The following is a 72,089-nucleotide window of genomic DNA, read 5'->3' on the forward strand; positions in this document are numbered from 1 at the left end:
CACAATGAACTGCAGAGACCAGAAAACCTCCTGTTCAATTTCCATTCTGTGCTTAGTGAGCTGCTGTCAGCCTAGTCAATAGTATGGTTGTTTGAAATGGTTTCAGTGACCTTGGGTTTAGAATGGATAGAATGGGGTCCCCTCTATCAACATTTTGAGCAAATCTATAAAAGCCTACTTAATGTGAAACACCCTATTATTTGTTAATCTTCTCTGCCTTAGAGAAGAACAATCCCTACACATCCCACAGAAACTCAAGTCCCTGATTCTTGTTTCTGTTCTGATAAATCTGCTCTACATCCTTTCAAAGTCTTAACAACCTTCCCAATGTTTCATGCCCAAAAATGGCCACATTATTCCATCTGATGTCTAACCAGGTTTAGTAGAATGTCTTTGCTTTGGTATATGCTGCTTCTAATCATGCATATTCCTCGATTTACATAAGGTGCTTGAATAGCAGGTATCTTCTGGTAACTTACCACTGGCTGCAAGGAGTATAACAAGGAGCAGATTGTACATCTTCATGATACGTCACTGTGATGCTGAGAGATGCACTGAAGGATTCAGGCTTTTATATACCCTGCCAGTTGCTTTTGGTTTGGATTCTGCAGATATCTTAATAATGTCGCTATCTGTTGGCTTCCAAACTCTAAGTAGGAAAGTCAACAATTTAATATCTTTGTGTCAAGGCTGCCCTATTTCTGTGGTCCAAAAATAAAATTTCCATGTACAGGTCCAACCACCTGCCACAAGAGCATTCTCATGTAAGATTACTTAATGTCAAGTTCATTAACTATCACGGGAAAACAGCTCCCAGTGTTTCTGCTGATGACTTCATTGCTCAGGTTAGGGCCGAAACAAACTGAGCAGAAGGTTCCATGTTCAATTGGTTAAAGTTATAGAGGCATAGAGCACAGAAACAGACCCTTTGGACCAACCAGTCCATGCCAACCATGTTTGAACAGTATCCTTCTAAACATTTCCTATTCATGTACTTACCTAAATGTCTTTCAAACATTGTAACTGTACCCACATCCAGCACTTCCTCTGGAAGTTCATTCCGCATGCAAGCCACTGTCTGTGTAAAAAAATTGCCCCCACGTCTTTTTTAAATCTCTCTCCTATCACCTTAAAAAATGCCTCCCCCAGTCTTGAAATCCCCCACTCTAGGGAAAAGTCACCTGCTATTCTCTTTATCTATACCCCCCCATGATTTTATAAAACTCTATAAGGTCAATCCTCAACCTCCGACGCTCCTGTGGAAAAGGTCCAGCCTATCCAGCATCTCCTGGTAACTCAAACTCCCCCATTACCAGCAACATCCAGGTAAATCTCTTCTGATCCCTCTCTAGTTTAGTAATATCCTTCCTATGACAGGGTGACCAGAAGTGGACACAGTATTCCAGTGTCTCACTTGATGACTGGTCTAAGAGAGATGTAATTTGATGCAATATGGTAGATTTTGACTTTGGAAAATGTTGTAAACTATGTAAATGTGAACTGTTCCATTTTCTATCTCCCTCAAAGTCACCTGAAGCCAATATATTAAAGAAGGTGAAAAATTGGCTGCAGTTTTTGCTCCTGAATTCCTCACCAGTCTCACACGAAACAGGATTACACGGGATGCCTGTGGTGTATTAAAAACTGCATTTCACATTTTGTTCATTTGAAGTTACCAAAAGCACAGGTACCAGCCCAGGAAGTCAGCTAGGGAGGTAATTTAAAGGATCCATGATTAACAGCTTATGTAGTTCTATTTCTGGATGCTCCTGACTGAATATAAAACTGATTTTGTAACAAGACTTTTCTAAAGGCTTTCAAAGCCTTGTTTATAAAAAAAACCTGAGAACACTCCTTGCTTTGACACATGCATGAGGAATTGACCTAGGTATTCAGTGACGAGCAACGGGCATGGTTCACAGATATTTAAGATAGTTTTTCTTACTGTGATCCTCCCATATTGAATCCGGAACTGTCCTTTTCAAGAATCACACTCCCCACGACCGATCCCTAAAGGAAGCAGACAGCAAACTTCACCTAAGTTGGATGTTCAGATAAAAGGTGACAAACCTGAACTGTTTCTGTCTCCAGAACTGCAGGACCTATTGAATATCTTGAGCAATTTCCATATTTCTTTCAGATTTTCACCATCCCATAGTTATTTCGTGATTTTCTAGCCATTGTGGCCATCTTGATATTGCGTTACAAGAGTGAGGCAAGATCTAAAATAGCAGCTGTTCTTCCCCTAATTCATGTCTCCAGTTTTACGTGGGAATGTCTGTTTAACACAAGAGACTCTGCAGATTTGACGAACATCAACTTTTAAGAAGTGTTTTGCTGAAAATATTAAGCTCAAATTATTAAAATGGAATCAATGTTAAGTAACATTCATGCAACACAAATGCCAGGCTATGACCATCTCCAGTAAAAGACAATCTAACCACCACCTCTTAGTATTCAATGGTTTTAGCATTTCTGAATCCCCCACTATCTACATCCAAGGGGGTTATCTATGATTAGAAACTCAACTGGACTTGCCACATAAACACAGTGGCTACAGGCGCAGGTCAGAGGCCAGGATTACTCTAGCAAGTAACTCCCCTCCTGACTCCCCAAAGTCTGTCCACCATCCACAAGGTACAAGTCAGGAGTGTGATGGAATAGTCCCCTCTTGCTTGGATGGGTGCAGCTCCAGCAACACTCAAGGACCAGGTAGGCTGCTTGACTGGCATCACATTAACAAGCATCCGCCCTCTCCACCACCAATTCTCAATATTAGCAGTGTGGACCATCTACAAGATGCACCGCAGAAGTTCATCAAAGTTCCTCAAACAGCACCTTCCAAACCCGCAGCCACTTCCAACAAGAAGGGTATCAGCAGCTGCTGATATATGGGAGCACCACCACCTCCAAGCTACTTAGTATCCTGACTTGTAAATACATCGCTGTTCATTCATAGTTGCTGGGTCAAAATACTGGAATTCTCTCCTTAGCAGCATTGTGGGTCAACCTATAGCACATGGGCTGCAGTGGTTCAAGAAGGTAGCTGTTTGGGGGTGGTGGAGGGAGCAATAAATGCTGGCTAGCCAGTGGCACACATGTCCCACAAATGAATAAAAAAAAATTCAGAAGCAGAGAGTGTACAGGTTGGATTAAATAGAATCATCATGTGTCAGTTGACAGTGAAAAAGACAGCCAGAAAATCATCCCACCTGCTGCACTAAATTCTATGGGGCTTCATTTAACCTACTTTTACAGGGAATCAACATCTTCAGTTTAAACACTGGTTTTGCAAAACAGCAATTTGTTAAAAATAATTTTTCTGAGCAAGACTTCTTTAACTAGTATATAAATTCAGAATCGGTGGCATATCGGACCTCATATAGGACGTGTTTTCCTGGATGGATTCTCACATTCTTATCCTAAACTGACTGTTCCCATGCATGGACAAAGGCTATATTTACCTGGTGACTGTTCTAGTAGAGGTGGAATTAAATGTGATGTGCTGGATTTTGATTTTGGATGGTTTACAATGTTTTAGAGCTGCTTTCATGCAATCTTTACATCTCTATTTTAATCCACCACAAATTAGTTTCTCAATTGCCAATGGTTCAAAAAAGATCTTCTTCAGAATTGAGTTGTCAAATATCTGCATTAAATGATTGTAACCATGCCTTCACGGGCAATCAATGCTTGATAGCTTATGCTTTTAAGAGCTTTGGTACCCAGAGATTGTATTGCCATCTGAACTTCATTATTCTGCTCAGGCAGCTCAGGAGAATGCAATCCATGGAATCATAGAGATGTACAGCACAGAAACAGATCCTTCAATCCAACTTTTCCACGCTGACCAGATATCTTAAATTAATTTAATTTCAATTGCCACCATTTGGCCCATATCCCTCTTAACCCTTTCTCTTCATGCACCCATTCAGATGCCTTTTAAATGTTGTTATTGTACCAGCCTCCACCACTTCCTCTAGGCAGTTCATTTCACACATGCACCACCCTCTGCATGAAAATCTATTCCCTCTAGTTTTGGACTCCTCTGACCTGGGGAAAAGACCTTGGCCATTCACCTTATCCATGCCCCTCATGAATTTATAAATTTCCAAAAGGTCACCACTCAGCCTCGACTCTGCAGGGAAAATAGCCCCAGACTATTCAGCCTCTCCCTTTAGCACAAACAGTCTAATCCTGGCAACATCCTTGTAATTCTTTTCTAAACTCTTTCAAATTTAACAACATCTTTCCTATATCAGGCAGATTAGAATTGAACACAGTATTCCAAAACTGGCCAGCCTCTTAATGTGGTGCAAATATGTTGAGCAAGTCTCAAAAAGCAAGGTCGTCGATACAGCAGTGTAGTACACTTTAAGCTTGGCCCAATATCCTGTGGAATTTGCCAGTAGTCTTTGGTGAACCTGCAGGATATCTCTATCAGGACAAGGTCTTAACTGGGCATTAAGCAAGGATAAACCTTCACATTTTGTCTTTAGCACTTTGTTCTTTTTTGTTCTATTTCTCATGTTGTGCATTAGTATTAAAATGGAAGGCGCACTCAGATTTATGATAAACTCTTCAATCTTAGAAGGCTACAAGTTAAAGCAAAGGTGTTCCTGAATTTACATTTGCCTTACTTTCAGGATGAAATGCAAACAATTGTGAACCAGCTTGCTAAAGAATGTCTACAAAATTTTCTGCCTTAACAGAATCCTCAATGTGTGTTTAAATAGCACAGGCAAACTTTACATTTGCCAATTCACTGTGTTTTTTTAAGGTATCGCATCAGTTAGCTGTTTATGGCCTAGGACGGATTTACCTAACTCAGTTATGCCATGTCCAGATGTTAAATGGCATAACATAGCAATCAAACATCTGGATATAATGTGCAACTAGACAAGTAGTGCCATAAGTGTCTTTGCAATACTTTTTGCAGAACGTGTGCTAAGAAATGCTTTCCAAAAACTGATGTGCAATTTTGTCTCAACATTAAAAATATGATGTGGCATGTTCTTTGGGGAATTGAATTAAGTGAGAGATTGTGAATTATTTATTCATGTTTCACAGCAATGGCCAAATGTTCAGCATTCTGTTTTAGGTTCAATGGTAAATCTCTTGAAGAACTGACACTTGCTATAAAATTTATTCTATTTGGAACAAATATAATTGACTGAACAGTATAGATGATAGATACATAGGATGAAGTGCACATGGGATACAGATGAAGATAATAAGCGCTATAAAATTTATTCTATTTGGAACAAATATAATTGACTGAACAGTATAGATGATAGATACATAGGATGAAGTGCACATGGGATACAGATGAAGATAATAAGCATACACTGGGGAAAATGTTCATTTAGGCTCAAAAACGGAAAGCGGGATACTCAGTGAATGAGCCCCATGCAAAGTAGGCAGACCCGATGTCGGGTATTGTGCCTCAACACCAGCAATCTGCTCAGCACCTTGTGGGGCATCCTTAGCCATTTAACTGAAGAGACTTCAGTGCTGGGAACTTCCGAGAGGCTCCGAAAGCACTAGACTCTACTTGATTGAACAAACGTTCTAAAACTTGGTTAAGGCAGCTGGTAGAAATGCATGATTGTTGTACCAAAACAACATTTGATAAATTAACCTTGCAAACTCGGAACAATTCAGACATGGTAAATCGGTGCAATGAGGCCCAATTTCTCCCTCTCCTTTTTAGGTTCTCTTTGTAAACAATTTTCATTGTCTTTGCCAATCTTATAGTTCCTACTGGGCACTTTCTTTAACAAGATGAAGTAATAGTTAAGGCAGAGAATAAGAGAGGTTATAGAAGTCAATTTTCTAGGTACACCAGGTGTGTCATAACTTGTACAAGCTTTCAAGGGGTAATGTGGATGAGAGTTGTTATCTTGCTCAGGCAGTCACTTGTGGATGGGAATATCCAAGAAAACTCATAGATAGCAAAGACTGCAGATGCTGGAGTCAGAGACAACACAGCATGGAGCTGGGAGAGAGAGGCTCTGAGGTTGGGTAAGGTTGATTGTAGTACCAGAAGATACTGGCACATTGCTGAGAGAGTGTTTTTGAGGATCCGCGAAGAAGACTGTTTTTGAAGGCTCAGGATGGACTGCAGGTAGTGGTTGTCACAGTTTGAGCCAAATTGGGATGGCCTGAATGTTTTTGGAGTCTACTGGGGATGATCCAGCTTGCTTCACACTGTGTTGTCCAAGATCCAAGAGCCTAATGGTGCAGATATAAATATCATTGTCCTAGGAATGACAGGTGTAAGTCACCCTTGTCAATCATTTGAACAAGGATGTATAAACTGTGCCGAGGGAGATATTGTTAACCACCTGCTTGTAGACCCCACTCTGTTCAGTAAGCTGGGTAACCAACTTGTTAGATAATTAAGGAGTTTTCAGAATCATGATCTCAGCTGCCAGTTAATGCTGAATTACAGTTACTCTACTGAGTTGTCTTTCTGGACTCTGTTGCTCAACACTGATAAAAACTTGCATTCACCTTTCGTCTAAAACATGTGCTAAAGTTCATCACAGGATCAGAATCAGGTTTTTAAAAGAGGCATCAAATCAAAGAAGGATTAATTGGGACAGTTATTTAAAATCCGTTCAGAGTTTTAGGAAGGGCTATCAATGGTAACAGGAAGATGGGAATGGACAAGGGGCTGAAGTTATAAGAGCACAGAGTTCTTGAACGTACCTAGGGTTGGAGGAATTTATGGATAGAGAGTGAGAAGGCCAAGAATTTTGGGTGAGGATGGATATTTTAAAATGGAGCATTCAGGGACTGGGAACCAATGGTAAGCCATTGAGCCCATGGTGAACAGGATTTAGGTGCGAATGAAGAGTTTGGAAGCAGAGTTTTGAAAACACGAGGAGAACACAGAAATGGTCAAATCTGAATTTCGGAAAAGGAGTATGCCATTCAACTGATCCAGCCTGCCCTGCCATTCAATATGATCACGGCTAATCCAACACTTCAATGCATTTTAATCAGCCCATTCTCGTAACCCCACACGCCACCGGGAATCAGAAATCTATCAGTACCTTCCATAAACATCGTTGAAGTCTGAGCCTCCACAGCCTTCAGTACTAGAGAATTCCATTGATTCACAATCCGCTGAGTTAAAAGAAATCTCCGCATCTTGGACCTAAGTGATATCAGGCTTATTTTTAAATTGTGCCTGCTGGTTCTAGCTTGCTCAGCCGTATGAAACAGTTTACCCAAAGCTACCCTGCCTCTCCCTTTAAGTATAGTATTTTTTATAAATGAATACAGGAATGGTCAAATTTAAAAGTACCAGAGACATGCACACGGGTTTCAGCCACAGATCGGCTGAGACATGACGAAGCTGGGTGATATCCCAACCATGAAAGCAAGAATTGTGATAATGGAAAGCATTATCGAGTCAGACCCTTGGGTCAATAGTCTGTGGCTGCGAACAGTCTGACACAGATGAGGCAGTTGCCAGATTTGATTGTGAGGGAAGGATTTTGTGGAGATGACAGTGACTTTAATCTGGAGAAAATTTTGACTCACTCAGGTCTGTATATTGAATAAATTGCACAATAGTAGTGGTGATGTAGAACTAGCACACAAGTGAATCGTGATGCATTTGGTAACTGCACGGTCATTATTTGCTAGGTAATCCATTTATCCATGCACCTCTCATTACACTTGTAGTTAATGTTTATGGTTATAAATCTTTGTTCATTAATGACTTGCTGCCTGGCCTCTCTGACTTGTTTTATGATGCTGGCAGGTGTTAATACTGGACATCTTAGGTACCAGGCTGAAATGTGGCTTAATAGGTCATAAGTATTACTTTTGTAATTTGATTACTATGGTGGTCAGTCACTGAGCATATTCACAAAAGGCTGCCAATGTAGATTAGATTTCCTCCAGTGTGGAAACAGGCCTTTTGGCCCAACAAGTCCACACTGCCCCTTGGAGCATCCCACCCAGACCCATTCCCCTATAACCCATGTACCCTTAACACTATGGGCAATTTAGCATGGCTGATCCACCTAGCCTGCACATCTTTGGACTGTGGGAGGAAACTGGAGCACCTGGAGAAACCCACGCAGACACGAGGAGAATGTGCAAACTCCGCACAGACAGATGCCTGAGGCTGGAATTGAACCCGGGTCCCTGGTGCTGTGAGGCTGCAGTGCTAACAACTGAGCCACCATGCTGCCCCTAATTTAAAATTTAAAAAGAACACATCAATGTTTATTACTCACAAAAGGGGGAAAAATCAAAGCTGATATATCAAAGAAATATAAATTCAAGACAATCTGGAAAGAGCTTAGCTGTAGTGATTGAAATTAGGTGGATCTTTTTGAGTATGAGATTCCTGATTGGGATTGTTAATCTGAGCTAATCAGGGAGCCCTGGCTGACAGATATAAAGAAGGGATTCAGAATCTCCTCACCAACTCCCTGCATCCAGCTTACTGTAGAATTGTAAACAAAGGTGCCTTGGTAATGAGATACTGGCCTGTGCAACTATTTCATTGTCATTAACAGCAAGAAGAAAGACTCAAACTCTTTTCCCAGCAGTATCTAGTACAGACACACAACCCCAATGAAGTATCACTCTTATCTTCACTTTTCCATTCTCAGCTGATGAGGTAGTATCCTCTCACGCCACAGCAGTAGTGACCCTAACCCTGGATCAGGAGGCTTGTGTTCAAGTCCTATCTCCTCAAGGTGGGTATAATAACCTCTCTGAACAGGTTAGTTGGAAAGTTGTCGGCTGATGAGATTGTAAAATATTTGCACTCAGTGAATTTTTGCACGTTACAGATATGATTTTCTTCCTTAATGTCAAATTACTCAAACAGAGGCTTACTCAGTGAACTGAAACTGTTTGTCCTCTGACTTTTAGTGGATTGTAAAAGTTCCTTATGTAATGTGATCCTACAGAAAGCAGGCCTGCTGCTTTTGCTGCACATCACAAGTAATTTAATTCTTTCCAATAGACCTTTGTATAACATAATCTTAAAGAAACTGGCCTTCTTACGCTGCAAATTATATGCAACGTAATCGTATGGCCTGAATTAATAGTCGCAATGCTGCATTACGGCTGGAAAACTGGATATTCCGGGGGCGGGGTGGAGAAGAACTTTGAATGCAGAGGGAACTGACCGGTGTTGGAGGACCTGCATTTATGTAGCGCAAAGATGAACAGCCAATGAAATATTTTGCAGCAGGTCATCGCTGGTGCGGAATAGCCGACTGTGAGGACAGATAGCAGCGCAAGAAATGAGTGGTACAAACTGATACTAACACACAGCAGGTAGAAGTTGTAACAAGAAAATTGTTATTTCTTTTTATTGGGAGGGTGTGGGCAGAGGGTGAGCCTGCTCCCTTTCCCAGTAACAGGTGGGATAATAAATAATAATAATAATAAACGGAACATATCTGGGTGAAATGTGTTCTGCAGCATTGAGATGTTTGTTGTTTTGATATTTGCTGTGAGGTTTTAAAAGATGTGACTCTCTCCGCTGGGTTTGTGTGAACTGTTTTTTGCTCACAGTCGGGTTGTTGTTGTATTGTTTATGTGGGGGAGGGGGGTTGGAGGGTGGGAGAGTGACAGGAGCGCACACACACACACCACCCCCCCCCCACACATTCCCACCCCCACCCCCCACACATTCCCACCCCCACCCCCCACACATTCCCACCCCCACCGGGACAGAGACAGAGAACCACCCGCTTCAAGCAGCAACCTCCCGGATCCCGGGGCTCAGCGGCAGCGCGGGGGAGGGGGTAAGGAGCGGGGACAGAGGCCCCACAGGCTCAGGGGGACACGGACAGAGGGGGACACACACCCTCTCCCCACACAACCCCACCACCACCGTCTCTTCCCCCGCCCGGAGCCAGGCCCGGTGCCGTTCCTTCTGTCGGGGCCCAGCGGTCCGGATAGAACCAGGCCCCGGGACACGAAAGGAGCAGCCGACACCGACACAGACAGGACCGGGGGCGGGGGGGGGGGGGGGGGTACAGTGGGGGTGTGGGGAATTGGGTGGGGGGAAGGGAGTGGATTGGGAGGCGGGGATTGGGGAGGGTAAGAACATAGGGAGCTGCGAGAGAGAGACATCACACACTTCCCTCCTCCTGGGAGTGGGATGGAGGGTGTTGGGGGGTAAGGAGTAGGGGTGAGGGGAGAAGGCTGGGGGGAATGGGGTGGGGGGAGAAGGACCGGGGGGGCATAGAATTCTGGGGAGAGGGTTTTGAGGGAGAGGGAGTGGTGGGGAGGGAGTGGGGTGGTAGGAATGAGTGGGGGAGGGGGTGTAGGGAGAGCAGTTCTGGAGAGGGAGTGGGAGAAGGAGCGGGGGTAGGTGGTTGGGAGACAGAGTGGGGGAAGTGGGTGGGAGAGGATGGGGAATGGGTGGAAGGGGGTTTGGGGTGCCGTGGGGGATATGGTGGCAGGAGCAGGTGTGGGGGGGCAGGGAATGAATGTGGAGGGGAGGCTTTTGGAGGAGCAGGTGTGGGTTGTGGGAGCAGGGAAGGAGGGTAAGGGAAGGAGGTTGGAGGTGAGGACAGTGAGATTGGGGGTAGGGGTTTTGGGGTGTGGGAGGTGGGGGGGCTAGGGGGAGTTGGGTGCAGTAGGGGTAGGGGGTGGGGAGAGGGCAGTGGAGGGGAAGGGGGAGCAGAGGGCGGAGGCATGGGAGTTAGAGGAGGGGAACCGTGGGGACAGGGAGGGAAAAGAGATCCAGGGACATGGGTGGAGGGGGTTCTACGTGGAGGAGGGCTAACAGACAAGAAAGGGAGATGAGAGACAGATATTGTGGTGTCGTTTGGGTCGACCCTGCGATGCATGTTTGGCAGAGGAGGACCCTAAGGTAGTTGGGGAGACCATGAGGGAGGGAGGGAGAGAGAGAGAGAGAGAGAGAGACACAATTCTGGGGAGTACAAGGGTGAGGTGTAAGAAGGAGAGAGAAACCTTGGGTGAGGAGGAGTTGGGGACTGTGAGAGATGGTAAACCAGATCCTGGGGTACAGGGAGTTTGCCTGACCATTTGTAGAATATGTATAGGTCCCAAAAGATTTTACAGCCTGCAGTGTTCAGGGGAAATCGCCCAACCTTGGAAATATTTCTAATGTGGAGTTTTGATTCTGTTTTAGATGTAGCTCAATCCAGCAGCCGTCAGGAATTTCCCAAATTTGAGTGGATATGTTTTGATGCCAGTAACTGTGGATAAAGAAGTTTGTCTGATAGTTCAGTGAATAATAGAGCGATGTAGACGGAGGAGATCAGGGCAGTGGTGATGGCATTCCAGTTAGCCTCAGTACTGGGAGATAATGGGAACTGCAGATGCCGGAGAATCCAAGATAACAAAGTGTGGAGCTGGATGAACACAGCAGGACAAGCAGCATCTCAGGAGCACAAAAGCTGACGTTTCGGGCCTAGACCCTTCATCAGAGCTCTCTGATGAAGGGTCTAGGCCCGAAACGTCAGCCTTTTGTGCTCCTGAGATGCTGCTTGGCCTGCTGTGTTCATCCAGCTTCACACTTTGTTATCTTAGCCTCAGTACTGACTCTGTATCCAAGGAATGCTCCAGAGAGGCGGTTCTTTGCTGTTCACCAATCTCTGTTACCTGTGATGGTAGGGATTAGGGTGCATTGAGAAAAGGTATAGCCTTGTCTGATATGCTGGTTATGGTTTCTCAATGGTTAGTCAATAGCTGAGGCTTAAGTATGTCGAACGGGTACAAGATTAAAGCTCTGGCATTATAGTGAAATAGCATTCCTCCAGGATAGGAGAAAGAAAAAAGCAGAAGATCGTCCATTTACCTAATAATCCCTGTCTCCATTCTTAACTGTAGCCAGTGAATCACCTCTCTCTGCTTTGTTGTTATGCTTTCCCATTCCACCTGCCCCTCGTTTCTCATTGACACACCTCACTCCAGTGATATCTAAAAAGATGGCAGCTTCCGCAGGTACCCTGATTATTCCCAGTACCATTTCTCCAGTGCCTGTTTTGATGCCTCCACTGTCTCTTTTCCGTTGCTCTGCCTCAGGCTGAGCAGGAGTTTGCGGCAGCTCAGCGTTGGCAAGACCGAAAGTCCCGGTCTCAGACGCTGCAGTGAACTCCATTCCCTAGCACTCAGCTTCATTCCTGTCGCAGGCACCTGTCTCGGGAGTGAACCAGATTTTTAGCCACCATGTTTCCTGTCTGAACCTGAGATGGGCATTGGGTGACATGTCCCTGCTGTCAGTAGAGCAGCTTATTACCACCTCAGCATGTGCTGTTGAAGCCTGTGCTGGTGCTATCTAGACCATCCCAGAGCTCTACCAGCTGTTCTCTCACCTTCCACCCTGAACAAACTTGAACTCCTTCAAAACTTTGCTGCCTGTATCCTAACTCATATCAGGTCTGGTTCAACGATCAGCCTTGTGTCACCACTGAATGTCTCCTCGTGCGTAAGTTTTAAAATTCTCATCCTTGAGTTTAAAACACCTCCGTGGCCTCACTCCCTCTCCATATCAGTGACCTCCACAGGGCACTGACCCCTCTGAGGTATCTGCTTCTTCCAGTCTGGCCTCTTGCACCTGCCTGGTTTTTATTGCTGTACCTTTCGCACTTTGCCTTCATCTATGTGGGCCGCAGTGGTTCAGGATGGCGGCTTGGTGCCACCTCCTCCATTGGCAACTAAGGATGGGCAATAAGTGCCAGCACAGCGTGTGATATCCACAGCCTGTAAATGTATTATGAAGGAAAAGCTCTGAAATACCCTTCTTTTAAACCTCTCGCGGAATCCCTGCAGTGTGGAGGCTGGCCGTTTGGCCCTATTGGGACCTCACTGATCCTCCAAAGAGCAGCCCACCCAGACACACCCCATATCCCTGTAACCCCACATTTCCCCATGGCGAACCCACCTAGCCTGCACACCCCTAGAGACAATGGGCAATGTAGCATGGCCGATCCACCCTAACCTGTACAGGAGCAAACCTGTGCAGACACGAGGAGAACGCGCAAACTCCACACAGATATTGCCCAAAGCTGGAGTCGAACCTGGATTCCTGGAGCTGTTATGCAGCAGTACTAAGCACTAACCCATTGTGCCTCTTATCTTCCTTTTCCTTTAAGACGACCTTCAGAACTAACCAATTTGACTAAATCGTGAATCATCTGCCCTGAAGTCTCCACATCCGGTAAAGCCCGTTTGGTAATGGGCCTCTGAAGCACCTTCCTACTATATCACAGGTGCTGTATAAAGAAAGTTGTGATATTTAGTAAGCACCTTTTCTGACCTAAACAAAGTCACAATCACCACAGGCCTTCATAGACAGTCAATCTGTTTGAGATTGTAATTACTGTTGTAATGATAAATAATGGCAGCTGATTCTGTCCATGACAACCTCCCAGAATAGCAGTGATGAGCAAATAGTCTATTGTTAGATGTTAGCTCAGAGTTAAATATTGTCCGGGGGTGGGGGGGTGTGTGTGAGAACTTGTGAACGTGCGTCTGCATGTGTGTGTGTGTGTGAGAGAGAGAGAACTTGTGAACGTGTGTGTGCGTGTGTGTGTGTGTGTGTGTGTGTGTGTGTGTGTGAACTTCCTGATCTTTGAAGTAGTGAAACATCATCTTCTGCTTCTACCTGAGAGCGCAGATGAGCTGTTAAGTTTTAAATCTGGAACCGTAGGACTCCTTTGGTGCTGTGTGGAAAAGTTAGCTGGGCTGTGTGGCCAAGGAGAGGCTTGAACCCAGAACTTGCTGCTCAGAGGTAACAGTGGGTGAGAGAAAAGAACAAAAAAAAACCAGGAAGAGAATTTGCCAAGTTTTAAGGTGTAAAGCAGAAGGTTTGGAGGGAAATTGAGGAAAAGGTTTGTTTTTGACACCCAGAGGGTGGTAGGAATCTGTACGAGGAGGGTAGTTGAGTTGGGGAACTCTCATAATCTTTTAAAAAGTACTGGGATGAGCACATGAAATGTCATAACATTCATGGTTATGGGCTAAGAGCTGGAAAGTGGGATTTGTGTAGATAGATCAGCACAAACTTGATGGGCCGAAGGGTCTGTTCTGAGTTCAATGAATGAATCCATTTCTAACCTCTGATGTTTGGTTTACAGCCCAAAAAAGACATTCGATTTTGCAACTCGTGGGGAACTGTCTTTCTTTGAAAGTATGGCCACGATTGGAGACATGCATGAGGACGTCCTGGTGGAGATTCTGTCCTATGTTCCTGCTAGGGAGTTGGTGAGAACGTGCCGAGTGGTCTGCAGGATGTGGAAGGACTTAGTGGACGGAATCCACATATGGAAGGGAAAGTGTATTCGTGAAGGATATTTCAAAAAGAACGGGGACGTCAGTCCAAAGAATTGGAAGGTGTTTTATTTCCTGCAGAGTTTGAAGAAGAACTTGCTTAAAAACCCTTGTGCAGAAGGTAGGTTATAACTTTGTTCTTATTGCTAGTGTTGCTTTCAAGACTGAATTGTTGCTGCATCCGTCTCCATAACATTAACGAAGGGGTCTAGGCCTTTGTTGAATGGGAACAGTTACGAATCCAATACTTGGATTTGTGTCTGTATAGAAGCAAGAAATGAAAAAAAACCCCACAAGTGTGGCTTGAAAAATACAATGGCGCAGTGGGATTTAAGATGACTTGTTCATTAAAGGAAAGCAAATTACTGCAGATGCTTGAAATCAAAAACAAGCACACAAATTCTAGAGAAACTGAGCAGGTCTGGCAGCATCTGTGGAAAGAGAAACCAAATTAAAACTTGGAGTCTGAAGAGACTCATTTTTTTTTCCTTTAAGCTTTATTAGAGTAGGTGGCTTATTTGACCACTGTGGTCATGGTCCCCCTGATCTTCCGTCTCGTGCTGCTGTGTAAATACTGGTGGAAATGACCCTCTGTCTTTGCATTGCTATCACTGGATATATACCAGATGTTTGTGTATATTTTTGAATTTAGAAGCAAGGCAGACATTTGTAATACTTTGTTGTGAATATAATTCAGGTTTGATGCTATTACTTGGATTCTTTTTTTAATTGCTGTGTCTCATAATCTGTTGATTCGTCAGGTCTGGTCTTTTGATTCCTGGTTTACTTCACCTGCAGACACTGTGACTGGACAATGTTAGCAGTGGGCTGGAGCTGTTTGACAGGGAACTGTGTCTGTCTCTTGGTTGACTGCTCACTGTGTGGTAGCAGTGGTGGTTCCAGAAACTGAAACCAAAAAATGAGCCACACGGCTGCACTTATTTTGACTTAACATAAAAAGGTCATTTTCCCCACACACAGACCGATGACTGTCCTCTCTGAGACACAAAATGCAGTATTCTTTTCTTTATTCATTTCGTGGGATGAGGTCTTTACCGGCAATAAACATGGCAAACAGTTTAAGTTCATGGCTTCAGTACCTTTCTTTCACTGGACGATCCACTGTTGCAATGGAATTGATAGATTTCAGGGTTCAAGTCTTGCTGAATGAACAGCAGAGATCCATCAGTGACTCACAAAAAAGTCATTCTTGTAGGTTGCCTTGAATCAGAAGGCCTGTGAACATTCCAGTGAGTCACACAAGACAGGTCCCGCTTGGACGTGACAGTAATTGTCTGCAAGAAATACTTTGATCCAAAGAGAAATTTGATGCCAGAGATATGGTGAACCCATTGAACAATATGTGGTAATATTGCTGGAATAGTCTTCCACTTATAGATTTAGCACACTAACCAAAGAACTAATTCATGACCAATAAATTGAAAACACTCAAATTCCATAAAATAGGAAATACCCACATGTGGAATCAGAGTCACGCAGATTGGAAGCTGACCCTTTGGTCCAACCAGTCCACGTCGAATAGGATCCCAAACTAAATTAGTCTCACCTACCTGCTCCTGGCCCATATCCTTCCGAACCTTTCCTATTTGTGGACTTACCCAAATGTCTTTTAAATATTGTAACTGTACCAACGCCCACCACTTCATCTGGAAATGCATTCTACATGCAAACTATCCTCTGTTAAGACCCCTTAGGTCTCTTTTAAATCAGTCTCCTCTTATGTTAAAAATATGTCCCTAGTCTTGAAATCCTCCATCCTAGGGAAAAGGCAATGACTGTTAATGCTATCTATACCCTCATGATAAGGCTATCTCTCAGCCTCCTATGATCCAGTGGAAAAAGTCCCAGCCTATCCAACCTTTCTTTATAACTCAATCATTCCATGCCCGGAAACATCCTGGTAAATGTCTCCAGCTTGATATCTTTCCTATAATTGGACAACCAGAAGTGGACACACTATTACAGAAGAGGTCTGATCAATGACCTATTTAACATCAACATGATGCCCTAACTCCTAGACTCAAAGGACTGAGCAATGAAGACATTTTTAACCTCCCTGTCTACCTTTGGAAAAAGCCAGACCTTTGAATCAGATCCGCCATGTTAGATTCAAAGATGTTACAGAGAAACACCATCTCCAGGATGTGGACACAGCGTATCCAACCAGCTCATCTACAAAAGGCGATGGGTAAGAAGACTTTAACTATATTGTCAACAATAGCCGAGTCGGAGACACCAACAAAATTTATGCTTCTCGCTGAAATGGACCAAAGTAGCAGATAAATGTATCAGAGATAACGGGAACTGCAGATGCTGGAGAATTCCAAGATAATAAAATGTGAGGCTGGATGAACACAGCAGGCCAAGTAGCATCTCAGGAGCGCAAAAGCTGACGTTTCGGGCCTAGACCCTTCATCAGAGAGGGGGATGGGGAGAGGGAACTGGAATAAATAGGGAGAGAGGGGGAGGCGGACCGAAGATGGAGAGTAAAGAAGATAGGTGGAGAGAGTATAGGTGGGGAGGTAGGGAGGGGATAGGTCAGTCCAGGGAAGACGGACAGGTCAAGGAGGTGGGATGAGGTTAGTAGGTAGCTGGGGGTGCGGCTTGGGGTGGGAGGAAGGGATGGGTGAGAGGAAGAACCGGTTAGGGAGGCAGAGACAGGTTGGACTGGTTTTGGGATGCAGTGGGTGGGGGGGAAGAGCTGGGCTGGTTGTGTGGTGCAGTGGGGGGAGGGGACGAACTGGGCTGGTTTAGGGATGCAGTAGGGGAAGGGGAGATTTTGAAACTGGTGAAGTCCACATTGATACCATATGGCTGCAGGGTTCCCAGGCGGAATATGAGTTGCTGTTCCTGCAACCTTCGGGTGGCATCATTGTGGCAGTGCAGGAGGCCCATGATGGACATGTCATCTAGAGAATGGGAGGGGGAGTGGAAATGGTTTGCGACTGGGAGGTGCAGTTGTTTGTTGCGAACTGAGCGGAGGTGTTCTGCAAAGCGGTCCCCAAGCCTCCGCTTGGTTTCCCCAATGTAGAGGAAGCCGCACCGGGTACAGTGGATGCAGTATACCACATTGGCAGATGTGCAGGTGAACCTCTGCTTAATGTGGAATGTCATCTTGGGGCCTGGGATAGGGGTGAGGGAGGAGGTGTGGGGACAAGTGTAGCATTTCCTGCGGTTGCAGGGGAAGGTGCCGGGTGTGGTGGGGTTGGAGGGCAGTGTGGAGCGAACAAGGGAGTCACGGAGAGAGTGGTCTCCCGGAAAGCAGACAGGGGTGGGGATGGAAAAATGTCTTGGGTGGTGGGGTCGGATTGTAAATGGCGGAAGTGTCGGAGGATGATGCGTTGTATCCGGAGGTTGGTAGGGTGGTGTGTGAGAACGAGGGGGATCCTCTTGGGGCGGTTGTGGCGGGGGCGGGGTGTGAGGGATGTGTTGCGGGAAATACGGGAGACGCGGTCAAGGGCGTTCTCGATGACTGTGGGGTGAAAGTTGCGGTCCTTAAAGAACTTGGACATCTGGGATGTGCGGGAGTGGAATGTCTTATCGTGGGGGCGGAGGCGGAGGAATTGGGAATAGGGGATGGAATTTCTGCAGGAGGGTGGGTGGGAGGAGGTGTATTCTAGGTAGCTGTGCGAGTCGGTGGGCTTGAAATGGACATCAGTTACAAGCTGGTTGCCTGAGATGGAGACTGAGAGGTCGAGGAAGGTGAGGGATCTGCTGGAGATGGCCCAGGTGAACTGAAGGTTGGGGTGGAAGGTGTTGGTGAAGTGGATGAACTGTTCGAGCTCCTCTGGGGAGCAAGAGGTGGCGCCGATACAGTCATCAATGTACCGGAGGAAGAGGTGGGGTTTGGGACCTGTGTAGGTGCGAAAGAGGGACTGTGGAACAAACCTTCAGTTCACCTGGGCCATCTCCAGCAGATCCCTCACCTTCCTCGACCTCTCAGTCTCCATCTCAGGCAACCAGCTTGTAACTGATGTCCATTTCAAGCCCACCGACTCGCACAGCTACCTAGAATACACCTCCTCCCACCCACCCTCCTGCAAAAATTCCATCCCCTATTCCCAATTCCTCCGCCTCCGCCGCATCTGCTCCCACGATAAGACATTCCGCTCCCGCACATCCCAGATGTCCAAGTTCTTTAAGGACCGCAACTTTCCCCCCACATTGATCGAGAACGCCCTTGACCGCGTCTCCCGTATTTGCCGCAACACATCCCTCACACCCCGCCCCCGCCACAACTGCCCTAAGAGGATCCCCCTCGTTCTCACACACCACCCTACCAACCTCCGGATACAACGCATCATCCTCCGACACTTCCGCCATTTACAATCCGACCCCACCACCCAAGACATTTTTCCATCCCCACCCCTGTCTGCTTTCCGGGAGACCACTCTCTCCGTGACTCCCTTGTTCGCTCCACACTGCCCTCCAACCCCACCACACCCGGCACCTTCCCCTGCAACCGCAGGAAATGCTACACTTGTCCCCACACCTCCTCCCTCACCCCTATCCCAGGCCCCAAGATGACATTCCACATTAAGCAGAGGTTCACCTGCACATCTGCCAATGTGGTATACTGCATCCACTGTACCCGGTGCGGCTTCCTCTACATTGGGGAAACCAAGCGGAGGCTTGGGGACCGCTTTGCAGAACACCTCCGCTCAGTTCGCAACAAACAACTGCACCTCCCAGTCGCAAACCATTTCCACTCCCCCTCCCATTCTCTAGATGACATGTCCATCATGGGCCTCCTGCACTGCCACAATGATGCCACCCGAAGGTTGCAGGAACAGCAACTCATATTCCGCCTGGGAACCCTGCAGCCATATGGTATCAATGTGGACTTCACCAGTTTCAAAATCTCCCCTTCCCCCACCGCATCCCAAAACCAGCCCAGTTCGTCCCCTCCCTCCACTGCACCACACAACCAGCCTAGCTCTTCCCCTCCCCCCACTGCATCCCAAAACCAGCCCGACCTGTCTCTGCCTCCCTAACCTCTTCTTCCTCTCACCCATCCCTTCCTCCCACCCCAAGCCGCACCCCCGTCTACCTACTAACCTCATCCCACCTCCTTGACCTGTCCGTCTTCCCTGGACTGACCTATCCCCACCTATACTCTCTCCACCTATCTTCTTTACTCTCCATCTTCGGTCCGCCTCCCCCTCTCTCCCTATTTATTCCAGTTCCCTCTCCCCATCCCCCTCTCTGATGAAGGGTCTAGGCCCGAAACGTCAGCTTTTGCGCTCCTGAGATGCTGCTTGGCCTGCTGTGTTCATCCAGCCTCACATTTTATTATAGCAGAGAAATGTATCTGTCTTTGTGGTGGGGACTGCAGGTTTGCAAGATGTTGAAGGATTCTTGGTGAATTGAAATTACTCAAAGAAAATGAGATAGTTGAGCGAATCAGTTCACCTCCATGGATATCAAATGAAGTCATTGTTGTCCACAAAAATTGCACAAGTAGTTGGTCAATTGAGCAATCGTTTCAGGTGAATGTCCACTTCCTAGGATCCTTGAAGTATCCAGTTCATTTCAGGGCTCCACACTCTTGACAACACTTAACATGCGATGGAGTTTTCTTCAGATACCTGCCACGCAAAGCAGATATCTTACAATTTTTGTTAGTTACAAAGTTGTGTTTCACTTCCACAGAATGCCCAAACAGCTAAGTTTTTGACCTACTGCAGTCCAGATGACTTTTCTTCAGACTTATCAGACTGAACCTAATTAATGTCATTGTCTGTGGAAGGGACAAAGCTGAACATGCTCTGTGGTGCTCACTTGACTCAGATCTCACAGTTTGCTGAACAAAAACAAAGGCATATGTGTGGCATCTGAGTTGACTTTACAGGGTCTGCAGTAACAGCAGTTGGTTAAAGCCGTTCATGTGCTTCTTAAATTTTTAAGGTGAAAGAGTTGGTGTTGTTTACCCATAGTATGAACTGTTCTCAGAAATTCCTTCTCAAATGTGTACAGACTGTGAAGCCTGATGAGAAGCTACTGTGAAAAGATGTAAAATGGAAATGGGCAGTCACACTGCAATGTCTAACACATTACATATGAAGCTAGCATCTCTACTACACCTCATGCATTTTAACCCACATTGGGAACACATGTCATAACAGGTGCATCAGGAAATCTGTACTCTCACGCTGCATTGAAGGAAGTGTATAACTGCCAATGAATCATGCTCATTGTTCGAAACTGCAGATTCTTTGCTGGTATGTGCCAAGCGGTTACCTGCATCTATACACGAGAGCATTGACATATACAACTATGCAGTAGGGTTACAGGGAAATGGTGTAGGGGGTGGGTCTGGGTGGGATGCTCTTCAGAGGGTTGGTGTGTACTTGATGGGCCAAATGGCCCGTTTCCACATTGTGGGGATTCTGTGTTGAGTAGAAAGCTCTCTTATCACACTGATTATCAATCCCTGACCACGTTGTTAGCCACATCAGGAATGGGTCTTTGAAATTTACACATCTATGATGTGGAAATGTTGGCATTGGACTGGTGTGGACAAAGTCAGAAGTCAGATGACACCATGTTGTAGTCTAACAGGTTCGTTTGAAATCACAAGTTTTCATAGCACTGCTCTTTTGTCAGGTGATTTCAAATTAACCTGTCGGACTGTAAGCCGGTTTTGTGTGATTTTCTGACTTGCTGCACACATCAACATAGCCTGATCGTAGTCTTCATTACATACTCATTGTTCGTTGAGTATTTGTGGGTTCATGCAACTAACTAGCCGATGTGCTTCACAGTATTACTATCGCAGAGATAACGTTTGTAATTGTGAAGCAACTTGTGATGTTGAAAAGAAAACCGCAGGGAATCTGGCCACTTTAAAAAGAGGTGAAGGCAGAATCAGCAGCGCACAGCGTGTTGCCGAAAGCAGGAGACCGTACTGAGAAACAGTCAAGAGGACCTGATCCTGTACCGCAGAGTACGCAACAAACACACAATGTCTGATAACACTAACAATTGCATGTGCAACATGAGCAGTTGTTTTCAAAGCACTGCACTGACGTGTGTGCCATTTTGCTTGAGAGTAACACCTGCCACTGTCCTTGAGATGAGCAATGTGATTGTTCGGGCATTTAGCAATGTTTTGATGTATGGCAAAATTCCTTAGAAGCTGTGTAAAATGCACACTCTGTGTGAGATCAGTTCAATTATAACCTACACAGAGTAAAATTCTGAACCTGCTGTTATTGTGGTTTAGCTGTGTGCTGGAGCATAAATGAAAGTCCTTGCTGATTTAATCTACCTTCTTTTATTTTCTTTTCCTATAGAAGGTTTTAATCATTGGACAATTGACCATAGTGGTGGTGATGAATGGAAAATAGAAGCCTTACCAGGTGTCCTTGGATCTGCCTTTCCCGATAGACATATAAAAAATTATTTTGTGACATCTTACGGGTAAGGATTCCATTACACAGTGACTATCAGACACAGTTCATTCCGTAAACCACCTTGGTACTGCCTCTCTTTACCTTTCCTCATCATGTGGAAGCACAATTTCAGCACTTAGTCCATTAGTCACGTTGCCTTTGGGAGCTTGAATCAAACATCTTTTTATCCCTTCACCATTCTCAACTTAGGATGACAGTTAACTATTGTCTGAGTAATGCTGCAACAGCTGGTTAGATCCCTTTTGCAATGTCCCCTAAATGGTGAAAACGAAATCCCTCCATCTGGTATATCATCATTCTTACACATCTAGTCTTTGAACCTTTATCTTTATCTCTTTCTCTCTCCCATGCTCCCGCTTCCCCTCTCTCATTCTCTCATGCACACGCTCTTGTACACAGTGGAAGATAATTGTAATTGTTGAAAGCCAGTCACCTCAGCTCCGTGGCATCTCTGCAGGAGTTCCTCAGGATAATGCCCTAGGCCTGACTGTCAGCTGCTTCATCAATGACCTTCAGTGTCATTCAAGACTCCCCAGTCCATGTCCATGTCCAATCTCCATATTTGAGGTGACAAGTAACAAGTAATATTTGCACTACACAAGGTCCTATCAATGACCAGCTCCAACAAGAGAGACTGTAACTATTGCCCCTTGACATTCATGGGCATTGCCATTTCTGAACTGAACCCACCTGTCAACATCCTGCAGGTTACCATTGACTAGAAACAGAACTGGACCAGCCATACAACTACCGTGACTACAAAAGCAGGTCAAAGGCAATGAGTAAGTCACCTACTGACTCCCCAGAGCTTATCCACCTAAAAGGCCCTTGTCAGGTGTGATGGAGTACTCTCCACTTGCCTGGATAGGTGCAGCTCTAACAAGAGCTTGACACCATCCAGGACAAAGCAGCCCACTTGACTGGCATCACATCCACAAGCATCCACTCCCTCCCTCACTGACGCTCATGGGCAGCAGTGTGTACCATCTATAAGATGCACTGCAGAAGTTCACCAAGGCTACTTAGACAGTACCTTGGAGACTCATGGTCATTACTATCTGGAAGGACAAGAGCAACACTTTTAGAACCAAGTTCCCTTCCAAGTCACTGTCAATCCTGACTAGGAAATATATCAGCATTGCTTTCCTGTCACCGGGTCAAAAGCCTGGAACTCCATGCCTAATGGTATTATAGATGTACCTACACCTGGTGGACTGCAGTTAATGAAGGTAGTTCAACACCGCTTCCTCAAGGGCAATTATTGGTTCCCTACCCACTGCCCGTATCCCTGATGAACATATTAAATAAAAGCATGTACTTCAAAGTACAGCCACTCATCTTGCTTATCATTCTCGCCCTCTCCCATCCTTTGTTCTATTCTCAATTTCTCTCTCTGCCCTGTCCGTTTTACGCCCTTGCACTCTTGCTTTTTCTCTCCAGCTCTTGTTCATGCTCATTCTGTCATTTGCTCTCTCTCACCATTTCTTTTACCGTCCTGACTCTCTGTTGCTCTTGCCCTTGCTGTTTCTTCTCCTCTTTGTCTTTGTCACCATGTGTCTGCCTACCTGCCTCTCACCTTCGCACGCGCTCTCGCTCTCCCCCTTGTGCTTGTTCTCGCTCACTGTCTCTTACCTGCTCCCAAACCCCACCTTCAAGCACCTGGGACGTGATGCCTCCTGACTGTTTATTCTCCTTTCCCACATTTCTTTACATTCTAGGTCACTCCTTGTCAGGCTACAATTTGGACCTCTGTCCATTTGGTATTGAATTAAAAGGGAAGTTCTCATCAGGTGAAACAGTTTGTTGATATTGTTTACTGCCATACTAAAAGGTCTTGTGGTTGGTTTGAGCTCGCTCATCCTGTTTGAAAACGGCATCGATTGGCCTAGCCCTTGAGCCGGAAGCAGTTGTGAGGAAGCGAGTAGAGTTTGTGAAGAAAGGAAATGCAGATAATGGGTAACTGCAGCTTTTATTCGAGCTCATCAATCCTGGGTGGTCACTGGCTCGTCTGGATTAGGCTTTGGCCCATCCGCAGACCCAGCACGGAGCCAAGGGTCATTCAGGGCTCATCCACCTTCTGTGCAGAGGTAGCTCACTGTAGCTTCCAGTGGATTGGATGATAATCTCGCCCTTTGACATTTTTCTACACGGTCAGTCCTAGCTGATTTGCAGCACTCTCTCTTTCAAGTCAAAGGGTTCAAGTCCCATTTGAGGACCTTCACAGTATTGAGCAACGCAGAACTGAGGGAATGTCCCCACACCAATAATGCTGCCAGCTAGATGTTAAGTCAAAGCAGAATCTGCCCCCTGAGGTGGGTGTAAAATACCTATGGTTCTGGTGTTAGTATGGCACAGCAGGATGCCATTCAGTCCATGATGGCTGTCTATTGAGCGCCCCAATCAACCCCATTGCTTTAGCCTGGCTGCAGGTTTATTTTCCTGAAGTGTTGATTCTGTTTCCTTTAGGATTTGTTAATTGTTTCTGCTTCCACCACCTCAAGGGCAGCAACGCATGAACAGACCATTAACAGACATTGCAAAATAAAGTTCGTCCCCTCATACTGTCTTGTCATTCTCGCACAGAACCTTAAAATGTACCCCTTGGAGCTCGATGGCAACAATTTTTCTTTGGCTACCCTACCTGCCATGTACATCTTTTATTAATTGTTTCCTCAAAACCCTTTGCTTCAAAGGAAAGAACACCAACCTTTCTAAACTAATCTTTTTGCCAAATTCCCTCATCCCTGGAAGCTTTCTGGTGTAAATCTGCTCTGTACCTCAAAGATCTTCTCATCCCTAGTGAACTGTGGTGATCAGAACTGGATGCAATACTTTAGTTATGACATAACCAGAGCTTTATAAAATATAATTTATCTGCTCTTGTGCTCTACATCTCTGTTTATAAAGCCAAAGATCTAATATACTCTGCTTATTATGCTCTGAATTTAACCTGCCACCTTCGAAGGTCCTTATTTCCCTCTACTGCCTTTAATTTAGTAGCCTTAAGTCTATATCACCTGGCACTATCACTTCTCTACATGAAACTCCTTTTGCTACCTGTCGCCCCAATCTGCTGAGTAAAAACTGAAAGAACTGTGGATGATAGAAATCAGAAACAAAAACAGAAATTGCTGGAAAAGCTCAGCAGGTCTGGCAGCATCTGTGGAGAGAAAGCAGAATTAATCTGAGGAGGAATCACTGGACCCGAAACGTTAACTCTGATTTCTCTCTGCGGATACTGCCAGACCTCCTGAGCTTTTCTCGCAGTTTGTTTTTGTCCCCGACCTGCTGGCCCATCTATGACCTGTTGCAGTTGATTGGTGTCATCTTCACTTGTCTGTGACCCCTCAGAATTTAGAATCATTGACACATTTTCAACTGTTTCTCATTTTCCAATCTCCCAAGTTGTATCTATCCCAAAAAGTTCCTGCCGAGGTCCTAACATCGAAGTCTGGAAAATGCTAGCATCTACTGCCTTTCGATCTGAAAAACAACTATTTACCACAACACATTGTCTTATGTCCTGAAGCCATTATTTTGAAGAAGATCCAGTGGCATTTTCCCTGACCCCATGACAAATATTTGTTTGCCAATCAATATGACTATAAACTCGTTGATCTGATCATTATCACATTATCTATCATTTTTCTGCATTACAACGTGACTACATTGGCTAATATCCTGGCATCATGAACAATACTTTATAAATGTAAGTTCTTTTTTCCTTGTTCTGAACAAAGTCTCTCTGTGTCACTCACTGACAGCTTATGCCAGAAATCCCAGCTTATTGATCTAGTGGCAAATGGACTATGGGAAAATCTGCTCGATGAGTTTCAGCCTAAGATTGTAGTGAGTGATTGGTAAGTATTGTACCTGCCATACCATAATACTTGATTGGCTATCAGTGAAATGAACTTATTCCAGCATTAAAGACTGTATAGAGCAAAATGTACAGACTAAACACTAAATTGGAAAAGTGTATAAATCATTCATATATATTAATAATGAGGGAACAAAGGATGGACAGCAAGTGTTAGAGATGAGCCATCACCAGCATATATGTGTGTTGAATGGTTTCTTACTGTTGAAAAGTTAATGTAAACTTAGTGGTTCTGGACAAGATTATGTCTGATCTGCTGTGTCAATTATTGTCCTGAGCTAGTATTGGAATACCATCCTGCAGGTATGCAGCAAGACAGGACTGTGGCTGTGTGTATAGTCTGGAGGTGAAGCTGCTCTCTAAAACTAAGACCGTCCTCAAGAGGTACAAATCAAAGGAGATCAAAATCCCACAGTGGAGTGATGCAGAATGGAACCAGGTACTTATTTTTGTTTGACTCCATTTTCTTTGTCTAGAGCTCCCTCACCTTTACAGCTTCTTTAACTAGTTGACCTTTGATTACTGTGTCAAACAGTGATGGTGCCAAAGAAAGCTACTGCCTTTCAATCTCCTATTTCCCCTGTTTGTCCTCAATACCATTGCTCCCTTGTCTCACTCCACACTGCTCTTCCCTATTTCCCTTCTCCACCTTCCCTCAGATTTCCCCTTACTGTGAGTCTCTATTCTCAACATAGGCCAGCTAGTTGACTGCAAAGGTGTTTAAGTTGTTCCAGAGAGATAGTAGGAACTGCAGATGCTGGAGAATGAGATAACAAGGTGTAGAACTGGAAGTACACAGCAGGCCAAGCAGCATCAGAGGAGCAGGAAAGCTGACGCTTTGGGTCTAAACCCTTCGTTCCTTTCCTTATCCATGGTCTACATGTGCTTTCAGGAGATGGGCATCCAAATGTACGTGATGATTCTCAAGAGATAGTAAGAACTGCAGATGCTGGAGTCAGAGATAACTGACTGGAGGAATACAGCGGGCCAGGCAGCATCAGAGGAGCAGGAAAGTTGATGGGTCCTGACCCAAAACTTCATCTTTTCTGCTCCTCTGCTGCCTGGCCTGCGGTGTTCCTCCAGCTCCACACTCCATGTGATGATATTATGGTTTTAACAAGTGCATTTCATCCTGTTTCCTTTTATGAAGAAAGGTTGAGACAGAGGTACCAAGCAGTCTGCTCCAAGTCAATGAAGTAAACAGCTTGCGAGGCCTTTGGTTTTTATTTATATAAAGTTGGAACAAAAGAAGCAGCATGAATGGGTAGAGAGATAATGGGAACTGCAGATGCTGGAGAATCCGAGATAACAAAGTGTGAAGCTGGATGAACACAGCAGGCCAAGCAGCATCTTAGGAGCACAAAAGCTGACGTTTTGGGCCTAGACCCTTCATCCATGAATGGGTGGAGTCAGGCTCCGACAGAACCAGGTTTCAGTTCAGCTTTCAGCAGTTGCTGAGGTCTTGAAGCTGCATGTGAAAGCTATTATTCCTCCGTCTGTTACAGCTAAAATTTGGGATTCCCTCTCATGCGGGAAGTACATATGAGACAATCTAATTTACTGAATTTACGCTTACCAAGGATGTGTTTATGGAATGTTACTGTATTGGAACAGTCACTGCTTAGTAGTTAAATAAGCAATTATTCTGTTAAGATTTCCAACAAAGTCAGACCTGTTCTTCTGTGTTTTGTTTGTATTTTAATAACATGATTAGAATAAAGTCTGTTTTGCTTCAAGCCAAGTAATCAGATCAATCAAATTGCATATGGAATGTAGCACCTTACACTTGCCTTCAAATAAAAAAAAGGGATGGTTTAGAGGGAGTTTGGCCTGGTCCATAATACTTGGGTACAAGGTGATGGTACCAGTTGTATCACCACCATTGCTGCCCTGGTGGAAATCGAATCATTTAGCACCGACTGGGAGTTGGACCTGCGACTGTGTTGCTCTTTAGTGCTTTAGCTTTCTATTTAAGTTCCTATCTGCACCCTGTAAAAACAAGGATATACATGCAAATCATTCATTCATGTGCTATTCTAACAGGTGATACTTCTTGCATTACAGTTGACCCATGTTTTTGAAGCCTATGGTCGTGGTGTTCGGTTTGTCTGGTTTTCACATAAAGGGCAGGACACACAGTTCTGGGCAGGATGGTATGGAGTACGAGTCACAAACAGTAGCGTTACCGTAGAACCATGAATGTACTGAGACTGGACTCCAATTGGATGAAGAAGACCAAATATTTTCCCAAACTGTAAACGAGAAACAAAATGCCACAGATGCTGGAAATCTGACAAATTTCTGGAAAGACCAGGAAAAGCCAGAAAACACTCAACAAATCTGGCATCTTCTGTGGAGAGAATAAAAATTAACATTTCAGGACAGTTCTGATGCAAGACTTTAATGTCAGTTGTGTTTCTCTCTCTCTGTAGAAGCTGCTCGACCTGGATGTTTTCTAACATGTTAGGCTTTATCAAAGAGAATTATCAAAAGGTTTGCAATTTATGTTTGTACCTTTGATATGAGAATATCATGGATTTCACTTTATTATTTCATCAACTGCCGGGGAAAACTGTCACCTTTTTGACGGCTGTTTTCTGCAGAGGGTCGAAATAACATAAAGTGTTAAAAAAAGCACTGACATGTTTATTGCTAACTTTGATCTGTTGATCCCAGAGATTCATCTAGAACTTAGCTTCACTTGCACTGAACCGGGTAAACTGAACTGGACTGGAAAAATCTGGTGGAAAGAAGACATGAGAGAGGAACCTGACCCTTTTTCAGATTGAAGAGGAAGTGCTTCAGGCAAATCTTGTTAAAGATGTTGTCCCCATTTGTGAGTGGTTTGCACTGGGTGGTCCTCCAGTTCAGACAGGTGAGTGGAATCTCTCTAGGACCCCGAGAGCTGAATACCTGTTAAAAGAGCTGGAAGGTTAAATCCCTTAAACTAGGAGCCTTCTTTGGAAAAGGAAACCATTTCTCAGAACACTGACTACTTTTAGAAGGTTTTACATTTTTTTCCACTCTTGCCAGCTGCATATTTTGGAAAAACAAAAGTCCTTTCCCATTTACTGGCTTTGAGGTAATTAAAGCCAGGTTGCTGTTGAATCTGTGGGATTGATGTTGAAGTGTTTAAGGTTAGTGATGTGGCCAGCACTGCACCACCCCTTTGCCTCTCAACACCGCGACATCACTCACTTTAACAAACGTGCCATTGTATCTTAAACACTGGCTGGAGGAATTTCCTGGAATATCGCGGCACAATATAGGTACAAATAATTTGCTCATTTGGCTCATCAGTTCAATTGATGAGTCGACCCAGTGTGTATGGAGTTCATTGTATTTTAGATTAAATAGTTTCTGATGGGAGAGTTTGTCCATTAACACTTATGTATTCCAAGCTTCCTTGAACTGGGTCTCCTTTCGTCCATTTAGCTCAATTTTGGTTGAGGCAAATACTTTGTATATAAAACAGTAAAGTCACTTCAGTTTTCACACGGCATACCATTGACATAGCACACAGATCTGCGTGGTTCCATTTTGTCTCTTTACCATCCTCCCCTGACCACAGGAAAAGGAAAACCTTTTCCAACCACTTTTTAATCATGCAGAAGGTTTCACTTTCTTCATTTTGTCATGTTTTTTGGGGCATTGTCTCTCAACGCTGTTCATAATTAAAGGGGTTTTAATTCTGTTTGCTGCTCTTTGAACCCTGATGTTCACCCATTTTTTTTCCCCCTGCCACCAACGTAAGTAGAAGGGTGGGCAGAGTGTACACATGTTGCTGTACCACATCTGACAGAAACATCACTGAGTACAATTTCAACCTGTGAACATACTATGCTTGAGATTAACCTGCTTTAGCTGAACTGTGTTCATACATTCCAAATCACTAAATAGAGCGTTGCTATCTTGTGAACGATCCAGAGGTACTTGTCATTGAAATACACGTTTGTTCATTTCTGAGGTAACTCTGCTGTGTGATTGGTGGGCTGGAGCCACGAAATCACAAAGCTTCTGGTCAACTGAAATGAAAACAAATTCAGCTTGAAACATACTACAGGCTGGTCTCTTTAAAGGGGTGACTGTGAACTTGTCTGTCTTATCGTGCACATTGGATTCCTGCCATGTGGTGAACTGGAGAGGCTGACCTGAATTAATTCATTGGCTCTTTTGGGCTCTTCATGGGTACTAAAATAAATTTGTAAAATTGTCTTATTTTCATAATTTGAGGAACTTAAAATTTGTGTCTAAACTTCAGTGACCATGGTGAAAGAGCTTTTGCACTGGTGAAATCTCACTTACTGACTGTAAGGATAAGCTGCGGGCAATGCTGATAGCCACCAAAGCATCAATATAGCTTGATTAAGATAAACCATTATATATCTTCTGAATATACTGTAAATGAGCACTGTCTGTATTTGCCTCTGTTTGAGCCCAACTGTTTTGTGCAAATGCCTTCTGTAAACTGTTACTGCAGAGATGATATGTAATAAAGTATTTGTTGAATACTCAAAAGTAGTTCAAATTTTTCTGAGTAGGTTAGATCAATAGCAATACAGCAGCTAAATGAGGCATGTCCTTGGGAATAATTGTGCCTTAAGGCAGATTATTAACAAAATTAGTCATTCTGCTTCTCAGTCAATCAGATGTGACAAATCTTAAAGCCTTTTCTTTCCCAAAGTTTAAATAAATCTAACATTTCTGACTTCTCAGGAGGATGTCACTGCTCTGATCTATTACTTGGATGTAGGAAAGAGATTTTGAATGTTTCAATGGAGTTTTTTAGTGACTGAATGCAGTGACATTGTAAATAAGTCTGGGAACAGGAAGCCCTCACTTAAAAGTTGCTGAAAGCCCTCTAAGAGCCAAAGGTGAAATAGAAGTTGGGTTCTGTAGGACTTTGCTTATCAAAAATCGCTAGCCCTATGCCTTTTAAGTTTTAATACTTGACATTGCTAAGTTCCTGTATCGGTAAATAAAATATTTTCAAAAATGAAATAAGCTTAAAAGTATGAAAGAAAAATGCAATTTGCTATTCAGTATCTCCTTGTTGACTGCCATCCTGCTTCTTGAATTTTTTTCCCCCTAATCCTTCTGGATGTTACAGACCTTCCCACTCCATTCTTGCAAGTTCAGGGCTTCTTCCAATCCATCAGCTGTTCCTGTTCCTCATTCTCTGTCTCTCTGCTTTGATTTCTTGGACTTGTGTTGCCAACCAAAGCCCAGATCCAACCTGAAGCCAGAGCGTTAATGATGTGGAGGTGAGAATCCTGATGGTGGAGAATTGCTGGGGTTTTTACAATCCACTTTTTGAAAGTCTGTTTCTGTTTGGTCTCCTCTCCTGAATCCTCAGTGGGAGGATGGAGAAAAAACGGCAGCAAGGTGAGGGCAGCATTGAAAATAATTGAAGAACATCATGGTTAGCAAAAGCTCCACCTAAAAATCCACCTATTCACTGAAACTTTGTCCAAACCCCACACCCTTAAGTAGTGAATTGGGATCATTTTCAGTTACAAGTCTCAGCTGGAAGACAGTAGCTCTGGCAGTGCAGCAACCCTAAGCCTAACCTAACCCTATCGACCATATTGCACTAAAGTGTCAGCCAAGATTGTGTGGCTAAGTCCTGCAGTAGGGCTTGTGCCCGCAGCTAAGAAAATGCAACAGTGTGACTGCTAATTCATGGCTACTATCAATTGCAGTGACACCCAAAGTAGTGATAGAATGGGTGATGTAGGAAGTGGAAATAGTGCTGACTAACTCCTCTTCTGAGGTTGGGTCTGATGCACATATTTGGCTAGAGGGTGGCAGGGAGATTTACTGTACGTTTAACATTATCATAGTGAATATGAAAATAATTGTTGTGGATAATGGGTAGAAAAAGTGGAAAGTACCCCAGTCTTGATACTAATTTAACAAAAAAAACAGAATTCTTATCAACAAAAAAGCAGTTGGCCTTCCATACTGCAGTTCTCAAGAAAACTGCCGTGCTATGTTTTCAACTCTGAGTTAATCATTAACAGTGCAAAGGAAAGCTGAGCCTGTGGAGGGTAAAAATTAACTTTAATTGAAGATCCATCAGGGAAACCTAACATATTGTGGGTGAAGGAACACTGGACTGCAATGATAAAACTAGCATAAGAACTGAAATTAGAGCAGGAATAGGCCATTTATTTCTTCAAGACTGTCCTGGCTTCCATCAAGATCATGGCTGATCTTCTCCAAATGTCAACTCTTTCAAGCCAGCTCATTCTTGCCCTGAGCTCCCCAATAATTCAAAAATCTATCCAACTCCTCTTGAAATATTTTCAGTGATCCACTCTTCACAACTCCCTGGGGTACAGAATTCCAGGCATTCACCATCCTCTGGGAGAAGAAATAACTTCAATCTCAGTCTTAATACAGTGTCTCCTTACAGTCCGTTGCAAATGGAAACATCATCTCAATATCTGTCCCATCAAGCACCTTTAGAATCTTGTATCTTTCAGTATGGCCACCCTTCCTTCTTCCAAACACCAGGAATATTCTTGATAAGTCAATTCCTTTATCCCACAAATCTGCCGAATGAATCTCTTTTGAACTGCCTCCAATTACTTTGTCTGTTGACATGGAAGAAGATGCAGAACGTCTCTCAAACATATTCCATCTCAGCCTCCTCTTCAGGCACCTAGCATCAGTAACTGATTCATTTTACTCTATGAGATATCAAGAAATGACTGAAAGCATTGGATAGTACAAAAATGATTGGCCCTGACAACATTCCAGCAATAATCCTGAAGACCTGTGCTCTAGAACTAGCCAAGTTCCAAGCCAAGCTGTTCATTCTGCTACATTACTGGCATCTAGCTGACAAGGTGGAAAAGCAACAGAACATATTAAGACCACTGATCAGTTAGTAGCAGTTTATCGGACTGATACAGCTTTTACTCATTCTTTTTACAGATTGAGCCTCAGGTTCATTCCTCATTCAGAGATTTGTATGATTTTAACTGTAACAAATCACACCATACAGACAATCAGTTAGACATTAGGTTTATTCACTTTACATACAGGAGCATATATTTCAATGATCTAGCTTTTATTTACCATGAATGACATTTATCCCCATAGCTGGACCCACTGTTCATGTGTCTCTTTATTTACCAAAATATATTGTCTATTGGTGTCCTTTGCCATTTAGGCTTACAATTACTCCCTGCAGCTAATACAAAGACTTCACAGATGAAGCTAGCCTGCTACTCGGGAATCTCTGCTTCCTGTAGGCCATCTGATGCCGCAGAACAACAGATCTTCAAAGGCGATGGTTCAAAATACGAGTTTGAAAGAAATATGTTTCTTTGGAGAATGGATTTTGCAAATATGCTGAAGTGCTAAGGTGCTAGGAAAAGGACCCTGTTAATTATTACTTGTCCATTAAATATAATACACCATAATTATTTGCTAATTGGATTGAATAGGTTTGTTGGTAGATTTAGAGTGTGTACATCCAATGACAGTCTTTCAAATCCGATTAATGCAAATTACTTTCTCAGTCACTCAGTAACATTATTGATTAGCTTGAAAATTGATCTTTTATTTCCTCTGGTAAGCGCTAGCAGACTGTCTCAGGACATCTTACATCCTGTTTGCCTCAAATTAGCACAGATACGGATGACAGCACAGAAATATATTCAAGGTTCGCACTCTGAGTTGCATAGTTATTGGTTAGTGATTGTGTCACATGGATTCTTCACCTGGTTTTGTACATTTAATCCAAACCGAACAGACTAAATAGGGCAAGGTGGTGTGGTGCAGTTCATTGTATCTATGTTTAGATAAAGTAAACTACTTGCCTCAGCTATTTTCCAAGTTGGTACTTAATGCAGGACAGCCAAAAATTCATTTGCCAAGGGAGTGGAGGCAGGAGAGGAGAGGAATTTTCTTTGGCATTCTCCCAGCTTAGCTCCTCTGCCCGCTATTAATTGTGCCACGCTATGTGCACCACGTTTAGCATAAACAGTATTAAACGAACAGCCTGTGCAATGACCCAGAACATTTGTACTGGGACCTGCTGGGAAATGCAGCTCATGCTACCCTAGATAAAACTGTTGCAAAAGTCAGTTCTGAAAGCAGCAGGAGACGTGTTTTGAGCCAAGGTCATTGTTCAACGGTGACTGTGCTGTTGGTGACTCTGGCTCCATACCATCCCGCCCAACACTGAGAGTCCTTTCCTCCATGTGTAAACTTTACATATCGTACACCAGGTCCATAGTTTGTGAAAGTGTTTGATATCTGCAGAGAAGGCAAAGTAATTCATTACTGAACCATCAAGTCGTAATAGTCACGTTCAACAGCAACTAATCTTTATATGGCATCTTTTTACATATTAAACATCCTGGGGACATTCTGGCGAAGTTTGCCAATGATATGAAGATAGGTGGGCAGGCAGGTAGCACTGAGGAGGTGGGGAGGCTGCAGAAAGATTTAGACAGTTCAGGAGAGTGGTCCAGGAAATGGCTGATGAAATTCAACATGAGCAAATGCGAGGTTTTGCACTTTGGAAAAAAGAATACAGGCATGGACTATTTTCTAAACGGTGAGAAAATTCGTAAAGCAGAAGTACAACGGGATCTGGGAGTGTCTGTCCAGGATTCTCTGAAAGTTAACTTGCAGGTTGAGCCCGTGATTAAGAAAGCGAATGTAATGTTGTCATTTATCTCAAGAGGGATGGAATATAAAAGCAGCAATGTGCTTTTGAGACTTTATAAAACTCTAGTTAGGCCCCATTTAGAATACTGTGTCTGATTTTGGGCCCCATACCTCAGGAAGGACATACTGGCACTGGAGTGTGTCCAGCGGAGATTCACACGAATGATCCCTAGAATGGTAGGCCTAACATACGATGAAAGGCTGAGGATCCTGGGATTGTATTCATTAGAGTTGAGAAGGTTGGGGGAAGGTCTAATAGAAACATGCAAGCTAACGCATGGCTTAGAAAGGGTGGACACTGGGAAGTTGTTTCTGTTAGGCGGGGAGACTAGGACCCGTGGGCACAGCCTTAGAATTAGAGGGGGTAAATTTAAAATGGAAAGGAGGAGACATTTCTTCAACCAGAGGATGGTGGGCCTGTGGAATTCATTGCCATGGAGCACAGTGGAGGCCAGACGTTAAATGTCTTCAAGGCAGAGATTGATAAATTCTTGATCTTGCAAGGAATTAAGGGCTTCGGGGAGAACGCAGGGAAGTGGAGTTGAAATGCCCATCAGCCATGATTAAATGGCAGAGTGGACTCAATGGGCCGAAGGGCCTTACTTCCACTTCTATGTCTTATGGTCTTATGGTCTTATCCCAAGGTAACAGGAATATTGAGGGAAGTGTGGCATTGTAATTCATTGCTAGCCACAGCTGTCAATGTCTCGTAAACCCAAAATGTTAAAGATTGCATTTCTAACTAGAGGTCTTTTTCCATTAACAACTCTGCTTTAACCATAACTTTTGTCATGTGTAAATGATAGATTTACTTATTTTTCATTTACCTCCTTCCATTCTGCATCACTCCACTGTGGCACATGAATCATATCAGTCTTATACTCCTGGATCTTGCTCATGTCTTCAGAGAGGAGCTCAACGTGTAGTTCATAGTCACAACCAGAATCGTGCCTCCCTGCGTACCTAGGGGTTAGAAGAACAATCATCACTGGCAAACGACAGCAGATACCTCTCAGAGACCATCTCAGTGATGTACTCGTCAAATTTCACCATCTCTCATGGTGGCATTTGAACCCATTGCCCTGGCTTGTGGATTATTAGTCCAATCCCCCCCCCCACCGCTGCCACCGCCGCACTGCATGGCATGTGTTTTCAAGTCAGTCAACTGCAGTCAAACCCAATCTAATCCAGTCTGAAAACCCAGAACAGCCTAACACACAATTATTGAGGTTCCTGGTCTGCACAGTCAGCATTAATCTATATGAAGCATTTAACCCCAAAGCAATGATACAGTTTTGCAAAGTGTGTAAGGAGACAGGATCTGCCATTAATCTTCTACTCAGTGGGTATTGTGCATTCTAACTGACTGAAAGACCGTGTGCTTCCCAGCTTACCAGTCTCGCACTGTGATAGCAGGTTGAATGTTATCCAGTGTCTCTGCCTCAAATCCTTCCGAGACCAGGTTAATTAGTTGAGACTTTTGGCACCACCTTAATTGAGAGAAAATGCAACAACTGAACTCAGCTTTTAACAACGCGTATTGGAACTTCTGTACTCTTGCTGTTAGTAAAACAGTTATTTGCACCTGATAAAGACTGAGCTTGAACTCATTCATGCTTCATCCATGATTTCTGTTCAATTGTCCCATGCTGCGACCACAAATTCAAAGGTGAAATGTTCGAGCAGCCACAATTGTATTGTAAAGCGAGGCAGGTTTTGATGGGCTGAATGGCCTACTCCTGTTCCTATGATACTGATCAAATAGGGACAGCATTAGCCTCAACCCTGGTACCAGTCCTCCCTTTCTGCTGGCTTAGAGGTGTCAAGCACAATGAAGTCTCACAACTCAGAGAGAGGCCATTCAGCCCACTGAGCTCATGTCCCAGCATTCCTAGCAAACTGCACAGCCCCATGAGTGCACAGCCGCTCTACTGTTCTGCGTACAACAGTTGGAGTCAGCACGCTACTCATGGCATTGAATTCTGCTGCGAGAGTGCGTTGTCACGGATTGACCCTACAGGCCTAGGCAGCCACTAAGAAAATCAGAGGGAACACTGTGGCTGGACCCAGGTGACAGGACAAGTCAAAAAGGTGCTGATGGGAATTCTTACTCGAAAGATGTAACAAAATATTTCTGAATCTTTTGATTTGGAAAGGGCTTTCCATTGTCTCCTGGAAGATCTTCCACCTTCCATCCATCTCCGTCATCACTTGTGAGTTCCCAGAAGGCAAATTCCTCTGTCAAAATTAGAAATTGCAAATTGTTATCCTCAACCATCGCTCAGACAGTTTAAATGTAACCTGTGACATTTATAAGGATGTACATTTTGAGGAGGATGAGTATTTCCAATGAGGATAGCAAATGTGGTTCCCCTGTTCAAGAAGGGGCGTAGAGACAACCCTGGTAATTATAGACCATTGAGCCTTACCTCAGTTGTTGGTAAAGCGTTGGAAAAGGTTATAAGGGATAGGATTTATAATCATCTAGAAAAGAATAAATTGATTAGGGATCGCCAGCGCGGTTTTGTAAAGGGTAGGTCATGCCTCACAAACCTTATTGAGTTCTTTGAGAAGGTGACCAAACAGGTAGATGAGAGTAAACCAGTTGATGTAGTGTATATGGATTTCAGCAAGGCGTTCGATAAGGTTCCCCACAATAGGCTATTGTACAAAATGCGGAGGAATGGGATTGTGGGAGATATAGCAGTTTGGATCGGAAATTGGCTTGCTGAAAGAAGACAGAGGGTGGTGGTTGATGGGAAAGGTTCATCCTGGAGACCAGTTGCTAGTGGTGTACCGCAAGGATCGGTGTTGGGTCCACTGCTGTTTGTAATTTTTATAAATGACCTGGATGAGGGTGTAGAAGGATGGGTTAGTAAATTTGCAGACAGCACTAAGGTCGGTGGAGTTGTGGATAGTGACGAAGGATGCTGTAGGTTGCAGAGAGACATAGATAAGCTGCAGAGCTGGGCTGAGAGGTGGCAAATGGAGTTTAATGCAGACAAGTGTGAGGTGATGCACTTTGGTAGGAGTAACTGGAAGGCAAAGTACAGGGCTAATGGTAAGATTTAGATGAGCAGAGAGATCTCGGTGTCCATGTACACAGATCCTTGAAAGTTGCCACCCAGGTTGACAGGGCTGTTAAGAAGGCATACAGTGTTTTAGCTTTTATTAATAGAGGGATCGAGTTCCGGAACCAAGAGGTTATGCTGCAGCTGTACAATACTCTGGTGCAGCCGCACTTGGAGTATTGTGTGCAGTTCTGGTCACCACATTATAAGAAGGATGTGGAAGGTTTGGAAAGGGTGCAGAGGAGATTTACTAGGATGTTGCCTGGTATGGAGGGAAAGTCTTACGAGGAAAGGCTGAGGGACTTGAGGCTGTTTTCATTAGAGAGAAGAAGGTTGAGAGGTGACTTAATTGAGACATATAAAATAATCAGAGCGTTAGATAGGGTGGATAGGGAGAGCCTTTTTCCTAGGACGGTGACAGCGAGAGTGAGGGGGCATAGCTTTAAATTGAGGGGTGAAAGATATAGGACAGATGTCAGAGGTAGTTTCTTTACTCAGAGAGTAGTAAGGGAATGGAATGCTTTGCCTGCAATGGTAGTAGATTTGCCAACTTTAGGTACATTTAAGTTGTCATTGGACAAGCATATGGACGTACATGGAATAATGTAGGTTAGATGGGCTTGAGACCGGTATGACAGGTCGGCACAACATCGAGGGCCGAAGGGCCTGTACTGTGCTGTAATATTCTATGTTCTATGTTCTACATCTATTTCCATTTGAGGAGATATAATAATCATCTCAGTTGATGTGCTTTGGCAGCCAATTTTTCACATTCAGTCAAGCAAAGGTAGTATATATGCTGAAGATAGAGTGCAGAGTGGTCGAGTTAGGCAGACAAAGGGATCGATAATGGTGAGCCAGGGAGAAAGAAAAGCTAATAATGGGACTTTGAGTAGGTGAGAATGGGTTGGCTGTGCTAAAAGCAGCTCATGTGATGACAGGGCCTGGGGTTTGGGGGTGGGCTAGGTATATGGACGAAGGTGCTCAGGCCCTAACATTTCTGAACTCAATATTGAAGGCTGCAGGATCCCTAGACAGAAAATGCGATTCTGTTCTTCCAGCCTGTGCTGACCCTCGCTGGAGCACTGCAGCAAGCCTGAGAACAAAGATAAAAACCAAAAGAACTGTGGATGCTGTAAATCAGGAGCAAAAACAAAGTTGCTGGAAAAGCTCAGCAGGTCTGGCAGCATCTGTGGAGGAGAAAACAAGAGTTAATGTTTTGGCTTCGGTGACCCTTCCTCAGAACTGATGGTGGCTGGGAAAATGTCAGTTTATATGCAGAAGATAGGGAGGTGGGATGGGGTAGGGCGTAAACGATAGGATAGAGCCCTAAGAGAGAGAAAGACAGTTGGACAAAGGAGTTGTTACCACGTAGCCTGCCACTACACACCCCCTGTTGTTAGTCACTAACACGTCCCCATTAACAACTATTCACCCTTCCAGCCTGATCGTTAGCAACTCCAATGATACGCAAATCCTTGATATGCCAATGCCTAAACATAGCATACACAGACTTCAAGAGAACACAAATATTCTTCGGCCTAACGCACATAACCATATATTTCTGGAACAAACCTTCTCCGCATGGGTTCTTGATTAGATTTTTTTTTGCAGATGTACAAAAGTAAAATGCATCCCAGTCTTCTTCTGTTATGTCTTCCTTTTGGTTCAGTGACCTTTCATCGTGAACTTGTAGGTCTAGTCCATCCACAAGCATCTTCCACTGTTGGCAAACTAGTCTACAGATCAAAACCAACTCCCTTGCAGGGATATAGGAGAGGATTTTGAGCAATACCTGCTCAGGTAAAGCTTCTATATCAGCCATCTTTTCAAAACAGCCTCCAGTGGAGATTCTGTTGCAATCATAAAAAAAAAGTTCGGAAGATAAAATTGGAACAAAAACAGCAGCAGAAGTGTTTGGCTTAGCACATTTGCAAAGAGAATACAGAATTATGTAGAAAGTAAGACAGAAATAGGCCATTCAGTCCCTTCATTCAATGCTATCTGCATATTCTTTTCTCTCATATCTTTACAGTTGTGCTTTAAAAGCATCTATGTGAATTGCCTCAGCTACTCTGCATGCAGTTTGAAATTCACTGTAGGACTAACAGTTTCTGCCAAATTTACTACTGGATTTAATTGAGGCAACTGCCTTATATTCATAACACACCCCCACTGTTAGTTCTGCACATGGTTGGGAACATTTTCTCTGTGTTTATCCTAACCTCGCCTCGCGAGATTTTAAACACCTCAACCCAAGTGAACAATAGTGAGCCACTTTGTCCAACCAAAGGCCTGAAATTTCACTACAGGCAAATGTGTGATCAGCTGTTTTGGACTTGGAACCAATCAGAGTACTTGCTAAATGGTGAAAAGCTAGGAAAGAAATGGGGGTGCAAGGAAATTTGTGCAAGACACAATGGGCGAGTATAGAAACCAGTCAGGAAAGGCTGCTCCAACATTACAACACACAGCCCTCAGCCATCCAATTGCCAAGGACTCCTCTTGAAATAACTCCGCAGAGGCTGGTACCGCATCACCGAGTCACCCTTTATTTACATAGGCATAGTACATAACACTGACCCAGCTAGCACAGAGCAGGCTCTAACAGGAAACATAATCCCTGACATTGATATTTATATATATCAGCCATGACTCCCTGATTGGACCAGATTATCAGCCCCAATAAGGGAACTTGTAGTCTATGAGGTTCACCTGGCTGACCTCGTTACAATCTCTGCACTCCTGACCTCTCCAAAGAAGCTACCCTCTCTTCGAGTGCACCAACTGCCCGTTGAGACACCCTGGGCCTGCTGATGCAGCCTGGGCACTACTACTAGTTAATTAGTTGGCACTGGCAAAGTGCCACTTCAGGATCCTGGTGTCCACCAAATTGGGTTCAGTCCCGACTGTCATGCCCAACAATGGGTTCTCCAGCTCCACAGAAAAATTCAGCCTCATTGCAATATTAGACCACAATTTATTTTAAATAACATGGTGGGAAGGTAAGTTTCCTCATTTTAAAATTTGATGGAACATAGCTCTGTAATGGGACTACAACACTGTCTGGCAGTGAGCCTTCTCATTCACGCACAGTCTGTGATGATACAAAGTGAATTCCAATATATTTAACTGGTCCCAAAACAGAATGGTGACTATAAGGGAATGATGATCAATGCCCAAGTCAAGGCACAATCACGGAATCCCGAGAGTCTGGGAGCAGGCCAGTTGGCCCTCCAAAGAACATCCTATTGCAGACCCACACCTACTCTATCCTTGTAACCCTGCATTCCCCATGTCAAATCACCCAACCTACAATCCCTTAACACTACAGGTCAACTTAGCATGGCTAATCCACCAAACCCGCACATTTGGGTGGCACGGTGGCTCAGTGCCAGGGACCAGGGTTCGCTTCCAGCCTTGGGTGAATGTCTGTGTGGAATCTGCACATTCTCCTTGTGTCTGCGTGGGTTTCCTCCGGGTCCTCTGGTTTCCTCCCACAGTTCAAAGATTTGCAGGCTAGGTGGATTGGCCATGCTAAATTACCCAGAGTGATCAGAGATGTGGAGGTTAGGGGGATGGGTCTGGGTGGGATGTTCCGAGGCTCAGTGTGGACTTGTTGGGCCGAAGGACCTGTTTCCACACTGTAGGGATTCTATGATCTTTGGACTGTGGGAGGAAGCTAGAGGAAACCCACACAGATACAGGGTGAATGTGCAAACTCCACACAGCCGCTCGGGGCTGGGATCAGATTTAGGACTGTGGCACGGTGAGGCTGTAGTGCTAACCACTGAGCCATCGTGCCACCTGGAATGTTGCCTTCTTCAGGGTCTAGGCCCAAAACATCAGCTTTCCTGCTCCTCAGATGCTGCTTGGCCTGCTGTGTTCATCCAGCTTTAAATCTTGTTATCTCAGATTCTTCAGCATCTGCAGTTCCTACTATCTCTGAAACAATTTTAACCCAACTGCAAATTTCTGAAGAAGGGTCTAGGCCCGAAACATCAGCCTTCCTGCTCCTCTGATGCTGCTTGGCCTGCTGTGTTCATCCAGCTCTACACCTTGTTATCTCCGATTCTCCAGCATCCGCAGTTCCTGCTGTCTCTGGCTTTGGGATTTGTTGGGATAAATTCTCCAATCAGCTTGACTGCATTGCAATCTGATTTCAGAGCTGTGGTCCTTCTGAATGCAGCTCCCTGCTGGGACTTAAGCATTCAGAAACTCACTCTTTCATCATATTGTGAAGCAGATTATCATAATATGTTGCAGTGTAATGTTACAGTGTACTTCACTGTCATAATGTAATGGATGCAAAGATGGGGAGTGTCGGATAGATGAAATCTCTATTATCAATGCTATGATTTCATCACAGTGCCTCAGGGGACATTATAATCTGCTCCCATTAATAGGGTGCTGTTCCTATGATAAAGCTCCTATCACTCTTACTTTATATTATGTTACAATATTTTGATATATTACACTACAGTTATTACATTATCACTTAATAATGCATCATGTTACCATTTGCCATATTATATTGCACTTTATTACACAATCTGTTTGCGAAATCAATATCTGAGTTTCATTCAACTTAATTCTCTAAATACTAAATTCCCTTCCTTATTATAGAATTAACAGCAGAGGAAGAAACAATGTAGCATCATTACTCCACACAAGTCTCCTCCCACACCTCTTCATTTAACCCCGTCGCCATGTCTACGTCAGGTGAAAAGTGTCCCGCACTTTGCAAAGAGAAAATATTAAACTTTTTAAAAAGTGTTACATTCAGAACATAATAGTTAATGTTTGAACTGAGGCAGGATCAAAGCTAGGCCTGTAAAATAGGTACGCTACCACTGGCCAGACTCCAGACCAATCTGCATTGCAGTGCTTAAAGACTATCAATCTATAAATCCATGGCATGATTCAGCGCAGTTCACTGCTACAGTTTCTATTCCTGGAGACACTGTAACCCAGACTGTCTGTATGAAATGCTTTTTCAACTGGAAAGCATTCAAGCAGTGAACCGAACGCAAAATTGTAGCTTATCTCAAAGCATAATGGTCATAAACATTCTTTGATCGCTTCCTCTGTAAGTAAAGCCCAAGCTTACCATCACCATATCACCGCATCATTAGATCCCTCCTCTCAAGTTCTTTCCAATCTCGGGGGAGTCTTACAGCTCTCAGCACTATAACCCTCCTTCTCAATGTAAACAAGATACTTCACCCTTGCTTTAGACTATGTCCTTGTCTTGCTATCCCACCATCACTTGTATTCTGCTACTTACATATATTCCTTGATGTGGAGACTCACCCCTAGCCTGTACTCTCCTCTATCCAGTTAGCGTAACTTCCAATCAACAGCAGTGATTTGCACATGCTCTGTGAAACATCGATAACCTAAGAATCAGTAAAGTCAGCAACTTTACAGCATGGGTAGCAAAAGGCCTGCAGTTACAAGCTCCTACTGGGTGTGATTCAGTTCAAGCATAACCTATTTTAGTGCCAGTTGCACATCCCTTGCCCTTATTTTTATGGTCTTTACCGTGAGAACAACATTGTACAAGGTGCATTATTTCAAAATTTTATTGAAAGTGAGGCGTATAATAATTTTTCATTAAGACTGTGTACTTCTACAGATCATTTTCCCCATTTTATAAGCTGAAAAGGCTATATTGCAGTATCTTTTGATTCAGAATCCACTTTATTTACTCTCTCTGCATTTAGGTTTTGGTGGTCCGTTCATGCATGAGGTTTATGAAGAGGGGGAGGAAGGGAGGCATGGACCTGGAGAGATTCCCACTTCAGATAGGCCCAGGAGGAATGATCTCTCTGACTAGATTGGCTTGGGCCACAGTCTGTCATAACTGGCGTATATAAACAATATCTCTCTCTGAGATAACTGCAAGGGAACAAGAGGACGAAACAGAGAGAAAGACGTCACTCATAGCATGATGTTGATTTCAATTTCTCAACAATAGCGATAGAGAGCTTGATGTAGGTTTTATCTCCAGCAGGGCATATCACCTGATTTGGTAATGCCTACGTTACTCCATGCAAGGTAAGAAATGTGTTATTGAACAATTCAAACACATTATTTACAGCTGGCTACTATGGACAAAAAGTACATTCAAACCAACATCAATGTCTGGGCAGTCGTTGGGCAGTTTATGAATACAGAGTAACATGCTTCAAGTGATCTGTTTTAACATATTTTCTTTATGACCTCAGCTCACATGATTCAATACAGTGATGATATCATGAGCATTTCTCCTGTAAATATACAAATACTCAGTGTGAGACATTGAGAATATCCCAACACACTCACTGTGAGACAGTGAGAATATACCAACACACTCACTGTGAGACAGTGAGAATACACCAACACACTCACTGTGAGACATTGAGAATATCCCAACACACTCACTGTGAAACAGTGAGAATATACCAACACACTCACTGTGAGACATTGAGAATATACCAACACACTCACTGTGAGAAATTGAGAATATCCCAACACACTCACTGTGAGACATTGAGAATATACCAACATACTCACTGTGAGACATTGAGAATACACCAACACACTCACTGTGAGACATTGAGAATATACCAACACACTCACTGTGAGACATTGAGAATATCCCAACACACTCACTGTGAGACATTGAGAATACACCAACACACTCACTGTGAGGCATTGAGAATACACCAACACACTCACTGTGAGACATTGAGAATATACCAACACACTCACTGTGAGACATTGAGAATACACCAACACACTCACTGTGAGACATTGAGAATAGACCAACACACTCACTGTGAGACAGTGAGAATATACCAAAACGCTCACTGTGCGACATTGAGAATATCCAACCACACTCAGTGTGAGACATTGAGAATATACCAACACACTCACTGTGAGACAGAAAGAATATACCAACACACTCACTGTGAGACATTGAGAATACACCAACACGCTCAGAGTGAGACATTGAGAATATACCATCACACTCACTGTGAGACATTGAGAATATACCAACACACTCACAGTGAGACATTGAGAATATACCATCACACTCACTGCGAGACATTGAGAATATACCAACACACTCACTGTGAGATATTGAGAATATACCAACACACTCACTGTGAGATATTGAGAATATACCAACACACTCACTGTGAGATAGTGAGAATATCCCAACACACTCACAGTGAGACAGTGAGAATATCCCAACACACTCACTGTGAGACAGTGAGAATATACCAACACACTCACTGTGAGACAGTGAGAATATCCCAACACACTCACTGTGAGACATTGAGAATATACCAACACATTCACTGTGAGACAGTGAGAATATACCAACACACTCAATGTGAGACATTGAGAATATACCAACACACTCACAGTGAGACATTGAGAATATAACAACACACTCACTGTGAGACAGAGAGAATATACCAACACACTCACTGTGAGACATTGAGAATATACCAACACACTCACTGTTTGACATTGAGAATACACCAACACACTCACAGTGAGACATTGAGATTATACCAACACACTCACTGTGAGACATTGAGAATATACCAACACACTCACTGTGAGACAGTGAGAATATACCAACACACTCACTGTGAGACAGTGAGAATATACCATCACACTCACTGAGAGACATTGAGAATATACCAACACACTCACTGTGAGACATTGAGAATATCCCATCACACTCAGTGTGAGACAGTGAGAATGTACCAACACACTCACTGTGAGACAGTGAGAAAATCCCAACACACTCACTGTGAGAAAGTGAGAATATACCAACACACTCACTGTGAGACATTGAGAATATACCAACACACTCACTGTGAGACATTGAGAATATACCAACACACTCACTGTGAGACAGTGAGAATATACCAACACACTCACTGTGAGACAGTGAGAATATCCCAACACACTCACTGTGAGACATTGAGAATATACCAACACACTCACTGTGAGATATTGAGAATATCCCACAACACTCACTGTGAGATATTGAGAATATCCCAACACACTCACTGTGAGACAGTGAGAATATCCCAACACACTCACTGTGGGACATTGAGAATATACCAACACACTCACTGTGAGACAGTGAGAATATACCAACACACTCACTGTGAGACAGTGAGAATATCCCAACACACTCACTGTGAGACAGTGAGAATATCCCAACACACTCACTGTGGGACATTGAGAATATACCAACACACTCACTGTGAGACAGTGAGAATATACCAACACACTCACTGTGAGACATTGAGAATACACCAACACACTCACTGTGAGACAGTGAGAATGTCCCAACACACTCACTGTGGGACATTGAGAATATACCAACACACTCACTGTGAGACATTGAGAATATACCAACACACTCACTGTGAGACATTGAGAATATACCAACACACTCAGTGTGAGACAGTGAGAATATACCAACACACTCACTGTGAGACAGTGAGAATATACCAACACACTCACTGTGAGACAGTGAGAATATCCCAACACTCTCACTGTGAGACATTGAGAATATACCAACACACTCACAGTGAGACAGTGAGAATATACCAACACACTCACTGTGAGACATTGAGAATATACCAAAACACTCACTGTGAGACATTGAGAATATACCAACACACTCACTGTGAGACAGTGAGAATATCCCAATACACTCACTGAGAGACAATGAAAATATACCAACACACTCACTGTGAGACATTGAGAATATACCAACACACTCACAGTGGGACATTGAGAATATACCAACACACTCACTGTGAGACATTGAGAATATCCTAACACACTCACTGTGCGACAGTGAGAATATACCAACACACTCACTGTGAGACAGTGAGAATATACCAACACACTCACTGTGAGACAGTGAGAATATCCCAACACACTCACTGTGAGACAATGAGAATATCCCAACACACTCACTGTGAGACATTGAGAATATACAAACACACTCACTGTGAGACAGTGAGAATATACCAACACACTCACTGTGAGACATTTAGAATATACCAACACACTCACTGTTTGACATTGAGAATATCCCAACACACTCACTGTGAGACAGTGAGAATACACCAACACACACACTATGAGACATTGAGAATGTACCAACACACTCACTGTGAGTCAATGAGAATATACCAACACACTCACTGTGAGACAGTGAGAATATACCAACACACTCACTGTGAGACATTGAGAATACACCAACACACTCACTGTGAGACATTGAGAATATACCAACACACTCACTGTGAGACAGTCAGAATATACCAACACAGTCACTGTGAGACAGTGAGAATATCCCAACACACTCACTTTGAGACATTGAGAATATCCCGACACACTCACTGTGAGACATTGAGAATACACCAACACACTCACTGTGAGACTTTGAGAATACACCAACACACTCACTGTGAGATATTGAGAATATACCAACACACTCACTGTGAGATATTGAGAATATACCAACACACTCACTGTGAGATAGTGAGAATATCCCAACACACTCACAGTGAGACAGTGAGAATATCCCAACACACTCACTGTGAGACATTGAGAATATACCAACACACTCACTGTGAGACATTGAGAATATCCCAACACACTCACTGTGAGACATTGAGAATATACCAACACATTCACTGTGAGACAGTGAGAATATACCAACACACTCAATGTGAGACATTGAGAATATACCAACACACTCACAGTGAGACATTGAGAATATAACAACACACTCACTGTGAGACAGAGAGAATATACCAACACACTCACTGTGAGACATTGAGGATATACCAACACACTCACTGTGTGACATTGAGAATACACCAACACACTCACAGTGAGACATTGAGATTATACCAACACACTCACTGTGAGACATTGAGAATATACCAACACACTCACTGTGAGACAGTGAGAATATACCAACACACTCACTGTGAGACAGTGAGAATATACCATCACACTCACTGAGAGACATTGAGAATATACCAACACACTCACTGTGAGACATTGAGAATATCCCATCACACTCAGTGTGAGACAGTGAGAATGTAGAAACACACTCACTGTGAGACAGTGAGAAAATCCCAACACACTCACTGTGAGAAAGTGAGAATATACCAACACACTCACTGTGAGACATTGAGAATATACCAACACACTCACTGTGAGACATTGAGAATATACCAACACACTCACTGTGAGACAGTGAGAATATACCAACACACTCACTGTGAGACAGTGAGAATATCCCAATACACTCACTGTGAGACATTGAGAATATACCAACACACTCACTGTGAGACATTGAGAATATACCAACACACTCACTGTGAAACAGTGAGAATATACCAACACACTCACTGTGAGACATTGAGAATATACCAACACACTCACTGTGAGAAATTGAGAATATCCCAACACACTCACTGTGAGACATTGAGAATATACCAACATACTCACTGTGAGACATTGAGAATACACCAACACACTCACTGTGAGACATTGAGAATATACCAACACACTCACTGTGAGACATTGAGAATATCCCAACACACTCACTGTGAGACATTGAGAATACACCAACACACTCACTGTGAGGCATTGAGAATACACCAACACACTCACTGTGAGACATTGAGAATATACCAACACACTCACTGTGAGACATTGAGAATACACCAACACACTCACTGTGAGACATTGAGAATAGACCAACACACTCACTGTGAGACAGTGAGAATATACCAAAACGCTCACTGTGCGACATTGAGAATATCCAACCACACTCAGTGTGAGACATTGAGAATATACCAACACACTCACTGTGAGACAGAAAGAATATACCAACACACTCACTGTGAGACATTGAGAATACACCAACACGCTCAGAGTGAGACATTGAGAATATACCATCACACTCACTGTGAGACATTGAGAATATACCAACACACTCACAGTGAGACATTGAGAATATACCATCACACTCACTGCGAGACATTGAGAATATACCAACACACTCACTGTGAGATATTGAGAATATACCAACACACTCACTGTGAGATATTGAGAATATACCAACACACTCACTGTGAGATAGTGAGAATATCCCAACACACTCACAGTGAGACAGTGAGAATATCCCAACACACTCACTGTGAGACAGTGAGAATATACCAACACACTCACTGTGAGACAGTGAGAATATCCCAACACACTCACTGTGAGACATTGAGAATATACCAACACATTCACTGTGAGACAGTGAGAATATACCAACACCCTCAATGTGAGACATTGAGAATATACCAACACACTCACAGTGAGACATTGAGAATATAACAACACACTCACTGTGAGACAGAGAGAATATACCAACACACTCACTGTGAGACATTGAGAATATACCAACACACTCACTGTTTGACATTGAGAATACACCAACACACTCACAGTGAGACATTGAGATTATACCAACACACTCACTGTGAGACATTGAGAATATACCAACACACTCACTGTGAGACAGTGAGAATATACCAACACACTCACTGTGAGACAGTGAGAATATACCATCACACTCACTGAGAGACATTGAGAATATACCAACACACTCACTGTGAGACATTGAGAATATCCCATCACACTCAGTGTGAGACAGTGAGAATGTACCAACACACTCACTGTGAGACAGTGAGAAAATCCCAACACACTCACTGTGAGAAAGTGAGAATATACCAACACACTCACTGTGAGACATTGAGAATATAACAACACACTCACTGTGAGACAGAGAGAATATACCAACACACTCACTGTGAGACATTGAGAATATACCAACACACTCACTGTTTGACATTGAGAATACACCAACACACTCACAGTGAGACATTGAGATTATACCAACACACTCACTGTGAGACATTGAGAATATACCAACACACTCACTGTGAGACAGTGAGAATATACCAACACACTCACTGTGAGACAGTGAGAATATACCATCACACTCACTGAGAGACATTGAGAATATACCAACACACTCACTGTGAGACATTGAGAATATCCCATCACACTCAGTGTGAGACAGTGAGAATGTACCAACACACTCACTGTGAGACAGTGAGAAAATCCCAACACACTCACTGTGAGAAAGTGAGAATATACCAACACACTCACTGTGAGACATTGAGAATATACCAACACACTCACTGTGAGACATTGAGAATATACCAACACACTCACTGTGAGACAGTGAGAATATACCAACACACTCACTGTGAGACAGTGAGAATATCCCAACACACTCACTGTGAGACATTGAGAATATACCAACACACTCACTGTGAGATATTGAGAATATCCCACAACACTCACTGTGAGATATTGAGAATATCCCAACACACTCACTGTGAGACAGTGAGAATATCCCAACACACTCACTGTGGGACATTGAGAATATACCAACACACTCACTGTGAGACAGTGAGAATATACCAACACACTCACTGTGAGACAGTGAGAATATCCCAACACACTCACTGTGAGACAGTGAGAATATCCCAACACACTCACTGTGGGACATTGAGAATATACCAACACACTCACTGTGAGACAGTGAGAATATACCAACACACTCACTGTGAGACATTGAGAATACACCAACACACTCACTGTGAGACAGTGAGAATGTCCCAACACACTCACTGTGGGACATTGAGAATATACCAACACACTCACTGTGAGACATTGAGAATATACCAACACACTCACTGTGAGACATTGAGAATATACCAACACACTCAGTGTGAGACAGTGAGAATATACCAACACACTCACTGTGAGACAGTGAGAATATACCAACACACTCACTGTGAGACAGTGAGAATATCCCAACACTCTCACTGTGAGACATTGAGAATATACCAACACACTCACAGTGAGACAGTGAGAATATACCAACACACTCACTGTGAGACATTGAGAATATACCAAAACACTCACTGTGAGACATTGAGAATATACCAACACACTCACTGTGAGACAGTGAGAATATCCCAATACACTCACTGAGAGACAATGAAAATATACCAACACACTCACTGTGAGACATTGAGAATATACCAACACACTCACAGTGGGACATTGAGAATATACCAACACACTCACTGTGAGACATTGAGAATATCCTAACACACTCACTGTGCGACAGTGAGAATATACCAACACACTCACTGTGAGACAGTGAGAATATACCAACACACTCACTGTGAGACAGTGAGAATATCCCAACACACTCACTGTGAGACAATGAGAATATCCCAACACACTCACTGTGAGACATTGAGAATATACAAACACACTCACTGTGAGACAGTGAGAATATACCAACACACTCACTGTGAGACATTTAGAATATACCAACACACTCACTGTTTGACATTGAGAATATCCCAACACACTCACTGTGAGACAGTGAGAATACACCAACACACACACTATGAGACATTGAGAATGTACCAACACACTCACTGTGAGTCAATGAGAATATACCAACACACTCACTGTGAGACAGTGAGAATATACCAACACACTCACTGTGAGACATTGAGAATACACCAACACACTCACTGTGAGACATTGAGAATATACCAACACACTCACTGTGAGACAGTCAGAATATACCAACACAGTCACTGTGAGACAGTGAGAATATCCCAACACACTCACTTTGAGACATTGAGAATATCCCGACACACTCACTGTGAGACATTGAGAATACACCAACACACTCACTGTGAGACTTTGAGAATACACCAACACACTCACTGTGAGATATTGAGAATATACCAACACACTCACTGTGAGATATTGAGAATATACCAACACACTCACTGTGAGATAGTGAGAATATCCCAACACACTCACAGTGAGACAGTGAGAATATCCCAACACACTCACTGTGAGACAGTGAGAATATACCAACACACTCACTGTGAGACATTGAGAATATCCCAACACACTCACTGTGAGACATTGAGAATATACCAACACATTCACTGTGAGACAGTGAGAATATACCAACACACTCAATGTGAGACATTGAGAATATACCAACACACTCACAGTGAGACATTGAGAATATAACAACACACTCACTGTGAGACAGAGAGAATATACCAACACACTCACTGTGAGACATTGAGGATATACCAACACACTCACTGTGTGACATTGAGAATACACCAACACACTCACAGTGAGACATTGAGATTATACCAACACACTCACTGTGAGACATTGAGAATATACCAACACACTCACTGTGAGACATTGAGAATATCCCATCACACTCAGTGTGAGACAGTGAGAATGTACCAACACACTCACTGTGAGACAGTGAGAAAATCCCAACACACTCACTGTGAGAAAGTGAGAATATACCAACACACTCACTGTGAGACATTGAGAATATACCAACACACTCACTGTGAGACATTGAGAATATACCAACACACTCACTGTGAGACAGTGAGAATATACCAACACACTCACTGTGAGACATTGAGAATATCCCAACACACTCACTGTGAGACATTGAGAATATACCAACACATTCACTGTGAGACAGTGAGAATATACCAACACACTCAATGTGAGACATTGAGAATATACCAACACACTCACTGTGAGACATTGAGAATATCCCATCACACTCAGTGTGAGACAGTGAGAATATACCAACACACTCACTGTGAGACATTGAGAATATACCAACACACTCACTGTGAGACATTGAGAATATCCCATCACACTCAGTGTGAGACAGTGAGAATGTACCAACACACTCACTGTGAGACAGTGAGAAAATCCCAACACACTCACTGTGAGAAAGTGAGAATATACCAACACACTCACTGTGAGACATTGAGAATATACCAACACACTCACTGTGAGACATTGAGAATATCCCAACACACTCACTGTGAGACAGTGAGAATATACCAACACACTCACTGTGAGACATTGAGAATATCCCAACACACTCACTGTGAGACATTGAGAATATACCAACACATTCACTGTGAGACAGTGAGAATATACCAACACACTCAATGTGAGACATTGAGAATATACCAACACACTCACAGTGAGACATTGAGAATATAACAACACACTCACTGTGAGACAGAGAGAATATACCAACACACTCACTGTGAGACATTGAGGATATACCAACACACTCACTGTGTGACATTGAGAATACACCAACACACTCACAGTGAGACATTGAGATTATACCAACACACTCACTGTGAGACATTGAGAATATACCAACACACTCACTGTGAGACATTGAGAATATCCCATCACACTCAGTGTGAGACAGTGAGAATGTACCAACACACTCACTGTGAGACAGTGAGAAAATCCCAACACACTCACTGTGAGAAAGTGAGAATATACCAACACACTCACTGTGAGACATTGAGAATATACCAACACACTCACTGTGAGACATTGAGAATATACCAACACACTCACTGTGAGACAGTGAGAATATACCAACACACTCACTGTGAGACAGTGAGAATATCCCAATACACTCACTGTGAGACATTGAGAATATACCAACACACTCACTGTGAGACATTGAGAATATACCAACACACTCACTGTGAGATATTGAGAATATCCCACAACACTCACTGTGAGACATTGAGAATATCCCAACACACTCACTGTGAGACAGTGAGAATATCCCAACACACTCACTGTGGGACATTGAGAATATACCAACACACTCACTGTGAGACAGTGAGAATATACCAACACACTCACTGTGAGACAGTGAGAATATCCCAACACACTCACTGTGAGACATTGAGAATATACCAACACACTCACTGTGAGATATTGAGAATATCCCACAACACTCACTGTGAGACATTGAGAATATCCCAACACACTCACTGTGAGACAGTGAGAATATCCCAACACACTCACTGTGGGACATTGAGAATATACCAACACACTCACTGTGAGACAGTGAGAATATACCAACATACTCACTGTGAGACATTGAGAATACACCAACACACTCACTGTGAGACAGTGAGAATGTCCCAACACACTCACTGTGGGACATTGAGAATATACCAACACACTCACTGTGAGACATTGAGAATATACCAACACACTCACTGTGAGACATTGAGAATATACCAACACACTCACTGTGAGACAGTGAGAATATACCAACACACTCACTGTGAGACAGTGAGAATATACTAACACATTCACTGTGAGACAGTGAGAATATCCCAACACACTCACTGTGAGACATTGAGAATATACCAACACACTCACAGTGAGACAGTGAGAATATCCCAACACACTCATTGTGAGACATTGAGAATATACCAACACACTCACTGTGAGACATTGAGAATATACCAACACACTCACGGTGAGACAGTGAGAATATCCCAATACACTCACTGAGAGACAATGAAAATATACCAACACACTGACTGTGAGACATTGAGAATATACCAACACACTCACAGTGGGACATTGAGAATATACAAACACACTCACAGTGAGACATTGAGAATATCCTAACACACTCACTGTGCGACAGTGAGAATATACCAACACACTCACTGTGAGACATTGAGAATATACCAACACACTCACTGTGAGACAGTGAGAATATCCGAACACACTCACTGTGAGACAATGAGAATATACCAACACACTCACTGTGAGACATTGAGAATATACCAACACACTCACTGTGAGACAGTGAGAATATACCAACACACTCACTGTGAGACATTTAGAATATACCAACACACTCACTGTTTGACATTGAGAATATACCAACACACTCACTGTGAGACAGTGAGAATACACCAACACACTCACTATGAGACATTGAGAATGTACCAACACACTCACTGTGAGTCAATGAGAATATACCAACACACTCACTGTGAGACAGTGAGAATATACCAACACACTCACTGTTTGACATTGAGAATACACCAACACACTCAACTGTGAGACATTGAGAATATACCAACACACTCACTGTGAGACAGTCAGAATATACCAACACACTCACTGTGAGACAGTGAGAATATCCCAACACACTCACTTTGAGACATTGAGAATATCCCGACACACTCACTGTGAGACATTGAAAATACACCAACACACTCACTGTGAGACTTAGAGAATACACCAACACACTCACTGTGGGACATTTTGAATATACCAACACACTCATTGTGAGACATTGAGAATACACCAACACACTCATTGTGAGACATTGAGAATACACCAACACACTCACTGTGAGACATTGAGAATATACCAACACACTCACTGTGAGACAGTGAGAATATCCCAACACACTCACAGTGAGACATTGAGAATATACCAACACACTCACTGCGAGATATTGAGAATATACCAACACACTCACTGTGAGACATTGAGAATATCCCACAACACTCACTGTGAGACATTGAGAATATCCCAACACACTCACTGTGAGACAGTGAGAATATCCCAACACACTCACTGTGGGACATTGAGAATATACCAACACACTCACTGTGAGACAGTGAGAATATACCAACACACTCACTGTGAGACATTGAGAATACACCAACACACTCACTGTGAGACAGTGAGAATGTCCCAACACACTCACTGTGGGACATTGAGAATATACCAACACACTCACTGTGAGACATTGAGAATATACCAACACACTCACTGTGAGACATTGAGAATATACCAACACACTCACTGTGAGACAGTGAGAATATACCAACACACTCACTGTGAGACAGTGAGAATATACCAACACACTCACTGTGAGACAGTGAGAATATCCCAACACTCTCACTGTGAGACATTGAGAATATACCAACACACTCACAGTGAGACAGTGAGAATATACCAACACACTCACTGTGAGACATTGAGAATATACCAAAACACTCACTGTGAGACATTGAGAATATACCAACACACTCACTGTGAGACAGTGAGAATATCCCAATACACTCACTGAGAGACAATGAAAATATACCAACACACTCACTGTGAGACATTGAGAATATACCAACACACTCACAGTGGGACATTGAGAATATAGCAACACACTCACTGTGAGACATTGAGAATATCCTAACACACTCACCGTGCGACAGTGAGAATATACCAACACACTCACTGTGAGACAGTGAGAATATACCAACACACTCACTGTGAGACAGTGAGAATATCCCAACACACTCACTGTGAGACAATGAGAATATCCCAACACACTCACTGTGAGACATTGAGAATATACCAACACACTCACTGTGAGACAGTGAGAATATACCAACACACTCACTGTGAGACATTTAGAATATACCAACACACTCACTGTTTGACATTGAGAATATCCCAACACACTCACTGTGAGACAGTGAGAATACACCAACACACTCACTATGAGACATTGAGAATGTACCAACACACTCACTGTGAGTCAATGAGAATAGACCAACACACTCACTGTGAGACAGTGAGAATATACCAACACACTCACTGTGAGACATTGAGAATACACCAACACACTCACTGTGAGACATTGAGAATATACCAACACACTCACTGTGAGACAGTCAGAATATACCAACACACTCACTGTGAGACAGTGAGAATATCCCAACACACTCACTTTTTGACATTGAGAATATCCCGACACACTCACTGTGAGACATTGAGAATACACCAACACACTCACGGTGAGACATTGAGAATACACCAACACACTCACTGTGAGACATTGAGAATATACCAACACACTCACTGTTTGACATTGAGAATATACCAACACACTCACTGTGAGAATTTGAGAATATACCAACACACTCATTGTGAGACATTGAGAATACACCAACACACTCACTGTGAGACATTGAGAATACACCAACACACGCACTCTGAGACAGTGAGAATACACCAACACACTCAGTGTGAGACATTGAGAATATCCCAACACACTCACTGTGAGACATAGAGAATATACCAACACACTCACTGTGAGACAGAGAGAATATACCAACACACTCACTGGGAGACATTGAGAATATCCCAACACACTCACTGTGAGACAGTGAGAATATACCAACACACTCACTGTGAGACATAGAGAAGAAACCAACACACTCATTGTGAGACATTGAGAATACACCAACACACTCACTGTGAGACATTGAGAATACACCAACACACGCACTCTGAGACAGTGAGAATACACCAACACACTCACTGTGGGACATTGAGAATATCCCAACACACTCAATGTGAGACAGTGAGAATATACCATCACACTCACTGTGAGACATTGAGAATATACCAACACACTCACTGTGAGATATTGAGAATATACCAACACACTCACTGTGAGATATTGAGTATGTACCAACACACTCACTGTGAGATATTGAGAATATCCAAACACACTCACTGTGAGACAGTGAGAATATACCAACACACTCACTGTGAGACAGTGAGAATATCCCAACACACTCACTGTGAGACATTGAGAATATACCAACACACTCACTGACAGACAGTGAGAATATACCGACTCAGTCACTGTGAGACATTGAGAATATACCAACACACTCACAGTGAGACAGTGAGAATATACCAACACACTCACTGTGAGACAGTGAGAATATCCCAACACACTCACTGTGAGACAGTGAGAATATCCCAACACACTCACTGTGGGACATTGAAGAAGGACCAACACACTCACTGTGAGACATTGAGAATATACCAACACACTCATTGTGAGACAGTGAGAATATACCAACACACTCACAGTGGGACATTGAGAATATACCAACACACTCACTGTGAGACATTGAGAATATCCTAACACACTCACTGTGCGACAGTGAGAATATACCAACACACTCACTGTGAGACAGTGAGAATATACCAACACACTCACTGTGAGACAGTGAGAATATCCCAACACACTCACTGTGAGACAATGAGAATATCCCAACACACTCACTGTGAGATATTGAGAATATACCAACACACTCACTGTGAGACAGTGAGAATATACCAACACACTCACTGTGAGACATTGAGAATATACCAACACACTCACTGTGAGACAGTGAGAATATACCAACACACTCACTGTGAGACAGTGAGAATACACCAACACACTCACTATGAGACATTGAGAATGTACCAACACAGTCACTGTGAGTCAATGAGAATATACCAACACACTCACTGTGAGACAGTGAGAATATACCAACACACTCACTGTGAGACATTGAGAATACACCAACACACTCACTGTGAGACATTGAGAATATCCCAACACACTCACAGTGAGACATTGAGAATATACCAACACACTCACTGTGAGACATTGAGAATATCCCGACACACTCACTGTGAGACATTGAGAATACACCAACACACTCACAGTGAGACTTAGAGAATACACCAACACACTCACTGTGAGACATTGAGAATATCCCAACACACTCACTTTGAGACATTGAGAATATCCCGACACACTCACTGTGAGACATTGAGAATACACCAACACACTCACTGTGAGACTTAGAGAATACACCAACACACTCACTGTGGGACAGTGAGAATATACCAACACACTCACTGTGAGATATTGAGAATACACCAACACACTCACTGTGAGACATTGAGAATAACCCGACACACTCACTGTGAGACATTGAGAATACACCAACACACTCACTGTGAGACTTAGAGAATACACCAACACACTCACTGTGGGACATTGAGAATATACCAACACACTCACTGTGAGACAGTGAGAATATACCAACACACTCACTGTGAGATATTGAGAATACACCAACACACTCACTGTGAGACATTGAGAATATACCAACACACTCACTGTGAGACAGAGAGATTATACCAACACACTCACTGTGCGACAGTGAGAATATACCAACACACTCAGTGTGAGACAGTGAGAATATCCCAACACACTCACTGTGAGACATTGAGAATACACCAACACACTCACTGTGAGACATTGAGAATATACCAACACACTCACTGTTTGACATTGAGAATATACCAACACACTCACTGTGAGAATTTGAGAATATACCAACACACTCATTGTGAGACATTGAGAATACACCAACACACTCACTGTGAGACATTGAGAATACACCAACACACGCACTCTGAGACATTGAGAATATACGAACACACTCACTGTGAGACATTGAGAATATCCCAACACACTCACTGTGAGACATTGAGAATATACCAACACACTCACTGTGAGACAGTGAGAATATACCAACACACTCACTGTGAGACATTGAGAATATCCCAACACACTCACTGTGAGACAGTGAGAATATACCAACACACTCACTGTGAGACAGTGAGAATATATCAACACACTCACTGTGAGACAGTGAGAATATCCCAACACACTCACTGTGAGACAGTGAGAATATCCCAACACACTCACTGTGCGACATTGAGAAAGGACCAACACACTCACTGTGAGACTTTGAGAATATACCAACACACTCATTGTGAGACATTGAGAATATACCAACACACTCACAGTGGGACATTGAGATTATACCAACACACTCACTGTGAGAAATTGAGAATATCCTAACACATTCACTGTGCGACAGTGAGAATATACCAACACACTCACTGTGAGACAGTGAGAATATACCAACACACTCACTGTGAGACAATGAGAATATCCCAACACACTCACTGTGAGACATTGAGAATATACCAACACACTCACTGTGAGACATTGAGAATATCCCAACACACTCACTGTGAGACAGTGAGAATATACCAACACACTCACTGTGAGACATTGAGAATATACCAACACACTCATTGTGAGATATTGAGAATACACCAACACACTCACTGTGAGACATTGAGAAGACACCAACACACGCACTCTGAGACAGTGAGAATACACCAACACACTCACTGTGAGACATTGAGAATATCCCAACACACTCAGTGTGAGACAGTGAGAATATACCATCGCACTCACTGTGAGACATTGGGAATATACCAACACACTCACTTTGAGATATTGAGAAAATACCAACACACTCACTTTGAGACATTGAGAATATCCCGACACACTCACTGTGAGACATTGAGAATACAGCAACACACTCACTGTGAGACTTTGAGAATACACCAACACACTCACTGTTTGACATTGAGAATATACCAACACACTCACTGTGAGACAGTGAGAATATACCAACACACTCACTGTGAGATATTGAGAATACACCAACACACTCACTGTGAGACATTGAGAATATACCAACACACTCACTGTGAGACATTGAGAATATCCCAACACACTCACTGTGAGACATTGAGAATATACCAACACACTCACTGTGAGACAGTGAGAATATACCAACACACTCACTGTGAGACATTGAGAATATCCCAACACACTCACTGTGAGACAGTGAGAATATCCCAACACACTCACTGTGGGACATTGAGAAAGGACCAACACACTCACTGTGAGACATTGAGAATATACCAACACACTCATTGTGAGACATTGAGAATATACCAACACACTCACAGTGGGACATTGAGAATATACCAACACACTCACTGTGAGACATTGAGAATATCCCAACACACTCACTGTGAGACAGTGAGAATATACCAACACACTCACTGTGAGACAGTGAGAATATATCCACACACTCACTGTGAGACAGTGAGAATATCCCAACACACTCACTGTGAGACAGTGAGAATATCCCAACACACTCACTGTGGGACATTGAGAAAGGACCAACACACTCACTGTGAGACATTGAGAATATACCAACACACTCATTGTGAGACATTGAGAATATACCAACACACTCACAGTGGGACATTGAGAATATACCAACACACTCACTGTGAGACATTGAGAATATACCAACACACTCATTGTGAGACATTGAGAATATACCAACACACTCACAGTGAGACAGTGAGAATATACCAACACACTCACTGTGAGACAGTGAGAATATCCGAACACACTCAGTGTGAGACAATGAGAATATCCCAACACACTCACTGTGAGACATTGAGAATATACCAACACACTCACTGTGAGACAGTGAGAATATACCAACACACTCACTGTGAGACATTGAGAATATACCAACACACTCACTGTTTGACATTGAGAATATCCCAACACACTCACTGTGAGACAGTGAGATTACACCAACACACTCACTGTGAGACATTGAGAATACACCAACACACTCACTGTGAGACATTGAGAATATACCAACACACTCACTGTGAGACAGTCAGAATATACCAACACACTCACTGTGAGACAGTGAGAATATCCCAACACACTCACTTTGAGACATTGAGAATATCCCGACACACTCACTGTGAGACATTGAGAATACACCAACACACTCACTCTGAGACTTTGAGAATACACCAACACACTCACTGTTTGACAATGAGAATATACCAACACACTCACTGTGAGACAGTGAGAATATACCAACACACTCACTGTGAGACTTTGAGAATATCAAAACACACTCACTGTTAGACAGTGAGAATATACCAACACACTCACTGTGAGACAGTGAGAATATATCAACACACTCACTGTGAGACAGTGAGAATATCCCAACACACTCACTGTGAGACAGTGAGAATATCCCAACACACTCACTGTGGGACATTGAGAAAGGACCAACACACTCACTGTGAGACTTTGAGAATATACCAACACACTCATTGTGAGACATTGAGAATATACCAACACACTCACAGTGGGACATTGAGAATATACCAACACACTCACTGTGAGACATTGAGAATATCCTAACACACTCACTGTGCGACAGTGAGAATATACCAACACACACACTGTGAGACAGTGAGAATATACCAACACACTCACTGTGAGACAGTGATAATATCCGAACACACTCACTGTGAGACAATGAGAATATCCAAACACACTCACTGTGAGACATTGAGAATATACCAACACACTCACTGTGAGACATTGAGAATATCCCAACACACTCACTGTGAGACAGTGAGAATATACCAACACACTCACTGTGAGACATTGAGAATATACCAACACACTCATTGTGAGACATTGAGAATACACCAACACTCTCACTGTGAGACATTGAGAATACACCAACACACGCACTCTGAGACAGTGAGAATACACCAACACACTCACTGTGAGACATTGAGAATATCCCAACACACTCAGTGTGAGACAGTGAGAATATACCATCACACTCACTGTGAGACACTGGGAATATACCAACACACTCACTGTGAGATATTGAGAAAATACCAACACACTCACTTTTTGACATTGAGAATATCCCGACACACTCACTGTGAGACATTGAGAATACAGCAACACACTCACTGTGAGACATTGAGAATACACCAACACACTCACTGTTTGACATTGAGAATATACCAACACACTCACTGTGAGACAGTGAGAATATACCAACACACTCACTGTGAGATATTGAGAATACACCAACACACTCACTGTGAGACATTGAGAATATACCAACACACTCACTGTGAGACATTGAGAATACCCCAACACACTCACTGTGAGACATTGAGAATATACCAACACACTCACTGTGAGACAGTGAGAATATACCAACACACTCACTGTGAGACATTGAGAATATCCCAACACACTCACTGTGAGACAGTGAGAATATACCAACACACTCACTGTGAGACAGTGAGAATATATCCACACACTCACTGTGAGACAGTGAGAATATCCCAACACACTCACTGTGAGACAGTGAGAATATCCCAACACACTCACTGTGGGACATTGAGAAAGGACCAACACACTCACTGTGAGACATTGAGAATATACCAACACACTCATTGTGAGACATTGAGAATATACCAACACACACACAGTGGGACTTTGAGAATACACCAACACACTCACTGTTTGACATTGAGAAGATACCAACACACTCACTGTGAGACAGAGAGAATATACAAACACACTCACTGTGCGACAGTGAGAATATACCAACACACTCAGTGTGAGAAAGTGAGAATTTCCCAACACACTCACGGTGAGACATTGAGAATACACCAACACACTCACTGTGAGACATTGAGAATATACCAACACACTCACTGTTTGACATTGAGAATATACCAACACACTCACTGTGAGAATTTGAGAATATACCAACACACTCATTGTGAGACATTGAGAATACACCAACACACTCACTGTGAGACATTGAGAATACACCAACACACGCACTCTGAGACAGTGAGAATACACCAACACACTCAGTGTGAGACATTGAGAATATCCCAACACACTCACTGTGAGACATAGAGAATATACCAACACACTCACTGTGAGACAGAGAGAATATACCAACACACTCACTGTGAGACATTGAGAATATACCAACACACTCACTGTGCGACATTGAGAAAGGACCAACACACTCACTGTGAGACTTTGAGAATATACCAACACACTCATTGTGAGACATTGAGAATATACCAACACACTCACAGTGGGACATTGAGATTATACCAACACACTCACTGTGAGAAATTGAGAATATCCTAACACATTCACTGTGCGACAGTGAGAATATACCAACACACTCACTGTGAGACAGTGAGAATATACCAACACACTCACTGTGAGACAATGAGAATATCCCAACACACTCACTGTGAGACATTGAGAATATACCAACACACTCACTGTGAGACATTGAGAATATCCCAACACACTCACTGTGAGACAGTGAGAATATACCAACACACTCACTGTGAGACATTGAGAATATACCAACACACTCATTGTGAGATATTGAGAATACACCAACACACTCACTGTGAGACATTGAGAAGACACCAACACACGCACTCTGAGACAGTGAGAATACACCAACACACTCACTGTGAGACATTGAGAATATACCAACACACTCAGTGTGAGACAGTGAGAATATACCATCGCACTCACTGTGAGACATTGGGAATATACCAACACACTCACTGTGAGATATTGAGAAAATACCAACACACTCACTTTGAGACATTGAGAATATCCCGACACACTCACTGTGAGACATTGAGAATACAGCAACACACTCACTGTGAGACTTTGAGAATACACCAACACACTCACTGTTTGACATTGAGAATATACCAACACACTCACTGTGAGACAGTGAGAATATACCAACACACTCACTGTGAGATATTGAGAATACACCAACACACTCACTGTGAGACATTGAGAATATACCAACACACTCACTGTGAGACATTGAGAATATCCCAACACACTCACTGTGAGACATTGAGAATATACCAACACACTCACTGTGAGACAGTGAGAATATACCAACACACTCACTGTGAGACATTGAGAATATCCCAACACACTCACTGTGAGACAGTGAGAATATACCAACACACTCACTGTGAGACAGTGAGAATATATCCACACACTCACTGTGAGACAGTGAGAATATCCCAACACACTCACTGTGAGACAGTGAGAATATCCCAACACACTCACTGTGGGACATTGAGAAAGGACCAACACACTCACTGTGAGACATTGAGAATATACCAACACACTCATTGTGAGACATTGAGAATATACCAACACACTCACAGTGGGACATTGAGAATATACCAACACACTCACTGTGAGACATTGAGAATATCCTAACACACTCACTGTGCGACAGTGAGAATATACCAACACACTCACTGTGAGACATTGAGAATATACCAACACACTCATTGTGAGACATTGAGAATATACCAACACACTCACAGTGAGACAGTGAGAATATACCAACACACTCACTGTGAGACAGTGAGAATATCCGAACACACTCAGTGTGAGACAATGAGAATATCCCAACACACTCACTGTGAGACATTGAGAATATACCAACACACTCACTGTGAGACAGTGAGAATATACCAACACACTCACTGTGAGACATTGAGAATATACCAACACACTCACTGTTTGACATTGAGAATATCCCAACACACTCACTGTGAGACAGTGAGATTACACCAACACACTCACTGTGAGACATTGAGAATACACCAACACACTCACTGTGAGACATTGAGAATATACCAACACACTCACTGTGAGACAGTCAGAATATACCAACACACTCACTGTGAGACAGTGAGAATATCCCAACACACTCACTTTGAGACATTGAGAATATCCCGACACACTCACTGTGAGACATTGAGAATACACCAACACACTCACTCTGAGACTTTGAGAATACACCAACACACTCACTGTTTGACAATGAGAATATACCAACACACTCACTGTGAGACAGTGAGAATATACCAACACACTCACTGTGAGACTTTGAGAATATCAAAACACACTCACTGTTAGACAGTGAGAATATACCAACACACTCACTGTGAGACAGTGAGAATATATCAACACACTCACTGTGAGACAGTGAGAATATCCCAACACACTCACTGTGAGACAGTGAGAATATCCCAACACACTCACTGTGGGACATTGAGAAAGGACCAACACACTCACTGTGAGACTTTGAGAATATACCAACACACTCATTGTGAGACATTGAGAATATACCAACACACTCACAGTGGGACATTGAGAATATACCAACACACTCACTGTGAGACATTGAGAATATCCTAACACACTCACTGTGCGACAGTGAGAATATACCAACACACACACTGTGAGACAGTGAGAATATACCAACACACTCACTGTGAGACAGTGATAATATCCGAACACACTCACTGTGAGACAATGAGAATATCCAAACACACTCACTGTGAGACATTGAGAATATACCAACACACTCACTGTGAGACATTGAGAATATCCCAACACACTCACTGTGAGACAGTGAGAATATACCAACACACTCACTGTGAGACATTGAGAATATACCAACACACTCATTGTGAGACATTGAGAATACACCAACACACTCACTGTGAGACATTGAGAATACACCAACACACGCACTCTGAGACAGTGAGAATACACCAACACACTCACTGTGAGACATTGAGAATATCCCAACACACTCAGTGTGAGACAGTGAGAATATACCATCACACTCACTGTGAGACACTGGGAATATACCAACACACTCACTGTGAGATATTGAGAAAATACCAACACACTCACTTTTTGACATTGAGAATATCCCGACACACTCACTGTGAGACATTGAGAATACAGCAACACACTCACTGTGAGACATTGAGAATACACCAACACACTCACTGTTTGACATTGAGAATATACCAACACACTCACTGTGAGACAGTGAGAATATACCAACACACTCACTGTGAGATATTGAGAATACACCAACACACTCACTGTGAGACATTGAGAATATACCAACACACTCACTGTGAGACATTGAGAATACCCCAACACACTCACTGTGAGACATTGAGAATATACCAACACACTCACTGTGAGACAGTGAGAATATACCAACACACTCACTGTGAGACATTGAGAATATCCCAACACACTCACTGTGAGACAGTGAGAATATACCAACACACTCACTGTGAGACAGTGAGAATATATCCACACACTCACTGTGAGACAGTGAGAATATCCCAACACACTCACTGTGAGACAGTGAGAATATCCCAACACACTCACTGTGGGACATTGAGAAAGGACCAACACACTCACTGTGAGACATTGAGAATATACCAACACACTCATTGTGAGACATTGAGAATATACCAACACACACACAGTGGGACTTTGAGAATACACCAACACACTCACTGTTTGACATTGAGAAGATACCAACACACTCACTGTGAGACAGAGAGAATATACAAACACACTCACTGTGCGACAGTGAGAATATACCAACACACTCAGTGTGAGAAAGTGAGAATTTCCCAACACACTCACGGTGAGACATTGAGAATACACCAACACACTCACTGTGAGACATTGAGAATATACCAACACACTCACTGTTTGACATTGAGAATATACCAACACACTCACTGTGAGAATTTGAGAATATACCAACACACTCATTGTGAGACATTGAGAATACACCAACACACTCACTGTGAGACATTGAGAATACACCAACACACGCACTCTGAGACAGTGAGAATACACCAACACACTCAGTGTGAGACATTGAGAATATCCCAACACACTCACTGTGAGACATAGAGAATATACCAACACACTCACTGTGAGACAGAGAGAATATACCAACACACTCACTGTGAGACATTGAGAATATCCCAACACACTCACTGTGAGACAGTGAGAATATACCAACACACTCACTGTGAGACATTGAGAAGAAACCAACACACTCATTGTGAGACATTGAGAATACACCAACACACTCACTGTGAGACATTGAGAATACACCAACACACGCACTGTGAGACAGTGAGAATATACCAACACACTCACTGTGAGACAGTGAGAATATACCAACACACTCACTGTGAGATATTGAGAATACACCAACACACTCACTGTGAGACATTGAGAATATACCAACACACTCACTGTGAGACATTGAGAATATCCCAACACACTCACTGTGAGACATTGAGAATATACCAACACACTCACTGTGAGACAGTGAGAATATACCAACACACTCACTGTGAGACATTGAGAATATCCCAACACACTCACTGTGAGACAGTGAGAATATACCAACACACTCACTGTGAGACAGTGAGAATATATCCACACACTCACTGTGAGACAGTGAGAATATCCCAACACACTCACTGTGAGACAGTGAGAATATCCCAACACACTCACTGTGGGACATTGAGAAAGGACCAACACACTCACTGTGAGACAGTGAGAATATATCCACACACTCACTGTGAGACAGTGAGAATATCCCAACACACTCACTGTGAGACAGTGAGAATATCCCAACACACTCACTGTGGGACATTGAGAAAGGACCAACACACTCACTGTGAGACATTGAGAATATACCAACACACTCATTGTGAGACATTGAGAATATACCAACACACTCACAGTGGGACATTGAGAATATACCAACACACTCACTGTGAGACATTGAGAATATCCTAACACACTCACTGTGCGACAGTGAGAATATACCAACACACTCACTGTGAGACATTGAGAATATACCAACACACTCATTGTGAGACATTGAGAATATACCAACACACTCACAGTGAGACAGTGAGAATATACCAACACACTCACTGTGAGACAGTGAGAATATCCGAACACACTCAGTGTGAGACAATGAGAATATCCCAACACACTCACTGTGAGACATTGAGAATATACCAACACACTCACTGTGAGACAGTGAGAATATACCAACACACTCACTGTGAGACATTGAGAATATACCAACACACTCACTGTTTGACATTGAGAATATCCCAACACACTCACTGTGAGACAGTGAGATTACACCAACACACTCACTGTGAGACATTGAGAATACACCAACACACTCACTGTGAGACATTGAGAATATACCAACACACTCACTGTGAGACAGTCAGAATATACCAACACACTCACTGTGAGACAGTGAGAATATCCCAACACACTCACTTTGAGACATTGAGAATATCCCGACACACTCACTGTGAGACATTGAGAATACACCAACACACTCACTCTGAGACTTTGAGAATACACCAACACACTCACTGTTTGACAATGAGAATATACCAACACACTCACTGTGAGACAGTGAGAATATACCAACACACTCACTGTGAGACTTTGAGAATATCAAAACACACTCACTGTTAGACAGTGAGAATATACCAACACACTCACTGTGAGACAGTGAGAATATATCAACACACTCACTGTGAGACAGTGAGAATATCCCAACACACTCACTGTGAGACAGTGAGAATATCCCAACACACTCACTGTGGGACATTGAGAAAGGACCAACACACTCACTGTGAGACTTTGAGAATATACCAACACACTCATTGTGAGACATTGAGAATATACCAACACACTCACAGTGGGACATTGAGAATATACCAACACACTCACTGTGAGACATTGAGAATATCCTAACACACTCACTGTGCGACAGTGAGAATATACCAACACACACACTGTGAGACAGTGAGAATATACCAACACACTCACTGTGAGACAGTGATAATATCCGAACACACTCACTGTGAGACAATGAGAATATCCAAACACACTCACTGTGAGACATTGAGAATATACCAACACACTCACTGTGAGACATTGAGAATATCCCAACACACTCACTGTGAGACAGTGAGAATATACCAACACACTCACTGTGAGACATTGAGAATATACCAACACACTCATTGTGAGACATTGAGAATACACCAACACACTCACTGTGAGACATTGAGAATACACCAACACACGCACTCTGAGACAGTGAGAATACACCAACACACTCACTGTGAGACATTGAGAATATCCCAACACACTCAGTGTGAGACAGTGAGAATATACCATCACACTCACTGTGAGACACTGGGAATATACCAACACACTCACTGTGAGATATTGAGAAAATACCAACACACTCACTTTTTGACATTGAGAATATCCCGACACACTCACTGTGAGACATTGAGAATACAGCAACACACTCACTGTGAGACATTGAGAATACACCAACACACTCACTGTTTGACATTGAGAATATACCAACACACTCACTGTGAGACAGTGAGAATATACCAACACACTCACTGTGAGATATTGAGAATACACCAACACACTCACTGTGAGACATTGAGAATATACCAACACACTCACTGTGAGACATTGAGAATACCCCAACACACTCACTGTGAGACATTGAGAATATACCAACACACTCACTGTGAGACAGTGAGAATATACCAACACACTCACTGTGAGACATTGAGAATATCCCAACACACTCACTGTGAGACAGTGAGAATATACCAACACACTCACTGTGAGACAGTGAGAATATATCCACACACTCACTGTGAGACAGTGAGAATATCCCAACACACTCACTGTGAGACAGTGAGAATATCCCAACACACTCACTGTGGGACATTGAGAAAGGACCAACACACTCACTGTGAGACATTGAGAATATACCAACACACTCATTGTGAGACATTGAGAATATACCAACACACACACAGTGGGACTTTGAGAATACACCAACACACTCACTGTTTGACATTGAGAAGATACCAACACACTCACTGTGAGACAGAGAGAATATACAAACACACTCACTGTGCGACAGTGAGAATATACCAACACACTCAGTGTGAGAAAGTGAGAATTTCCCAACACACTCACGGTGAGACATTGAGAATACACCAACACACTCACTGTGAGACATTGAGAATATACCAACACACTCACTGTTTGACATTGAGAATATACCAACACACTCACTGTGAGAATTTGAGAATATACCAACACACTCATTGTGAGACATTGAGAATACACCAACACACTCACTGTGAGACATTGAGAATACACCAACACACGCACTCTGAGACAGTGAGAATACACCAACACACTCAGTGTGAGACATTGAGAATATCCCAACACACTCACTGTGAGACATAGAGAATATACCAACACACTCACTGTGAGACAGAGAGAATATACCAACACACTCACTGTGAGACATTGAGAATATACCAACACACTCACTGTGAGACAGTGAGAATATACCAACACACTCACTGTGAGACATTGAGAAGAAACCAACACACTCATTGTGAGACATTGAGAATACACCAACACACTCACTGTGAGACATTGAGAATACACCAACACACGCACTCTGAGACAGTGAGAATACACCAACACATTCACTGTGGGACATTGAGAATATCCCAACACACTCAATGTGAGACAGTGAGAATATACCATCACACTCACTGTGAGACATTGAGAATATACCAACACACTCACTGTGAGATATTGAGAATATACCAACACACTCACTATGAGATATTGAGAATGTACCAACACACTCACTGTGAGATATTGAGAATATTCCAACACACTCACTGTGAGACAGTGAGAATATACCAACACACTCACTGTGAGACAGTGAGAATATCCCAACACACTCACTGTGAGACATTGAGAATATACCAACACACTCACTGACAGACAGTGAGAATATACCGACTCAGTCACTGTGAGACATTGAGAATATACCAACACACTCACAGTGAGACAGTGAGAATATACCAACACACTCACTGTGAGACAGTGAGAATATCCCAACACACTCACTGTGAGACAGTGAGAATATCCCAACACACTCACTGTGGGACATTGAAGAAGGACCAACACACTCACTGTGAGACATTGAGAATATACCAACACACTCATTGTGAGACATTGAGAATATACCAACACACTCACAGTGGGACATTGAGAATATACCAACACACTCACTGTGAGACATTGAGAATATCCTAACACACTCACTGTGCGACAGTGAGAATATACCAACACACTCACTGTGAGACAGTGAGAATATACCAACACACTCACTGTGAGACAGTGAGAATATCCCAACACACTCACTGTGAGACAATGAGAATATCCCAACACACTCACTGTGAGATATTGAGAATATACCAACACACTCACTGTGAGACAGTGAGAATATACCAACACACTCACTGTGAGACATTGAGAATATACCAACACACTCACTGTGAGACAGTGAGAATATACCAACACACTCACTGTGAGAGAGTGAGAATACACCAACACACTCACTATGAGACATTGAGAATGTACCAACACAGTCACTGTGAGTCAATGAGAATATACCAACACACTCACTGTGAGACAGTGAGAATATACCAACACACTCACTGTGAGACATTGAGAATACACCAACACACTCACTGTGAGACATTGAGAATATCCCAACACACTCACAGTGAGACATTGAGAATATACCAACACACTCACTGTGAGACATTGAGAATATCCCGACACACTCAGTGTGAGACATTGAGAATACACCAACACACTCACAGTGAGACTTAGAGAATACACCAACACACTCACTGTGAGACATTGAGAATATCCCAACACACTCACTTTGAGACATTGAGAATATCCCGACACACTCACTGTGAGACATTGAGAATACACCAACACACTCACTGTGAGACTTAGAGAATACACCAACACACTCACTGTGGGACAGTGAGAATATACCAACACACTCACTGTGAGATATTGAGAATACACCAACACACTCACTGTGAGACATTGAGAATATCCCGACACACTCACTGTGAGACATTGAGAATACACCAACACACTCACTGTGAGACTTAGAGAATACACCAACACACTCACTGTGGGACATTGAGAAT

The 72,089-nt window shown here is 43.0% G+C and overlaps 3 protein-coding genes across 13 annotated transcripts in view; 1 reads left to right on the top strand and 2 right to left on the bottom strand.

The window, feature by feature from the left end:
• LOC125466747 (proproteinase E-like) overlaps positions 1-519 on the bottom strand; it is a 16,128-nt gene extending 15,609 nt beyond the window's left edge. Inside the window, exon 1 of the mRNA XM_048561710.1 lies at positions 480-519. Coding sequence (XP_048417667.1) covers positions 480-519 — 40 coding nt within the window. The remainder of the gene's footprint in view (positions 1-479) is intronic.
• A 7,019-nt stretch (positions 520-7,538) lies between these two features.
• LOC125466745 (F-box only protein 6-like) lies at positions 7,539-30,123 on the top strand. 9 transcript variants are annotated; one of them, XM_048561701.2, is made up of 7 exons: positions 9,002-9,315; positions 13,113-13,229; positions 14,097-14,410; positions 21,606-21,732; positions 25,490-25,585; positions 25,909-26,044; positions 27,670-30,123. In XM_048561701.2, the coding sequence occupies exons 3-7, from the start codon at positions 14,152-14,154 to the stop codon at positions 27,802-27,804; spliced, it is 753 nt and encodes a 250-aa protein (XP_048417658.1). In that variant the 5' UTR covers positions 9,002-9,315; positions 13,113-13,229; positions 14,097-14,151; the 3' UTR covers positions 27,805-30,123. The 9 variants fall into 9 exon arrangements, with proteins under 9 accessions (XP_048417662.1, XP_059511539.1, XP_048417658.1 ...); XM_048561705.2 differs by lacking the exons at positions 9,002-9,315; positions 13,113-13,229 and adding an exon at positions 7,539-7,558; XM_059655556.1 differs by lacking the exons at positions 9,002-9,315; positions 13,113-13,229 and adding an exon at positions 8,640-8,726.
• A 2,558-nt stretch (positions 30,124-32,681) lies between these two features.
• LOC125466704 (F-box only protein 2-like) lies at positions 32,682-42,732 on the bottom strand. Of its 3 annotated transcripts, none has more exons than XM_048561600.1 (6): positions 42,678-42,732; positions 38,940-39,217; positions 36,405-36,531; positions 35,688-35,783; positions 35,121-35,256; positions 32,682-33,876 (listed from the first exon to the last, which is right to left on the bottom strand). In XM_048561600.1, exons 2-6 carry the CDS (start codon positions 39,187-39,189, stop codon positions 33,742-33,744), a joined length of 744 nt encoding a protein of 247 aa, XP_048417557.1. In that variant the 5' UTR covers positions 39,190-39,217; positions 42,678-42,732; the 3' UTR covers positions 32,682-33,741. The 3 variants fall into 3 exon arrangements, with proteins under 3 accessions (XP_048417557.1, XP_048417554.1, XP_048417553.1); XM_048561597.1 differs by having other exon boundaries at positions 42,652-42,704; XM_048561596.1 differs by having other exon boundaries at positions 42,475-42,704.
• Between the last annotated feature and the right edge of the window lie 29,357 nt (positions 42,733-72,089).

Source organism: Stegostoma tigrinum, chromosome 28 (genome assembly GCF_030684315.1).
Source record: "Stegostoma tigrinum isolate sSteTig4 chromosome 28, sSteTig4.hap1, whole genome shotgun sequence".
NCBI lineage: Eukaryota > Metazoa > Chordata > Chondrichthyes > Orectolobiformes > Stegostomatidae > Stegostoma > Stegostoma tigrinum.

Excerpts from the sequence above, each read along its gene's own strand:
- LOC125466704 (XM_048561600.1), bottom strand. The coding sequence starts at position 39,189 with ATGGCTGATATAGAAGCTTTACCTGAGCAGGTATTGCTCAAAATCCTC. Across the intron at positions 36,532-38,939 it reads CAAGAACCCATGCGGAGAAG|AGGAATTTGCCTTCTGGGAA; the intron begins GTTTGTTCCAGA and ends TAATTTTGACAG. Across the intron at positions 35,257-35,687 it reads GCTATCACAGTGCGAGACTG|GTACGCAGGGAGGCACGATT; the intron begins GTAAGCTGGGAA and ends TCTAACCCCTAG.
- LOC125466745 (XM_048561696.2), top strand. The coding sequence starts at position 10,794 with ATGAGAGACAGATATTGTGGTGTCGTTTGGGTCGACCCTGCGATGCAT. Across the intron at positions 14,411-21,605 it reads TAAAAACCCTTGTGCAGAAG|AAGGTTTTAATCATTGGACA; the intron begins GTAGGTTATAAC and ends CTTTTCCTATAG. Across the intron at positions 26,045-27,669 it reads GTGATGCAGAATGGAACCAG|TTGACCCATGTTTTTGAAGC; the intron begins GTACTTATTTTT and ends CTTGCATTACAG.